General features: G+C 42.0%; 6 protein-coding genes across 13 annotated transcripts; 4 read left to right on the top strand and 2 right to left on the bottom strand.

Annotated features, from left to right (window-relative positions):
* The first annotated feature begins 4,461 nt into the window (after window positions 1–4,461).
* LOC146710371 (uncharacterized) lies at window positions 4,462–8,653 on the top strand. The gene is made up of 4 exons (XM_085457782.1): window positions 4,462–4,595; window positions 6,953–7,101; window positions 7,798–7,962; window positions 8,040–8,653. The coding sequence occupies exons 2-4, from the start codon at window positions 7,045–7,047 to the stop codon at window positions 8,205–8,207; spliced, it is 390 nt and encodes a 129-aa protein (XP_085313908.1). The 5' UTR covers window positions 4,462–4,595; window positions 6,953–7,044; the 3' UTR covers window positions 8,208–8,653.
* Window positions 8,654–15,269: 6,616 nt separating this feature from the next.
* Window positions 15,270–18,516, top strand: LOC146710372 (uncharacterized). 3 transcript variants are annotated; one of them, XM_085457778.1, is made up of 3 exons: window positions 15,270–15,457; window positions 16,241–16,519; window positions 18,271–18,516. In XM_085457778.1, exons 1-3 carry the CDS (start codon window positions 15,361–15,363, stop codon window positions 18,387–18,389), a joined length of 495 nt encoding a protein of 164 aa, XP_085313904.1. In that variant the 5' UTR covers window positions 15,270–15,360; the 3' UTR covers window positions 18,390–18,516. The 3 variants fall into 3 exon arrangements, with proteins under 3 accessions (XP_085313904.1, XP_085313906.1, XP_085313907.1); XM_085457780.1 differs by having other exon boundaries at window positions 15,390–15,457; window positions 16,222–16,519; XM_085457781.1 differs by lacking the exon at window positions 15,270–15,457 and adding an exon at window positions 15,691–16,154.
* A 4,669-nt stretch (window positions 18,517–23,185) lies between these two features.
* Window positions 23,186–27,648, top strand: LOC146710373 (butyrophilin-like protein 1). Its single transcript, XM_085457773.1, has 5 exons — window positions 23,186–23,415; window positions 24,741–25,079; window positions 25,168–25,446; window positions 26,399–26,530; window positions 27,590–27,648. The coding sequence occupies exons 1-4, from the start codon at window positions 23,340–23,342 to the stop codon at window positions 26,515–26,517; spliced, it is 813 nt and encodes a 270-aa protein (XP_085313899.1). The 5' UTR covers window positions 23,186–23,339; the 3' UTR covers window positions 26,518–26,530; window positions 27,590–27,648.
* A 2,781-nt stretch (window positions 27,649–30,429) lies between these two features.
* LOC146710374 (putative butyrophilin subfamily 2 member A3) lies at window positions 30,430–35,752 on the top strand. 5 transcript variants are annotated; one of them, XM_085457769.1, is made up of 6 exons: window positions 30,430–30,876; window positions 32,395–32,727; window positions 33,243–33,521; window positions 33,656–33,786; window positions 33,882–34,546; window positions 34,801–34,860. In XM_085457769.1, the coding sequence occupies exons 1-4, from the start codon at window positions 30,801–30,803 to the stop codon at window positions 33,772–33,774; spliced, it is 807 nt and encodes a 268-aa protein (XP_085313895.1). In that variant the 5' UTR covers window positions 30,430–30,800; the 3' UTR covers window positions 33,775–33,786; window positions 33,882–34,546; window positions 34,801–34,860. The 5 variants fall into 5 exon arrangements, with proteins under 5 accessions (XP_085313895.1, XP_085313897.1, XP_085313894.1 ...); XM_085457771.1 differs by having other exon boundaries at window positions 34,424–34,546; XM_085457768.1 differs by having other exon boundaries at window positions 33,656–34,546.
* Window positions 35,753–38,013: 2,261 nt separating this feature from the next.
* On the bottom strand, window positions 38,014–42,646 carry LOC146710375 (CD276 antigen homolog). 2 transcript variants are annotated; one of them, XM_085457762.1, is made up of 6 exons: window positions 42,278–42,646; window positions 40,739–41,077; window positions 40,529–40,564; window positions 39,448–39,732; window positions 39,216–39,338; window positions 38,014–38,794 (listed from the first exon to the last, which is right to left on the bottom strand). In XM_085457762.1, exons 1-6 carry the CDS (start codon window positions 42,342–42,344, stop codon window positions 38,706–38,708), a joined length of 939 nt encoding a protein of 312 aa, XP_085313888.1. In that variant the 5' UTR covers window positions 42,345–42,646; the 3' UTR covers window positions 38,014–38,705. The 2 variants fall into 2 exon arrangements, with proteins under 2 accessions (XP_085313888.1, XP_085313889.1); XM_085457763.1 differs by lacking the exon at window positions 40,529–40,564.
* Window positions 42,647–43,914: 1,268 nt separating this feature from the next.
* LOC146710376 (GTPase IMAP family member 5-like) lies at window positions 43,915–57,646 on the bottom strand. Its single transcript, XM_085458002.1, has 4 exons — window positions 57,579–57,646; window positions 47,866–47,919; window positions 45,637–46,269; window positions 43,915–43,955 (listed from the first exon to the last, which is right to left on the bottom strand). Exons 1-4 carry the CDS (start codon window positions 57,595–57,597, stop codon window positions 43,915–43,917), a joined length of 747 nt encoding a protein of 248 aa, XP_085314128.1. The 5' UTR covers window positions 57,598–57,646.
* Window positions 57,647–62,718: the final 5,072 nt, after the last annotated feature.

Consider the following 62,718-nt stretch of genomic DNA (forward strand, 5'->3'; position numbering starts at 1 on the left):
AGTACTGGTAGTGGAAATAAGTCAGGATGGGTGGAAGAAACAGATTTACTCATCTTTCTGAGGCACTTTGCAAACCACACCAAGGTAAGCCATGATAAAAAGTAATGGAATTGCGATGCTGGTGAACAACTACATTTTTTCAGCTTCATTGTTATGTTCAAAATTGGTGCAAGAGCTGTAGGTTATAATGCCCACTGAGCCAATGAGGCCAAACTCAAGGAAGACCAACCAAAATTAATGAAATATTCAGTTGCAGAAAATTCCATAATTTGTCTTTTTTGGGGGGTTGGAATATGTTCAAAAGCTGGATTTCTGCATTCTGACACACACACACACACACACACACACACACACACCTACATTAATGGCTCTAAGTGCATTCATGTGTTGAATAAACAAAGATTACATGTTAATGTTTTGTTAGTACTCTTATTTCATTGTGTTACATTTCACCCCAGGATATGTTACAACTAACCCAGACTATGGGGTTAATTGTAACATTTCACTCTTTGTGTTTGAGGCCATACCATGCAATGGGTAATAGGGCTTTGGAGCGTGATGTCACGGGGGGTGGGCGTGGAAAGGATTTTGGCCCGATCCGCCATTTTGGGGGTCTAGCGCAAGTGAAAAGGGAGCGAAGTCACACACAACACCGGCAAGAGAATAAGGTTGAAAATGGTTTATCTTTTCATTCTTTCCCAACCTGGAAGCAACATGAGGCAGCTCGTGTATTGATGTTACCAAACGAAGGCGTCTAGCCTGGATAGCAGCTGTGAGACGAGCTGACGTGCAGTTCTCTTCCATCTCCAGATATCTGTTGGTGCTCCAGACATTTTCATTCCGGTAAGTTCTAAATATGTTCATATCACTCTTTATAGCCTATTAGTTTTATTTTCGATGCGCTCTGAGCTCATAGCAAATTAGAACAAACATCCTACTGAGTGATTTTGCAGAACTACCTTCTATCTATAGAGATGCTAATTATTTGGCATTATTGCAGCAAACAAGCCTATGAAATGGATGAAACATCCTGACTGGGTTCCAGTGCTACACAAGGGACCTGCTGCAAACATACCACCATGCCAATCAGATTACTTCTTCCATGTGAGGGTGAAGAGGTGACCCTTCTGGATAAGATGGTGAAGGTTTACTGCCGTTTTGATGAACAGTGTGATAATAAAACCAGGGAAGAATGAAACCTGCTCCTGTTAAATATTCTTAAGTATTGTGCTGTTAAAATTGCTGTATTTTTTCAAAAGATACAGTAAATAATGTTAGTAGTGGGTGATGTCATGTAAACACTCATGATTTTGTGTAAACATTTTGTCATTTGTAAACTATAAATGACATGGATTCTACATTGTAACTGATGTGATGTTCTATAAGGTGGTTTCAATAAAATAAAAAAAAAAGAGGCAAAAATTAGTTTGTTTCTTTATTCAACTTTTGAACAGTGGGACTCAGTCAGTATATATTCAGTAAATGCAAATTATTTACATGACAGTGCACTACAGGCATAAATCTAGACCCCTAGATAAAACATTATGGGTCATTCCCACAACCCACAGCTTTACTGTGTTCCAGCAAAGTATCCAATAGCAGTGACAACTCCTCCAAAGTAGCAGGTGGGATTTTTCTGTTTTGAGGACGGCTCCTTTTCCCCGTCACTACAGATGGTCTGTTTATGTTTTGATCAAGAGCCTTTTTTTTGGGCAGCTGAAGAGGAGAAGTCTATCTTATGGCCAACCTCTGGCTGTATCTTGGTCATATTACCCAGCAAAACCCAGTATGCAGGTTCATCTGTAACAGTCCTTGTGCCACGGATCAACACTGTTGCTTCTACATTAAACAGAAGAGCAGCGACATGGCTGCAGGTCTCTGCGACTCCGGCCATGAAGCTGCAGTGGGCGGCTTCAACCTTCCCTGTGATGCTCACAGTGACCCATGGCTGCAATGCTGGTTCATTCAGTCTTTGAGAGTGCAGGACCTGAAACACACACAGACAAAGTTCATTTAAAGACAAGAACTATGAGCCAAGGCCGACGTAAATGTGTTTTATCTACTTTATCATAAATGTAACAAAGTGTTTAGAAAGTTAGCACATACATGTAATTTTTCATTTCTTTATGTGTCCATCTATAGAACGCTGCATGTTATATTCTAAATCTGCCTGTTCTCTGTCAGAAACCTGCCTGCAGAAAATGAACCTAAAGGATGTAATGCAAGGATGTCATCACTTTAGAGATGGAGAAAGCATAAAGTGACAATTATGAATCACTTAATATGATAAGGAGATTCTGCAGGTCATTGATCAATATATAAAATTAAAATAAAATGTATTTTTAGTGACACGATACAAACATGGAAGCAAGATGTATAATAAGGATTATTTATAATAAACATTAATAAATTAGTAGGGCTGAACGATATATCGCATTTGCGATAATATCGCGACATGATCAAGTGCAATTTTCTAACCGCAAAGGCTGCGATTATACTCTGGACATGTCCAAATTCATGGGCTGCATCCTCCTGAGGCCGCATTTGTAGACCGATTACGTCACAGCGACGCGCCGAAGGCTGTCCAAATTACTACCATATCCCAGAATTCATAGCGCGGCCCAGCCAAACTCCAGTTTCCAACAATGGCGGCCGCTACTAAGTTTTAAAATTACTCATACTAATCTTTCTGGGTCACAAAATAAACTTTTAACATATTTTCAGGCGAGAAAGTAGCTGTGTAAACATCAAATATCTGCTCGGTTTATCAAGATATCCCATATTTGCAAAAGTGCTTCGACGTTTTCAGAGGCGTCTGCTACCCACCAGCTCGACAGCTAGCCGGGAGCTCGAGGGTTACTGATGCGGCCGAGAACGGCACAACTCCCGGCACATCATTTTCAGATCACCGCGGAGTTTCGCTGCTCGGGTTAAACGTAATATATAAGTCACTTAGACAACCTAAAAATGTTATTGTTGGGCTTTTTTCAGTGTTTTGTTTGTTCGTGAGTAAATCGGTTTGGCTGAGGTTAAAGTTATTAGATTAGATAAAATAAAACTTTATTAATCCCCCGGGTGGGTTCCTCCTTGGTTTTCACACAGCTGACTAAACGTCAAACAGAAAACTTATTAAACAGAAGTATGAGACAGTCGAGAATTTACACCAGTGTCTGGTTATATTTTAGATAGCAAGAAGCAGACGGCCGAGTTTATTAAACTCCACCGAGACAGCGGTGACGCTAATCAGAACTAGACCGTCCAATTTCACGCCTTTAAACTTTAAAGGCGTGTTTGTGTGTGTGTTTATACAATTGCTATTATGTTTGCACTTTATGTGTAATGTTACTGACTGCAGAGATCAGTAAGATGTGTGTATTTTTTATTTATTAGTTTTATTTATTTAATATTATTTTTTAATTGAATGACTGTCTAGTAGTTCACAGATGTCGAAAAACTGAGTGTGGTAAAGCCACTGATTTTGTTTATGTATATTTCTGCAATCTGCACATTGTACTGACTTTCATTTTAATGTTTACACCAGGGTTCCTTGTCAGCACTTTATGCTCAGATGTTTGTAAGCTAAAAATAAACTATTGTGTATGTTCAAATATACTGTTGTGATTGAAGAAGTTAAATAAAAATGTCAGTCATCAATTCATGCATCACCTCATGTCATCATAACAGAGGTCTGTCTTCCAGGAAAGAACAGTTTAAAATTAATGTAATATAGTATTGGCCATACTATATGATGTATTGCTTGTCTTTGTTTAATAATACAGAAGACAAAGACCTTAAAAAATAATCGCATATCGCATCGCAATCGCAATATTGGGGCAAAAAATCGCAATTCGATTATTTTCCATAATCGTTCAGCCCTATAAATTAGTGCAATTTCTTTAACCATAAAGAATAACAATCCTTCAGGACAGTGTCACATCAGTGCACTGAACTCATTATGTTATCCACCTAACAGCCTCCACATGTTCTCACTGTAATTTCCCCTCATGAATGAATTTATGCTGCACTAATCTGAATGTTTGCAGGGAAATCAAACGCATTTCACTCGCAGTACTCGAGCTGACTTACCTTTGCTTGAATGACGACTTGTACGCGCTGACTCCACAGACAAGGTACGAGAATATGTCAGGCTACGTCAATAGCGGTTGGTCTTCAGGGTTTCTACTCCACGGCCTTATTTCATACGGGTCCACATTTCCAATGCACGCTATTTTCTGCAAGTACCGCTGCTTCGCCTCTGAATGAAATCGGTCTCTATACAGTTCATTCTCTTTTGAGCTGCTTTTAAGCATCTTTCTTGTAGTCGTCGTTCCAACACAGTGTGTTTGGTTTGATTCGTAGACCCCGAAAATGGCGCTGCGCTCCCATAATGCATTGCGGTGTGACGTCAACTCCAAACCTCCCGGGAGCGGACGGAGGGGGTCAGTCGTTGGGATGCGCATGCGCAGACAGAGTGTGCGAGCGGCGGGCCTTGACCTTTCGGGAAAAAAAACTTACGGACGGTGACAGCGAGGCGGATAACAGTCTTCAGTACCTGCTGGACTTTGAAGCTGTGGATTCTGGGACTGTTAGAAAAGGTAAAACATTTTCATTAAAACCTTATTACTGTTTTGTTTTTGTTACTCGTCATTGTAGCTTGCTGTTGATGTTGTGCTAACAGTAGCGATTAGCTAGATACGTTAGCCGTTGACGTCAGCGCAATTTAGTATCCAACTGTTTTCCTAACAAAACCACTGTTATAATTAAGTGAAGGTGCTCCCAGCTAATTTGAACCTTTGGCTTCTAAAATATGTGGTTCAATTGCGTGCTGCGTACATAACCTAATGTCAGCTAGACCGAAATTAAAATTTAATATATTGTTAAAGTTAGTAAAATGGCACCTGAAGCCTGTTGTGGCGTGAGCTCTGTGTCTGCTCTAGAAACTCTGATATTCTGTAGATCTGAGCCGTACATTAAATACTCACATGAACCTGTACTTTGAATTCTGTATGAGCTGTATAAAATAAGTGTTTTGAATGAATAATTAGATTAGATAACTCTTTATTGTCTAATCTAATTATATAGAAATGAATAGAAATGTGACATGAGAAGGTGTGTCTTTGACTGTTCCTGCATAACTTAGTTTCGGACTAGTTGACAAGTTATGCTCCAGTCATTTGATGTTTCCAAGATAGATGTTATTTTGTAATATAGTTAATTTTTTTGTATATTTCATTTATCCACCATCATACATCATACATACAAGCTAAGAAGAGGTCGTTATACTAACAAGAGGTATCAACGCTGGGCCAAAGTTCAGCACATGGGGCCCGTTCTTCGTACCTCGCTAAGTAAGTTAGCTGGATTAGATTGTTGACGATTTCGCGTGATCTTGGATCGTTCGGTTCCCCGAAGCTCATCCGGGACTTGCTGTCATAGCAACAGAGCCGTAAGCGTAAACCTGCTCGGGAGCAGGTTTACTTTATGTAAACAGGATTAGATCGCGGCCACGCAGGTATGTCCGCTTCATTTATACGAAAGCAACAGCGATATTTTTCCACTGTTTCACCATAAATAAATAACATCACTGTAACCAAAGATAATGCAGCACTTGATCCTTTTATTGATGTCACACAGATACATACAGGTCATTTCCTAAAAAAGGGAAATGTACTATTAACATTCTATTACATGTATGTGATTATTACAGATGTAATTCATATTTCAGAGTAGTAATTGTAAATTACTTCGTGTAATCAAGATGAGAGACCACGGCTATAAAAGCGAAGGTGGATTTGGGAAGTCTGTCGCAGCCATGTCCTGTCCATATACGGAGCCACCCATTGAGGAAGGTGCAAGATTGATAAGGAGAGTCCTCAGAATTCAGCGTATATTGCGGGATAGACAGGATCCTTTAGCTCAGCGCGACAGTGTGCTCATTGAGAGATATCGATATTCCCGTGAGGGTATTATTCACTTAACCAACTTGTTGACGAGGGGGTGCAGGACCACCACCTGTCTTTTTTTTGCTCTGCCATTTTCTTGGTTGCTGTTATGAACAAACAAACAGATTATTTCAGGGTCTCTTTCCAAGAGACGAAAAGCAATATAAGTGATAAATATTACCATTCTGTAGAATATTCTTATATTCCACTTTTACTTATTCCCATGTTCTAGTGGGCCCTGTTGTGGCTCTAATGTGAAAGGGGATATAATATAACAATATAATATAATGTAATATAATATTGGATAATATAGTGTAATATAATAAATCTATAAATAAATAATAAAGTGACTGAATAGTGGTATTGTCATGCGCTTTGGGTGCCTTGAAAAGCGCTATATAAATCCAATCTATTATTATTGTTATTATTAAATTACTTACGAGTTTGATTTGTCAGCAACTTTCTGCCAGCCCTCTCTCCTTGCTTTTGCAGCCTTTGCAGTGTTCCCTTGCGTTTTAATTAAACTCTGAAACTCCTGAAATCCCTCACTCAAGAGTTCTTGCTCTGCTGCCGAAAAATACCGAACGCGCTCCTTCGACATTTTCGCCGACCAATCAGAGGGTTGCCGATCAATGTTTCTACTATCGATGCGTAGCCCCTTTTACGACACCCAGTGATGTCACATTACTGCGTCCAGCTGTACTAATCGTCAACAGCAGGTGTGTTCGGGGAACCGGATTAGCGAGCTCACGGTTAGCGCGATGGTTTGGTCTTGGATGTGTCATTTGATCTTGGATGTAGTGAGCGACGTACGAAGAACGGGCCCATGGTTAAAGTTTGTAATCCAGCCAGGGTGTAAATATCACTCAGCAGCCAGAGCTGAAGCAGGTAGCATCAACACATAAATCTACTCTACCCAGCTTAAATCACAAGACCACCTCTGACCAAAAAGCTGTAGATTTTTCTTGTTTGCACAAATGAATCCAGATTCACATTAATTGTGTTCACAGCTCCAACAAAATGAGGAAGAGGACGGGGAGAAACACAATTAGGTTGAATTACAATTGGATGGAAGGCGAGGACAAGGAGAAGGAAGCTTAGGATGAGGAGGAAGAGAAGCAGCAGGAGCATCTTTAGGGATCCCTATGATGTCATTGAGGTTTGTTTCATTAATATGGTCCTCTCACAAAGAACGATGACTTGTTTTAGTTCACCTACTTCCTGTATTAAATAGTGATGTGCAAAATGTTGTGAAAAACCATGGGCACGTATAGTGCATCTGCAGGTAAATGAACATCAAATCTCTAAGACAGACTGAAATCTGTATATTTATCACCCTTATGATAAAACCCATGTCAGCCATTGGTTTATGGACTTTGTATTTTGAAGCCTCAACATTTGCATTATTGCTGTTGCTATGTTGGGACCATATTAGGATGAGGGATCAGAATCTGGAGTCATGCACACTATTGTTTCATTTAGTGTGTATCCATAAGATTCGTACAGCAGATCCAAGTTGTGCCTTGAAAACAGGAAAGTCGTCTGCATAGAGGAGAACTGTAATAGCAGGCTTGTACAAAGTGAGGCTTTGTGCACTCGTTTTACTTCTGTCACCCTGTTTTGATGCAGAATTCATTTGAAATCAGGCAAGAACTGGACTTATTTTTTATAATGTGTTCTTGTGAATTGATTGTGTATCGCATATGTTTGATTTGACTTTCTGCAAGACAACAGTCGTCCACTGGCCAAAAAAGTTTTCCAAATACCTCCACGTGATCAAGCCTGGATTTAGAAAAGAACAGCAAAAAAAATCTGCACCTCCTGCTTCAGATGCAATTTGTGTTTCTGTGTTCAGAGGCAGCGGCGAGAGGGGAGACCTCGGCTCATCCAGCTGGAGAGCCTGACCAGGAGGAGTCGAACATTAACTCAGCTCTTCCAGGGCACCCTGCAGACTCGGCTGTTGGCATCGACGAGGGATGACGTGAACGCCAAACTGGAGTCCATCACAGGTCAACTGCAGGTATGTGAGTCAGACCTTCTGAGGAGGGTTTCACTTTTCTCTCTTCTTTATAATTGACTCTTTTCTCTCTCTTTCAGCTCCTTGTCTCAGAGTGGGAGGGATTTGAAGCACAAAGGGAGGAGCTTGTCGTTTGGTTGGCTGATATGGATGTCTGCCTGCGTGAGGTTGACCAGCTGACAGGAAACACCAGTGAAAAACTGAAACAACTGCAGGTGTGGGCTTGTTTTGATATGACATATATTTGATATGAAACATACGTCAGAGACATTATCCTAAACTGAACTAACAAAGGACCATGAGTACAACATGAAACGGACATTACATAACGTAAGGCTGAAGTTCATTGATCATTTTAATCATAAACTTGTTGAAATATTTTTATTGAACATGCAAACATCTGCTGATGAAAATGTGTTGATTTATTGGTCTGTTATGAAGCTATTGCTATTTCTAATGTGTTTTATCACTTTCTGATGTTTTATTAATTAAACAATACATGTATTATTTGTTGTGTTATCTGTAGCTATAGTATTTATATATATTTATTTATAGTATAGCAAATATATTTAATTATTACTGTTTAAAACACTAATATATGACATGTATTAGTAGTGATGTTGTGCTGAGGGTTAAAATGCCTTTTTGTCTTTTGGTAACTACAAAATGACAATAAACCATTAATATATGTCTATGCTGTGCTCGTATTTATTTTACCCTACTCAAATTCAATTTATGATACATTTTATTTTGAAAGATTTAAAATGGTTTTTTAAAGAACCACTCAAAAAAGGTTCTTTAAAATGGTTCTTTTAAAGAACCATTTGAAGAACCATTTTTAAAAAGGTTCTTTGAAAAACAACAACAACAATCTTTATTTATAGAGCACATTTAAAAGCCTTGGGCATACCAAAGTGCTTTACATAAAACAATAAAAGGTTCAAACATTGATAACGGATAAATAAAAATAACGAGTTATGTTCATAGATAAAAGCTACCAATAAGAATGACTACAGCACATGGGTAATAGCAAGATAAAAGCTGTACCACCATAATAAAAGACACCAATAGAAAGATAGGAGGGAATTAATACAAGAGGTCAATAGGTCACAGGAACCAAACAAACAAACAAACAAACCAGCAATTAAAAGGTGGAGAAGGCAAGTTTAAAAAGATATGTTTTAAGCTGTGATTTAAAAGAATGAATAGAATCAGATGCCCGGATGCCAATCGGGAGATTGTTCCACAGCACAGGTGCGACAAGAGCAAACGATCGATCACCTCTAGTCTTAAGTCGAGATCTGGGCTGAGCCAGCAGTAACTGTGACGATGACCTTAAAGCCCTAGCAGGAGCATAAGGGTTTAAAAGGTCCTTAAGGTAGCTGGGTGCAGTGTTGTTAGTAGTTTTAAAAGTAAACAACAAAATTTTAAATTGAATACGATATTTGACAGGCAACCAGTGCAGATCGGCAAGGACAGGAGTAATGTGGGCAAACTTGCTGGTTTTAGTTAGAATGCGAGCTGCAGCATTCTGAACTGTCTGTAATCTCTGTAAAAGGGAAGAGTGGAGACCACAATAAAGTGAATTACAGTAGTCTAGCCTCGACGTTACAAAGGCGTGGATGAGCTTTTCGAGATCTTTATGCGGGATGTAGCGCCTAGCCTTAGAGATAAGACGAAGCTGGTAAAAACTAGATCTGACAACAGCAGACACTTGTTTGTCAAGTGAAAAGGAGCTGTCAAATAAGACACCCAGATTCCTGACAGTATCAGAGAGAGAACAACTAAGAAACCATTAAAGGTGCCCCAAAGAACCATTTCTTGATGGTTCTTTGGGGCACCTTTAATGGTTCTGCAATGAACCACTGAAAGAAATGGTTCTTCAAAGAACCATTGTTTGAAAGGTTCTTTGTGGCACCAAAAAAGGTTCTTCTATGGCATCAGTCTAAAGAACCACTTTTGGTTCCAGTTGGCACCTTTATTTTTCTGAGTGTGCCCCAGGGCAGCTGTGGCTACAACTGTGGTTTGCCTTCACCAGTGTGTGAATGTGAGAGTGAATGAATAGTGGAATTATAAAGCACTTTGAGGGCATAATGCAATCCATTATTATTATAAGTCTTTGTCATTGTCAGCATTTATGCATATATATTTACCGTGTGTTCATGTCCCGGTGTTTGTATGTGGTGCTTTGTGCATTCCCTCGCATCCGTTCCAAGCATTCAGCTGGAAGCACTTGTTTGTTGTTTTGCTTGTTGTTTTAGTTTATTGTGTTTGGTGGTTATCCTGGATGGGGGTACGCTTGAGGGTTCGGTGGGACCCTTGAATTTGCGTTTAAAGTTGCCTCGAGCCCGGTACACCACTGAAGACTAGACCGGTAAAGTTTTATTGTTTTTGTAGCATTTCAGGCTGGGAGTTGCACATAGTAAACAAGTGGCACCAAACTCGGCAAGAGGTTTGAGACAATTTGTTAATGATGGTCTGTAGCTGAGGCGGATGGGTCGTTTTTAAGTTGGCATAATGTGTGTTGATGGATGCTAATGAGATCCTCGTGTGGTGAGTGTTTTGTGCTGTGACCTTTAGTGTTGTGGGGAATATGGCTACTGTGGTTGGATCACTTGTGAGTGGTGTTGGCCGGATGCTGAGCCACCCTTGATGTGATCATTGTGTGGCCATAGCTCTCCATTTTGTGGTTGGTCACTAGTATGCTTGCTTTACTGAATTGGATTAAAGTAACTTGTGAGGCCACTTGTATGTGACCATTTGTGTGGTAGAGACAACAGATCACTTGGTTGTGGTTATTTGTTGCCACTTTTGGTTTTGTGTTAATGTGAACACTGTGCTTCTGTTAGCTTTTACTTTTATTCCAGGTTTGTGGGTCAAGGACCTGAAGGCTTCAGAGGGGTTTTAATAAATTTAGGGGTCCTAGAGGAACCCTTTTAAGGGAGGTGTTACGTCCCTCTGCAGCCTCTGATCTGCTCAGTGTGGTCAGCTGGTGCTAGTTGGCCACACCTAGTCAGGTGTGGATAAAAGCATACCTGAGGCAAGCTTCCCGAAGAGCTCACTAGTCTTTGCCTTGGTGGTACCAGCTATTTTAGCCAACCTGCTATGCCATTTTAAGATAAAACCTCTTCTGACTAACACTCTGGTATTCATCTCCTTTTTTATGTTGCGACTTTTGAGCCGGGTCGTAACACAGCCTCCTAGAGTTTGAAGATATTTGTGAGGCTTTATATTAAGTCTATGATTTTTATTCCTTACTTTGACAGGATACTGATTGTTGTTCTCTGGCTGAACATTACAAAAGTTGCAGTGAAAAAGTAGCTGTTGGAATTCAAAGTGCTGAACAGGCCAAACACAATCACAGCAAAAGGGATGTGATTGGCCTGTTAATGAGTTGAGTGAAGTTTGATGTATCTGACTGTTTTTGTTTCGCTTAATACGTCTTATAATCCAGTTCTCCTTATGGTCCCAAAAATACGGTAATTACATGGTATTTTTATAGAGTCGTACTGTTTAAATGTAAGAATGTTTGTGGGTTTTGTTTACATTGCACTTGTATTGACCTATTCACTTTTTCTTGTGCTTCTGCTCATAACATTGTGTGTGTCTGTCATGTAAATTACGCCATGTAAATAATTGTTGTACAGTAAATATTTTTAAAGGCGCTGTTCAGCCAGTCGGCTTCTATGACTTTTCAGAATGAAAGTGTTTTCTGCTTGGAAATATGTCAGTTTGTTTTTCAAGTGTATAAGGCTGCGTCCACACGTACACGGGTATTTTTGAAAACGGAGATTTTCCGTTTTCGTTTTAAAAAATAATCCCGTCCACACATAAAGGCAGAAATGAAGGAAAATGCTGCTAAGAACATGTCAAAGCAGCAGGTGGCGCTAGATTCCTAACCATGTAGAAATGTTGGCCAACAGAAGTTTAGAAGCCTCGGTGGGAAATAGTAAACAAAGCTGGGGCACAGAAGCAGAACAGAGTCGTATGTGTGGAGGGACAGTAACTGTGTGTGTATGTAAGCATTTAAACACTGCAGAGAGGACAATTAACAGTATTGTAGAAATTCATTTCACCGAAACAATAACGTGGCGCACAGTGTGACGTCAAAAAATGCGCGCACCTTTGACGCTGCGTTTTCTCCGTTTTCCTCGGCCACACGTAAACGCAAAAACGGAGTTTTCGAAAATATCCACCCTGACAGGCGTTTTTAGAAATCTTCGTTTTCAGTGACCGAAAACGCCGTTTACGTGTGGACGAAAGGTGCAAACGCATAGAAAAATCTGCGTTTTCAAAAATACCCGGGTACGTGTGGACGTAGCCTAAACCTTGATTTCATTCTCAAATTTTATTCTATTTTTTATCTTTTTGATCAGTGTTTGAAAACTATCATAACAGCATCATATTAACATGTAAAAGAATTCATAATGACAGTTTTTGTCATTTTACTGAAAAATGAATTTGTGCATAAACAGTTGCTCATATATGATTGTGACAAGTTTATTTTTTAAAATGTTTTTTTTCTAAACCACATTTCTTGTATATTTTCAAAAATAGAATGTGGATCTTTGCACCTTTTTCAATAAAGATACTTTTCTAAATAATTGCTCTGTGTTGTACATTTGTTTTGTGCAGAAGTAATGTTTATTAGTGAAACCATATTATCTTCAAACTGTCCATCATTACATCTGTTTGCTCTCCACCTTCAGCTTCTTGTGGATGCACCTGTAGATGGAGCACTGAGCTGTGATGCTGTGTGAAGCAGCAAAAGTAAAAACAAACAAACAGCGCGTTGTACAGCAAAGTGAGGAAATCCTTAGAGGAACATTTTAACTGTTGTTAATCTGCCATCATCACAGAGAGAAACAGAAAAAGTGATGGATGTTAAATTTAATCTCCCGTCACACTGAACGACCTTTATTACAAACTGCTGGGTAACAACAAAAATAACGTCAACATCAAATGTGGAACATCGCAGAAACAAAAGGACAGACAGGAAAAGGATGACACGAATTTAATAGAAAGATTTAAAAAAGTAACAGTATTATTTTTACATTTTAAAAATGACAAAATCAGGCTGATGTGGAGCTGGTTAAGAAATAAAATGAACCATCTTTGGCACAATACTCCCAGCAGTTTGATCAGCTGTAAAGACATCTTCACTGAATTTGGAGTTTAAACTCAAGGAAAAGAAAGACATCTTTAAGTGGTGTAAGGCCTCCAGACAGGCCAATAATTTCTTTTATTTTGTTTGTGAGAGAAAATAAATGTTTTTTCTGAAACTGATGTAACTTTGAGGCTAGTTTTGGTTTAGAGTAGCTGCCCATCTTTAATAAGTTCAGTTTAATTAGTAGTTTGTTTGTTGTTTTACCACAAATTAGTGTGAGTCCGTTTCGTGACCGACAGTTGAGATAACAGTAAACGCTGGAGGAACTTTCACTGCTGGGGCGGCTGTGGCTCAGGACGTAGAGCAGGTTGGTGGTTCCCCCCAGTCTGCACGCCAGATATATGAGCAAGATATGAACCCAAGTTGCTCTCCGATGCATCAGCTGGCATCCATCAGGGTGTAAATGGTAGTTAGTAGGCACTTAGCAGCATAGAAGACAGTGCTTGTGTTGTGTTTGAGAGTAGAAAAGTCCCATAGAAGAATCAGTCCATTTGCCATCTCGTTTTTTGTCTGAATCACTACGATCCATGACCTTACCATACACAGTTAAAGTGCGCCATCCTGTGGTACTTACTCCACACTCCTGCTATAGATGAATCATTCACTTTCAACTCACTGCACAGACAGCTGTTTATTTTTTTAAAGTATTATAGCGTCAAACCTGGAGGCAGGCAAAATTACAGTTTTTACATTTTTACTGAACAGTTTTGAATTTTAAAAAAATCTTGTTGAACCTCACACAAAGTGTGCACTTGCTGGCCACTTTATTAGGTACACCTCCTCAACTATGTGTTAATGCAAATTTCAACCAATCACACTACATACAACTCAATGCAGTCAAGCATGTGCATGGTCAAGACAACCTGCTGAATTTCACAGCTAGCATCGGAATAAGGAAGAAAAAATATTTATGCAACTTTCTCTGCTAGGAAGGCAACAAGAAGTAAAATAACCTATTGTTACAACCAAAGTGTGCAGAAGAGCATCTAAGAACTTGAAGAAGCTGGGCCACAGCAGCAGAAGACCAGACTAAGTGCCACTCTGTCAGCTAAGAACAGGAAACTGAGACTGCACACACACACTCACCAAAACTGGACAATAGAAAGCTGCAACAATGTTGCCTGGACTGATGAGTCTCTGTTTCTGCTGTCACATTTGAATACTTATCAAAGAGAAGTGTGTTAAGAAGTGTCACTGACAATCTCTGACCAATCACAGACATGGACAGGTCTACTGATAGCAGAGCGACTGATTTTACACAGCAAGTAAAACTATGACTTCAGAAAAATATGAAGAGATAAAAAAATAAACAAATTTCCTAAATATGGGATAAATGAAGGTTTTCCTGTTATTTATATTACAAGTTAAAAGCAGCAGAGTGTGAGCTGTGAGTGCTTTGGTCAGTAAAACTGGAAAAGAGCTGCTGTGTTGGTGATACAGTTTAGCCTGAAGACAGAATTTCAGCTAACAGGAGAAAAGCAGGTCTGAAAATATTCTTTTTTTTTTAAATTGATGCTCTTCAGGAAAGTCTTTGGACCCTCCTTCTAGGATTTCACAGTAAGCTGTTGTGATCTCTATAATCTCTGGATCTCGTCCAGCCTGCCCCAGGTTAGGGCTTCAGTGTATGTTGGTGATGTGCACCAGTGAAAAGGGAACCTCCTTCATAACACTGAAAGCCACAGATCGTTCCTCCTAATACAGGTTCATGGTGTCGTTCACGCTGTAGCTTCCAGGTCAGGAAGACTGAAACAGCTCAGAGTCAACAGGAGAGAAACGAGTTCAGACCTCGAAGGCTTTAATCTGTAATCTGTGGTTCTTACAGCGAGAGCTGGAGCCAGGACGTGTGTTCACATGTTTCATGACACTCTGAGGAAGGACCGGCGCTGAAACATGTCTGTTTTCTTCTTACTGACGTTTAATATTAAACACTTTATGCCTGTAAGTGTGAGCGCTGAAGTTCTCATTCATCAGTTTGCATTTATGTCGTTATGCACTCATTAATTTATTTACCTGGATTGTTGAACATGTTGATGTTTTTTTATCCAAATCTTAACAGAACTAACACACACACACACACACACACACACACACACACACACACACACACACACACACACACGCTCCTCCCACTCGTGACTGAGGCTTGTTTCCTAAACTTACTCGACCAGAGTATCCGCTGCAGAGCGTCAGTAGCGTGATCGACGCAGCACAGAGGAAAGTTTTTGCTCCGCGTCATGTTTTCTTCTGTTTTTAAGACAAAAACTCTGCAGCTTTTATTTTTGTGTCTCTTTCCTCTGACTGTGACTGCAGTAACAACAGGACATGAAAACGGTAAGAACACTAATGCTGAGACAGTAAAGCTCTTCTACTGATTTAACACAGCAGCGAGATGTATCCAAAAATGGTGAATTATCCCTTTAATGTTGGTGTGGATTCGTTTTCCCCACTCATCTTTAGATGGTTCAGAACTGTCAGTGATGAGGTAAACAACAACTAGATTTAAAGATACAAGTGTTGAGTGTTTCCTCACTGCGGTCCGAGCTGTCCTGTCACAGGGATGAAGAGAAACTGAAATATCAACTAAACAACAATGAAGGAGACGTAATTACTGCTTCAAACAAATTCAGTTCTCAAATCACCACGATGTTGGTGTGAAAACTCAACAAAGACATTTCTTTCTACTAGATATCACTAAGAATTGGTCTTCTGGTATTAAACACAGAAGAAATCATTGGACAAATCGCAGGTCAATGAAGATGTTGCAGGTCATGCTCAGCACACTTCAGTTTAACAGCCTTCTACTCTGCAGAGGGAGGAGAGTGACAGCTTATCTTCCAGTGCTGCTGTTTGTTATCGTGATGACAGCAGAAGGAGTTCAGGCACGTCGGCTCGTCACAGCAAGCTCAAACACAGCAGCTGGTCTCTGAGTGGACTCTTCATCCTTTTCAGTCTGTGACATTCTCATTACCATCACTCAACACTGTGCCAAACCACCTCAGTGTGAGCTGAAGGCTAATGCCACTGGGAGGTCACTAAACCAGAAACCACCTTAAAATTCACCTGAATGCTGAAACATCACCCTCCTTGTGCTGTAGCTTCATGCTGTGTTCACAGGTGCAGCTCTGAAGCCGTTTGTTGGGATCCTGAACATCACGGAGTACAGGGTGCAGCTGAGGTGTGAGGTCAGAGGTGCGTCTCCGAAGCCTAGAGTGGAGTGGAGGGACAGCCATGGGAACATCCTTCCTGCTGAGCAGCCACAGGTGTCACACAGAGACGGCCGCTATGACATCACCCTCCTCACCACGGTGACCAGGACAAACACCAACATCTTCCACTGCCTGGCCACACAGGAGGAGATCGGCCATGTGACTGAAGAAGAGATCCACGTTCCAGGTGAGGCCACAGACTCTGATTTGTAGGGGTGCAACGATATTCGTATCGATATTGAACCGTTCGATACAGTGCTTTCGGTTCGGTACGCATATGTATGAACAATACAACATTTGTAATTTATTTTATCAACTTTCCTTCTGACGATGCTGTCTGTGTTGAGCGCTCAGTGAATCTGCGCTCGACTACTCCGCCTAGGCTCGACAGTGCAGCCTAGGCGGAGTAGTCGAACGCAGATTCACTGAGCGCTCAACACAGACAGCATCATCAGAAGGAAGAGCGCAGGGCAAGCTAGCGAGACAGAAGTTAAGCTCTTCTTGCAACAGGCAAATTGAACGTCATTCAGATCTGGCGTTTGGAATTATTTTGGTTTTCATGTGGCGTATGACCCTGAAGGTAAGCGAGTCATGGACTAAAGTAAAACAGTATGTTGGATGTGCCATGCAATGCTCAATTACATGGGTGGGAGCTAGCGTGTTAGCGCAGTTAGCTCGTTAACGTGTTGGCCGTCTAGCCCCATGCACGGGGCGATCGGCGGTAGCTCGTTAACGGAGATTTGCCGTGTTGTGGCGTTAAGGTCATTTCAACGAGATTAACCTGAAAGCACTAGTGGGAACACAACGAATATGACTGCACATTTACACCGACATCATCCTAGTGCAAAGACAAAAACAACAAGCATGCTACTAACTTTAGCCGAGTCATTTAGACAGCTGTTAGCACATGATTCTCCTTATGCTGCTGAGAATATAGCCCAGAAGAAGCGGATAGTATAGCTTTTATTTTGGAAAGAGACATTTCTCTGTAATAAACTCTCTTTTCCAAAGATGAGTGATTCCTCAATCAGATACAGGGCTCGCAATATTGCTAGCCCGACATCCCGGGGCTAGCGATCTTTTCAGTCGGGCTACCAAAATCTATCTCTGCCCTGCCCGTCGAGCTATTGTAGGAAGGAAAAATATATGTCAATGCTTTTGCATTCTTTCAGAAATGTAGCTGGGTAATTATGTCATTGGCATCGGTGAGCCACTGTCAATATGTGACATATTGAAATCGTGTTTGAATTTGCGCTTTTTTTTTTGCTTTCACTTTGCAATGACAGCACTGATCTGTGAGTGATGATAATTTGTGCACCAATTCCTCTGACATCGTCTTATTAATCGTTAGCTTACTACGCAAACATGACAAGTGAAATCTCCCGCAGCTTAAACATGTGAGAGGTTGATCGCGCAGAGAATCGCTGAGCTTATGTGAGTCCGTGTGTAAAAGTAGCAGGATATATATTTTAGTTCTGCTGAGCCAAATAAGACAGGTCAGGGTGAAGAAGTGACAGCCAAAGAAAAGCTTACCACAAAACGGAGAAGTTATGACAAATCAGACTATAAGGCAAAAAGAAAGTGCAGCTTTATGGTTTCATGGACAAAAGAATTTCTGTGGCTGCAATATGACGAGCTAAATAACCAGGGCTGCACATAAGTGGTCCGCAGGTGCGCATTCGCTGTCAAAATAAAAAACACGCACAAGGGTTAGGGTTAAATTTAAAAACTGTACTTTTGAGTTAAAATATATATTTATAATTTTAATAAATGACAAATTAAAAAGGCATGAACATTTTTTTGTATCGAAAAAATATCGAACCGAACCGTGAATTTTGTGTATCGTTGCACCCCTACTGATTTGATAGCTAAAGGTTGTAATTAGTGTGTTTACAAACGTATATCTTTGTAACAGCAGGCTTCTGTAATGTGTTTCAGATCAGCTGTTCGAGTCCTGCGATGGAGTCGGTGTGATCGTTTCTGTATTTGCTTCTGGATTCTCTGTCACTGTGTTTGCGTCTCTGTTGCTGTTCTCAGCTTGTATTAAATGTTGTTGATAACAGACAGCAGATACTTTCATCTGTATTTTTTATTCTCTGCTCTTCTGTTTCCTCTGGTTTTAAGGCTGATATGTTATTTATACCAACATTGTATTAATGAAAAATAAAGTTGGGTAAATGATGACTCAGTGGATAATGTGGATATGGATGTGGATAAGGTTTTAAAACATGCTAAACTGCTTTAAAAGTGTTTAAACATCACAGTTCACATTGAAACACATTCATGTTTTTATCCCCACTGGATACAAATTGAGGCTCTGCCCTTTATCTGCTCATTATTATGATGAATCCTGATATCAGAGCTGTATTTATAATGGCCAGATGCAGGGTGGTGGACTGATCCCCGGTGGCTAAAACTGGTTTTTGGTATACGAATATCACCTCTCTGATTGGGAGGGAGCCTGGGCTCGCCTCAAGGCTTGGGTTCAGGAACTCTCTGGAGTGAAAGGGTGGGGGAGGGCGTGCTTGTATCACCCTGGTTAGGTGCATGTGAGCTGGGGTTTTCCTACAGGTTATACTGGAGGTCCTGAGTGTCACATATAATTGTACACATGAAAATCAGCTCCGAGTACTTGACCTGCTTGGAGCTCCTGGTGGATGCTTGAAGGTGGTGCAGCTGGAGAGTCTAATTTTTACTACTTCTTGTAGGTACTGGCAGTGAGAGCTGGGTGTTTTATTGCTGAGCTAACCGCAGCTATTCCATAAAGAACGCCGTGTTTGAGCATAAGGCGGTCGACACAGTCAGTCACGGTTGATGATCAGAGTTTGTAATCAGAACAGTTTCTTCTTACTAAACGCAGAATCCAGCACATGTGATACATGAAACTTTTAATAACTTGTTGCTTGTCAGTAATGGAAGCTGTGATGATGAAGAGGGAACTGCTGCCAGGTCCAGTTTCATTGAACAGCCAAGTTCAATAAAAGTACTAAAACACTGCCTTCATGTTACATTCGGTTGTAATCTCTCTGTAGATGCTGACAGTTACCCGCATCACTGCTCAGGCCTTTAAAGTCAGCTGTGATATTTAAATGAGTCAAATGTTTAACATAGTCGTAAATGAGAGTGTCGGCCTGATCCTCTGAGCTCATTAACAGCTGTTTACTCAGAGAGACGTGGTTCCTCACAGGACAGCCACCACAAACATGATTATAAAAAATATTATGCATCACTGAAGATTAAATATTACATATTATTGTCTGCTAATAGTGAGGATCTAGATGATAAATATAGGAAAGAATTCTGAGAAATAAGCTTCCTACAAAAGGTATCAGGGTGAGGGGTTCAGTCATTCTGGAGTTATCAGTCCTACAGATTGAAAGAAGTCAGTTGAGGTGACATCTGACGAACACCCCCCCCCCCTGCATGTTTTGTGGGTGAGGCTGGAGCCCCCGGGGCAGACGCAGTGTTGATTATGTCGCTTAGCTGGCGTGGGAAAGTCTCTGTGTCCTTCCAGAAGAGTCTGTGGGATATTTTGTGATGACATCCAGCAGAGATGGAGGCTGTTTATAATGAAGCGTGATGATATACAATAAATAAAAACACAGTATTTACCCACAGGAGCTGTGTGAATCCTGAGCGTGTTTTCAACATGCTAACTATGCTAAATCTTTGATCACTGTTGTGCATGTTTCTCATCTTTAATAATCAAACCTAGAAGTGAAAGGCCAGCCTCTGAAATATGAGAACTGTGTTTAAAACTGTCTGTAATTCTAAAACGGTTCAGACTTAAGCTGCTTAAGTAATGAGGCGGCTCAGCTGCTGCGTCAGCCTCTTATAACCGTCCACATTACAAAAACTTGCAGGGACGACTCTTTGGACCTCTTTGGAGTCGCTGCTCGTTTGAACACTTTTGTCAGACAAACAGCAGCAAAGTGAGAAACAGCAGCAGGCCACACAGCTCCACAGCTGTGGATGATTCAGGATGCAAAGCACCTGTGGATCTTTTCTCGCCTGCTGAGGTCCTAATTAAACACAGCGTTCAGTGTTACATGTTTTCTGTGGGGTGAGCGGTGTGCACTGCAACAAAAAGAAAATGAGCTTTCTGAACACTAAAACACGACCACACGACCCTGCTGTGACAGTCTAATCCTGCTGACTCCACTTCAGGCTGCAGCTGGTCTGACTCAGTGTTCCTGGTCCTGGTTTAAGTGACCGTTCAGGTCTCAACATCTGCAGAGCAGGTAAAGGCTGATGTTAGAGTCCAGCAGCAGGATGAGATCCTTCCTTGGAAGCAGCTGAGTGTTGAGAGGAGATTTATGTAAACCAGCTGAAGGTAAAACTGGAGCAAGGACGGGTCTGAACTTAAGTATAAGTATAAGTATATTATCTGAAACTGAAGGAGTGTTCAGTTTGAGGGTGACTTTGGGGTCCTTAGGGACTAGTAGAGCGCTATACAGGCCATTTACCATAAACTGCACATGCTTACAGCCACCACTGCCACTGCCACTGTGCAGTCCTAGTAAATGTGATGCTGTTCTATGAAAGCGTTTGTACGCTTTGACTTCTCGTCCGACCGGCTCAACAGACGAAAGCATAAAAAGAGTCATTGTTTATGTTTCTGCTTCCAGCTGCCTGCCAGCTGTGGTTTTCATAACAGGAAATATCAAAGTTATAAAAGGTTGAATGCACTGAGTGCTGTCACACTTTTAATGTGACACGCAGAAACTTGACATGTTAACCACGTACTGGATTTGACAATCTGACACTCACTGTTAACTCTTTCATTTTCAGATGAATTTACAGGGACAACAACCCGTGAACCTTTTTGCTGCCTCGATGGCTGTTATGGTTGAAGAGATGATCCTCTCACTAACTGCAAGGTTCGATTTTCCAGCAGTGGAAGTCAATACTGACACTAATGAACTCACTGAAAATCCTCATAAGATGCAAGAGAACAGGACGGGAATCTTTAAGGGTCTCATCGTCGCTTGACTAAAGATTTTCACACATTTTATAAAAAGCCAGAGATTTTTAACACCACATAACGACTACAACCCTGACGTCACAATGATGACCCTGAAATAATGAAGATGATGGTAATAATAATGAAATGGCTAACCCAGAGTCTGGACCTGAAATCAATCGTGAGTCTCGGGGAGATCATCGAGGACAAACCCCGGATACGAACAGGTCTGTAACATCAGGCGCTGGTGTACTGAAGACCTAAAATGCTGCCTGTGTGAGCGAACAGAGGTCACTAAATCTGACCGTGACCTCGAGCACTGTTTGGACCCCTCAGGTGATCAGTGTTTGACTAAACACACTGATCATAAGAGGAGTGATGCTTGTGAGCTGTGGACAGACAGATGATGAGCTTCTCCATGACATAAGCTCGGTGATCGCTCAGTCAGGTGAGCAGTTGTTCACAGATTTACAGATTTAATTATTCAGATCTACAGTTGGTGTGTAATCAGTCAGATTAAGTCCTCACGTGTAGCACTAACAGCAGGTGTGTTTCAGTCCTGCCACGGACGCGTGAATCAGTGCCGTCATATGTGGAAGGTGTGCTGGTCGAGCAGGAAAGGAAGAAGATGTTCGTGGAAGTTCATCCAGTCAGTGCCAAGAACTCTGCTCATCTGAAACACGTGTAACAGTGCAACACAACGTTTGGATCTGATCATGCCCAGAACTAACAGGTCAGCAGTTACACAAACCGCACCTGTAATGCTTCAACATTTACCGTGCTCACAGCATATCCATTCACTGTGGACCCCTCGCTGATTAGAGTGGGCTGTAACAGTGACCCCGGGTGCAAAAGGGTGCGTTCACTGGCCTTTTTTCTGGGTTTTCCTAATCAGCGAACACTGACGTCCATCCTTTATCCTGAGCTTATCTGGGTTATAACAGCTCTGACTGTCTGTGTATGCTCAGGTCAGGTCACGAGTTTGAAATGAAGGGCACTGGACTCCTTTGGGTTCATCAAGCTGTTTCATTTTATCCCAAGTCCCAGGTTTTTAAGCCCTAGAGGAGATCTCCCCATGGAGGGGTTCCTGAGCGTATGAGACCCACCCTGGAGGCTAATGAATCTAACTGTGGGTAAAATAAAAATCAAGGTGGAATAAAGCCATTAGTCATTAAAGAGCTTCATGAGGAGCAAGAGAAAAGAAGTTGAGCTTCACAAACACAGTGTTTGCTTCACGTTTACTTTGTTGGTATCTGGTCCCCTGTTATGTTGCAAGATAAATATGATGACGCACACTCTTTACAGCAGCCAGGACTGGTTGGCAGCTCCATCACTGCTGTCTCTCCTGCTTCAACCACCAAACATCAGCAGATGTAGTTTGGACAGACAGTCGTTCAGGCTGTAGGCTGTTGTGTAGATAAACTGATCCTGCCTCTCTGTGTGTGTCTGTGTTTGCGCTCATTGTGATTTCTCTGCTTATGGCCGTGAGCCCACAGCTCCTGAAGCAGGACCGCGCACGCTTAAAGCCGCCACTCCCACTACGAACTTCTGGGAAATGTGGCGCAGCTGCTTCGTTTTATCAGTGAATGCAGGTCTTTGAAAGTTGAACCTGTTCATCAGAAAAAGGATACAATCGTGTTCCTGAGAGCTGCGATTTCACAGAAAAATTTAAAGTGATGAAAGTTTTAATGTGCATGTGAATACTTGCTGAGTGAGTCTGCTGTTTCTACTTCCAGAGTTAGGTGTCTCACACACACACACAAACACACACACACACACACACACACACACACACACTCACAAACACACACGCATGCGCGCGCACACACACACTGACACACACACTGACAGTGAAGACTTGTTGGTTCCTGCTGCAGCCTGTGTCCGACCATCTCGGTGTGCGAGCCTTCCCAGGTCTCAGGTTTTGGTCTCCGGTTTGCAGGAACTGCTCCGACTTTATTTGGTGCTTTAACTGCAGAGATTTCACCTCCTAACCAGCTGCTGTCGTTCGGATCACGGGGACGAACTGACTTTATTCAGCATCATGTTTTTAGCGGAGCTTTTATCTTTGTGCGTCTTTCCTCTGATGATGTTTGCAGTAACAGCAGGACATGAAAACGGTAGGAAATCATCAATAACTCTGATCATTTCTCACAGAGTCTCCCTGATTCTGTGCTCTGACCTCCTTTATAATTTATACCAGCTGTACATGTCTCCAATACCTTGAATCCAGACTATTGTCTCCCATTCATGTAATTAAAATGTGATGGCGTGCTGTGAACTGCCTGCTCTCACAGCAGTTTGTGGATCCAGCTGCTCCAGATGTGAACTGACCAAGTGAAAAAACTCCCCTACAGTTAAAGACACCGGACATAATCTATGAGCTCTCTTTTTGTTTTTGAGATTTAGTTTGTGTATAACGTCAGACGTTTGTTCTAACATTTGTTTTATGATGAAAGTTTTCTTTAAGGACTTGATTCTGTGATCGTTCCCAAAGATGTGACGGGATTATTTACATTCATTTCATGTTCTTCTGTTAAGATCGGTGGGTTTAAACAAGTATAAGAAAAGAATTCAAACTTTAATCTCAAGTATATAATGTACCTAATAAAGTGACTCACTGGACACTTTATTAAGTACATTGTTCAGCTCTCACTCAATTCTCAGATCACGTTAGCCTTTCTCATTGTTTCCACACACGTCACTGCACCTTGAGGCGGCTGTTGTTGTGATTTTATATAAATAAAATTGAATTGAATGAACTAGTTTGATGATCAGGAGCTTTGATGAAGGACTTTAAAGGTTTTAATGTTGATCACAGAACAGATTTGTATCTTTAAATCAGCCTGAGCTCTTCGTCTCGGTCTTCACTGTGTGTAAATTCCACGTTAAATTATCGCAGCCTCATCATCACTGCTACTGCTTATCAGTGTTTCTGTTTATAAGTGGAGGCTGTTTGGGTTTGATGTTGTCAGACCTTTTTCTGACAAGCTGCCCAAAAATATGTTTGCAGGTCTGTTTTTTAGTCACAAATACGGGTTAAACACTAGCTACAGATCCGAGCAATAAACAAAGCATCGAAAGAATTCATGTTGACAATTTTTTATTGAATTTACAGTTTTTCTTGATTGACTTGCCTGCTGCATGACAGCAAAGTCCAAATTTTCCAAACAGTTAAGACACAGGCACAAACTCATCATCAAGGTGACACATTTGGTTTGCAAAAGATGTTTTTGACTGAAAAAACAAACGTTTGTGATGAGCTGTGAGACTCAGACGAGTGGATCAACACACTAGCAGATGTCTTCAGCAGTGAAGCCTGTGCAGGAACAATATGAGTGTGTGTGATGTGCTGGAGGAATGTGATGTTTTAAAACTTATCTCTGAATGATCTGCATTTGTTCTGTGTTTAAACATAATGATTTAAATATGTTTCATTCTTCAGGGCGAGGAACCGTCGTGGTGGCTGTATCTGAAGGAAACTACATCATCTTGCCGTGCTCGCTCAGCTCCCAGGAGAGCCTCATACGAACGCGCTTTCACTGGAAGAAAGACGATGAGCGGGAGGTGTTTGTGTACGACGCCGGCCTCCATCATAATAACAGACGTTCAGGTCAAGATGAGCACTTCAGAGGACGCGTGTCACACTTTTCAGACCAGCTGAAGTTTGGTAACGCCTCCATCATCATCAGAAACACCAAGGTGGCCGACAGTGGAGACTACACCTGTGATTTTCCATTTCATCAGCCGGACAGAGAAACATTTAACGTCACCCTGGTTGTTGGTGAGTCTTTCATTTCTGCAATCATCCTAAGAAGTTATTCCAACCTGAAACAGTATGGAGTGTCCACTTTCTCCTGCTGTGTTCACAGGTGCAGCTCCAAAGCCGTTTGTTGGGATCCTGAACATCAGCGAGGTCGGGGTGCAGCTGAAGTGTGAGGTCAGAGGTGCTTCTCCAAAGCTGAGAGTAGAGTGGAGGGACAGCGATGGGAACATCCTTCCTGCTGAAGAGCCACAGGTGTCACACAGAGACGGCCGCTATGACATCACCCTCCTCACCACGGTGACCAGGACAAACACAAACCACTTCCTCTGTGCAGCCACGCAGGAGGAGCTCAGCCACCGAGCTGCTGACGAGATCTTTGTTCCAGGTTTGATTCCCGCTCGTCATGTTTCAGTCTGTGATGCTGATGTTTGTATGTTTTAAACAATGCTGTGAAAAAGTATTTATCTTCCTTCCTGATTTCATTGTTTTTGCATATTTGTCACATTTAGATGTTTCAGATCATCAAACAAATATAAATAACAAAGTAATACAAAAGGCAGTTTTTAGATTATTTATCCAAACACAGACACACACTGTGATTAGGCAAATCTTTTGGAAAGCTGAGTTTAATTTTCCTATTTTAAGCATTAATGCTGCCAGAGCTGAAAACCAGAAATGAATAAAAAAAGACAAAAAACTTTTCTGAAAAAGTGAATTAGACCAAAATCTGACAAAGCAGCGCATCATGAAAGAGAAGCTGAGACAAGTCAGTGACATCTATCGGTGATGTTTGGGTACAAACTCGTGTTTAAGGCTTTATGGCTCACACAGAGAGTCATTATCTACAAACAGACAGGAGTTGGAAAAGTGGTGAAGCAGGAGTCGCCGACCTTACAAAGTTACACTGAGAGCACATCGGTGGCTCATCCAGGAGGTCAGTAAAGAACCCAGAACAACAGGCAGCACTTGTGTCAGTTTAGGAGAACAGACCAGAAAATCCTCCACACTGATGTGACGCACTGTTCATCAGTTATGACAGACGCCTGAGCGCTGCAGAGGGAAATACAAGCACCTGTTAGGTTTGGGGGAAACTCCTTTTTCACACAGGTTAAAGGTCAGGGTGGGACGTTTTTGTTCCTTTAATAAATAAAAACATCACTTAAAAAATCTTATTTTCTGTTTACTCGGCTTATAAAATAAAACATCAGGAAGGAAAAAAAACGTTTTCACAGACGTGTTTGTATTTTTTCATTGATCACAGACGCTGATCTTATTTCTGTGGGTTGAAACTAAACCTGACCTTTAGTGTAACAGCTGGATTGTGTCGTGTGTTTCAGCCCAGCTGTTTGAGTCCTGCCGTGGAGACACTGTGCTTATAGTTTCATTTGTTTCTGGGATTCTTTCTGCGCTCGTCGTTTTGTCTCTCTGTGTGTGTTTCATCTACACTACAGCGTAACTCGCCTTTAAAGGTAAGTTTGAACATATTCACACCTGTGGACCTCGTCAAGAATGATGCAGTAACAAATAATAGAGACATGAATGAATAAATGACCAGAGAAAGAAAAGCTGACCTCAAGCTGTCAAACAAAAGTCACATTGAGTTTGTTTATTTTGTTTTTTAATGTCCAAAAAGTATCAGATGAGGGAACGGTGAGGGAACGGTTAGGGAACGGTTAGCGAACAGTGAGGGAACGGTGAGGGAACAGTGAGGGAACGGTTAGGGAATGGTTAGGGAACGGTGAGGGAACAGTGAGGGAACAGTGAGGGAACGGCGAGGGAACGGTTAGGGAACAGTGAGGGAACGGTGAGGGAACGGTGAGGGAACGGTTAGGGAACAGTGAGGGAACAGTGAGGGAACGGTTAGGGAACAGTGAGGGAACGGTGAGGGAACAGTGAGGGAACGGTGAGGGAACGGTTAGGGAACAGTGAGGGAACGGTGAGGGAACGGTTAGGGAACAGTGAGGGAACGGTGAGGGAACGGTTAGGGAACAGTGAGGGAACAGTGAGAGAACGGTTAGCAAACAGTGAGGGAACGGTGAGGGAACAGTGAGGGAACGGTGAGGGAACGGTTAGGGAACAGTGAGGGAACGGTTAGCGAACAGTGAGGGAACGGTGAGGGAACAGTGAGGGAACGGTGAGGGAACGGTTAGGGAACAGTGAGGGAACGGTGAGGGAACGGTTAGGGAACAGTGAGGGAACAGTGAGGGAACGGTTAGCAAACAGTGAGGGAACGGTGAGGGAACAGTGAGGGAACAGTTAGGGAATGGTTAGGGAATGGTTAGGGAACGGTGAGGGAACGGTTAGGGAACAGTGAGGGAACGGTGAGGGAATGGTGTGCAGAGTTCCTGTTTGAAGTACAAATGTATTCATGATAACATGTTTTTATTCTGACCAACAGAATTTATTGTGTTTTGTTGTTTTAACATAATAAAAATTCTCATTTTCACAGGACCAACATTCTTCATGTGTATGTGTGTGATTTTAAAAGCAGACTTTATGTAATAAGTACTTTTATTTCCTTTTTGCAGCTTCTCAGTGAAACCAGAGACACGATGTTTCTGTGAGGCTGATTTACAGCAGACTCCAGAACAAAGTTACTGAGGAAAACAGATTCATACCTCAGTGAACTGAAATCCTACGTTTCCTTTGTCTTTATGTTGATCCAGCTTATTACAGGGAAGGAAATACTCTTGCTTTAATTTATGCCATCTTTTTTAATTGCATTGAGAAGCAGTGTTTCTATGATGATCATGAAATGTGAAAACAGACACTGCATTTGACATGTTGTTATCAGGAACTGTGAAGCACGCGAAAGTGCAGCTGGTTTTAATTCTGTTCGGTCCTGTTACAGGACGTCTGTGAATGTTTTTAGTGTTTGTGCTCCCAGAACTACTGCTCTCATTATTATTATTATTGTATGTTTCATGTCTGCAGACAGACGGTCTCGGTCATTAGTCACACAGAAGATCGTTTCACAGGTCGTCCCATCTCAAATCAAAGAAACAAACAAACAATTTGAAAACATGAACGTTGTGCTGTTTATAGACGTGTCTGGGTCTATGTTGAATTGCCTTTTTAAAATTCTGTCACTATAAAAACTGTTCAAGATCCTTTAAATTTAATATCTGATGCAACGACTGGAGCCCCACTCCTAAAGATCCATATTCACAGAGCCATGTTTACAAATGTGCACATATACAGTAACTAACTGTGGCTGTGTGCAAAATGTACCTCTGCTGTGTAATGTACAACCTTCTTTTCAAAACACGTTTTAGAGGCTTCCTCCTCATCATCATCATTGCCCCTCCCACCTCCCATCCTCTGCCCAGTGTTTTTCTGATGAAGGCAACGAGCAGAAACATGTCGATTGAGTAATTCAGTCGTTCTTGTTCCCACGATGCTGCTCGAGCTTCACCTTCTTTAGGCTATCGCTCTCCTCCATGCACCTTGAGTACAAGTGAAGTTGTGCCAGAGATCTTTGTGTTGCCACGGATGTCGTCCTGATCACATCAGCTCCAGTTTTATGTTTTTACAGAGAAACAGACGCTCAGAGCTCCACATGCAAGCTTGATGTGGTCCAAGGATGAGCGAAGTCCCTGTTTTTTACTGTTATTTAGTCTGTGCTGATACTTTCGCTTCCACTCTGTGGAGGCTTGATGCTCAGGACTTTTAAACATTAGTTTTCTCCTTTTTGTTGGTGAAATGAATGAATGAACTTTCTTGTGGGACAACTAGTGCCTTCATGCTCATGAAAAAACATGAAACATTGTCTCAACTTAAAAATAAAACCTTTTCCAAACTCTGTCTTTTCGTTTTTACAGTTAGTTTTCATTCTTGATGTTTCTGTTAGAACAAAGAGCTGTGTCAGCTTTTTTAGCGTCTGTTCTTAAATGCTGAAGATTATTCCATCTTTCATCCTGCAGTCAGCTGTAAAACATCTCAACTCTACATCACAGGCTGACTAAATGTTGCTTTGTTCGCTTTATTTAGAGTTTGATTTTACTCAGACTTCTGCACATCACTCAATGAATTTATGAATATTAAATGCAGTGCTTTTCTGGCGCCCTCTAGTGTCCAAAACTCCAGCATGCAGCAAACAGCAATGAGCTAATGAATTAAATGCAGCCTTTACTGGTCCATTAGAAAGACTTGAAGTCTCCTTCTCTCTGTGAGTTGTGCTGGCCTGTGTCCTGCGGTCCTCCTTGCAGGCTGTCCTATCCCTTCACCTGGCTCTCTGGTTTGGGGTGGGTGCCTCTTTCTTCCAGGATTGTTGGGGGTCCGGGAGTCTGGGGCTCGGGTATCCTGCGCCTTTGGGGGTGGGCCTTGGCACCTGGGTTGTGCTGGCTGGTGCCCTACCTGGCCTTCGGGTCTGTTCACTGTCCCTTGGTGTCTGCGGTGTTCGAGGCCCTTCTCTCTGGTTGCCCTTACTACGTCTGTGGGGTGGGGATGTGCTTGTTGGCTTATACTTGATCTCTGTGGTGACTTTAGACACTGGTGCAGACTTTCATTGTTTCTCAGAAAAAACAGAGACATCTGGTCTTCTTGGCTTTGTGGTCTTTGCTATTGGTCACGACCAATCTGGGGCTTCTGGGCTTTATGGTGTTTGTGTTCCAGTGATTTGGGCGAGCTTGATCGGGGTGGAGTTGTTCATGCAGCACAAGTTACCACACTACCAGGTGTTACACCAGTGTACTGTATAAAGAGCTAAGAGAAAAAAAATGGAGAGGTGGCGAATGATGCTTTAAAATAACATTGATTGTCAGACGCCCCAACCTATTACTGTCATGTGAGCCGAGCGCTGCTCACTCTTAAATTCTTTTCTGCATCCCCCCCCCCCCACACACACACACACACACAAAAGAATAAAGTACTATAAATGAAATGTGTATTTTTATTCTTTCCACCTTCTTACATTTTTTTTGCCTTAGTGTGGGAGACACGTGGAGCTTGAGTTCTTCATTACCTCAAAATCATCCTTGATTTTATTCAGCTGAGTTTAAATAATGACTTTGATAATGACAGCGTCGGGCTGCTGTCTGAATGTAACAGTAACAGAATCACGTTTCAGCAGCTTTCATTCAGCTGTCCACATGTTGGTCAGATATTTAAGATATTTGTGGTTTTTGTTTGTGGTTTTGGAAGGATGAGGACTGGAGGTGGACTCTGATCAGAACCTGTACAGGTATAAATCTTCTCTGGACTCATGCCTTCTGTGTTTATTGGGCGGCGCCCTGCATTAATTCTTGCAACGGGCCTGCGCATGTTTAAACGTGACATGCCCACAGTGAACTAGGAAATGTGATGCTGTTTTGTTTCGGTGAACTGCACTTCTCTGGAAACAGGCGGTTTTTGCATGTTCCTCTGTCATCCAACCAGCTCGACCGACGGACAGGATGTAACAGCTCTAACGTGATGCATGCATGAAAAATGTGAAGTAATGAAAGGTTGACTCCACGGGTGACGATGGTCTGCACGTCATAGATTTTTCTCTCCAGTCTGTTAAGGCAGAGTTTCTCACACACACACACACACACACACACACACACACACACACACACCAGGGAAGACCTGCTCACATTCCTGCTCCAGCCTGAGTCACACCGGACTCAACGACTTGTGAGCTCCTGGGATTTTTTTGGATTTCATTTTTTGGGGATTTGCAGGAAGTGCTCACTCACTTTTAGAGATTTAAGCTGCTGCTGTTTGGATCGCAGGGAGGAACAGACTTTATTCAGCAACATGTTTTTATCGGAGCTTTTATCTCTGAGCCTCTTCCCTCTGACGGTGTCTGCGGTAACAGCAGGACATGAAAACGGTAAGAAATCATCAGTAGCTGTGATCACAGCGTCTCCCTGAGAGTTTGCTCCGACCTCCTTTTAAGTGAACAAACTCAGAGCTTCACAGCAACTGTTCAAACTCACCTGCAGTCAAAGACACAAGCCTTCCTGCCTTTTTGTTACGGTGTAAATATTAATTAAAAAATTATATTTATAGTCACATATAATAAATGCTCACTTCAGAGAGAAGGGAAGAATGAGTCTTAGTCTAAGTTTGTCTGTTTTATATTCCACTTTTAAAATTCAATTTTATTCAATTCAATAAAAGGTCAGATGAACAGGATCAAATTTTGGGATTTACTTACCTGAATAATTGCATTAAAACATCCAGTGAGCTGCAGTTGTCTGGGTGCCTTCATGATGTCAGAGAAGAATGGCGAGGAAGGCAACTCTAATAACCTCTCGTTACAACTAAAGTGGGCAGAAGAGCATCTCTGAACACACTTTGGACCTTGTAGATGGGCTGCAGCAGCAGAGGACCACACTGGGCCCGCTGTCAGCAAAGAACAGGAAACTGAGGCTAAACTGAGCAAACAGCAGAATAGAAAAACGTTGCCTGGTGTGATGAGACTTTATTTCTGCTGCCATGTTTAGATGGCAGGTCAGAATATGGCGTAAATAAAAGAAGGCATGGCTCCATCCTTCCTGGTATCGTTCCAGCTGCTGGTGGTGTGGGTCTCTGTACCAGCGAAGTCCACGCTGCCTACCTGAGTTTTGTTGCTGACCGTGTTTATCGATGAATGACTACAGTGCACCATCTCCTGATGGCTGCTTGAACAGGACAGCACTTAAGGCTTAAAGAAGCTTAAACCATCTCCAACTGGTTTCTCGAACATGACGATAAGATCAGTGTACTCAAATGACCTCCACAGTCACCAGATCTCAGTCCAGCAGAGCACCTTTGGGCTGTGGTATAATAGGAGATTCACATCATGTAAGAAAAGCTGACAAAGCTGCAGCAGCTGTGTGATGCTAACACATGGACCAGAACCTCTGAGAAGTTAGCTTGTTGACTCTGCGCCATTAACAGCTCTGAAGGTAAAGACGGTCCAACTGAATAAGAGCAAGGTTTCCCTGATAAAGCTGCTGTAGGAGGCATGCATGCTTTGTGGATTGCTAATGTTTGGTTTCTATGTTTGGTTGTGGGGTGTGTGCTCCACAGGTAAAGGTGATCGCACTCGCCTGTTCACTTCACCTGGGGTTGGACGAACATGAAGTGAGCACAGGAGGAGTCTGTGTGCTTGATGGTTTTCCTGTCCTGGTGTTTGGCATGTTTGAAATAAACAGGAGTGCATCCAGTTTATTTTTCATCTCATGCTAACTTCCTTAAATGATTTGGTCATGTGACTCAAATGCTGAATAAAACTGTTTTCTAACTCGGTTATAAACTGTTGTTGCAGTTGAGATGACGTGTTTACGAGCTATTTATTTTAGATTTAGCTCTGAATTATTCATGTTTTGTTCTCATGAGGTTTAAACTGTGATTCATTCTTTAGGAACCGTCGTGGTGGTGGCATCTGAAGGAAGTTACATCATCTTGCCGTGCTCGCTCAGCTCCCAGGAGAGCCTCGAACGAACGCGCTTTGATTGGAGGAAAAGCGACGACAGGGAGGTGTTTGTGTACGACGCTGGACTTCATTACAACAACGGCCTGCGAGGTCAAGACGAGCACTTCAGAGGACGCGTGTCACACTTTTCAGACCAGCTGAAGTTTGGTAACGCCTCCATCATCATCAGAAACACCAAGGTGGCCGACAGTGGAGGCTACACCTGTGATTTTCCATTTCATCAGCCGGACAGAGAAACATTTAACGTCACCCTGGTTGTTGGTGAGTCTTTCATTTCTGAAAACAAACCAAAGACCAAGTGTAACAAGCGAAGCACACGTGAACTTTTATAACAGACAAGAGGTGAAATATTCCTTTTTTACCACAATACTGATATAAAAACTTTATACTGATTTGATATCAGTAATATTTGGTGTTTTCTGCTGTTAATGACAAAAGTGTATCGATCATGCTCCACACTCTTAGTGCTGTTAGTGTTGGTTCAAACAACCCTTTGTGGGGAAAGTGACCGCAGATATTTATCTCCTGATGCCTCTGCTTGTTCTCGGGATAAGAACAGGGTGTGTTCAGACAGGCTGGCTGGTAGGAAAACAAATCAGCAGAAACAAATCTTATTCTACATTCCTCAGATTCAACAGTCCTGTGTCCTGTAACCCACTTCAGACGTGTCATGAAGCAGGAACAACAACAACGCAGAACTTTTCCCTGTTTCACTGAAGACAGTTTTAAGCTGATTTGCTTGTTGTGACTCGTGTTTCCTGCTGCTGTGTTCACAGGTGCAGCTCCGAAGCCGTTTGTTGGGATCCTGAACATCAGCGAGGTCGGGGTGCAGCTGAAGTGTGAGGTCAGAGGTGCTTCTCCAAAGCCTAAAGTAGAGTGGAGGGACAGCGATGGGAACATCCTTCCTGCTGAGGAGCCACAGGTGTCACGCACAGGAGAGCGCTATGACATCATCCTCCTCACCACGGTGACCAGGACAAACAGCAGCCTCTTCCTCTGTGTAGCCACACAGGAGGAGCTCAGCCACCGAGCTGCTGACGAGATCTTTGTTCCAGGTTTGATTCCCGCTCATCATGTTTCAGTCTGTGAATGATGCTGTTTTCATGAATGTGCTTTTCGTTGATCACAGACTAAATTGTGGATGTCATGGAGACTCGTGTTGACAGCAGGCTGGTGTCGTGTGTTTCAGACCAGCTGTTTGAGTCGTGCGGTGGAGACATCGTGCTCATAGTTTCATTTGTTTGTGGAATTCTCTCTGCGGTCGTGCTGATAGCTGTGTACGTGTGTTTCCTCTACTTTACCGTCTAATCGTCCATGAAGGTGCGTTTGAAAGATGGATTATATCAACATGTCTGTAATCTGCAGACACGACTGTACCGCGGATATTAATTTTTGTTTTATTATCTTATTCACAGCTCCTTTTTTATTGGGTCTTTTATTCTGTGTGTGTGTGTGTGTGTGTGTGTGTGTGTGTGTGTGTGTGTGTGTGTGTGTGTGTGAGTGATGTTGCCTTAAATATAATTTATTTGTCATGAGGAAGTTTCACTGAGCATATTCACATCAGTTTGTTCTGTTGTGTGTTTGATTGTTCTGGAAGGTAAAGCAGGAACTTGATGTGTTCAGGTTCAGGGTTGATTGTCTGCAGTTTCACACGTTGATGTTTTGTACATTTTTATCCGTGAACCCAGGAAAAATAGGAGTTGCTACAGAAACAAAGAAAAGTTATGTGAATGATTAAATGACCAAAGAAAGAAAAATATTTATGTTAAGCTCGAGCTCTTTTTGCAAAATCACATTTTTGGTTTATTTGTTGTTGTTTTAATGACCAAAATGAAAAGTATCAGATTCGGGAAGTTTGCATCGTGCCGTGATGTGTTTAAAACAGGGATGATGGGGACAGGAGGTTAACTGGTGTGAGTGTGAGTGGTTGTCTGTGTCTGTGTTGGCCCTGTGACAGACTGCTGATCTGTTCTGGGTTAACCCCGCCTCTCGGCCTATGGATGCTGGGATAGACTCCACCCCCTGCGTCTCTGAGGAGGATGAGCAGAGGAGGAGGGATAGTTGTTTCTCCTGCTAACAGGTGATGTGTTTCTTTATTGAAACTTGGAGTCATGAACATATTATAGATGCAGAATAATAAGCTTCACAGCTGCTTCTGCTCACTGAGTTCATTGTTAACATTAAAATCTTTAGAGTTAAAGAGTTTCACTCACAGTCCAGTGGCTTTAAATGAGATGCTGATAACTCATCTTTTTGGGAGCTCCATTCATCACATGTATGTGTTGATGTAAAAGTTGCTTTTGTGTAATATTTACTTTGATCTCTTGTTTGCAGATTCTTGGAGAAACCAGAGTGATGATCCTTCTAAGGATCCTTGTAACGGTGACACCGAGCTGCCACATCAGACACTCAGAAGAAACTTACTGATTCTAAGTTCAGGACAACAGATTCATGCGTCAGTGAAATGAAATCTTTACTTTTACTCTTGTCTCATATTGAGTCAGCGTGAAGTAAATGCTGCTGTTTTATATTTATTTTAAAATGATGGCTCATGATGAAATGAATGTTTTTTTATTGTCACATGAAGCAGTGACTTCCATGATGCTCATGACACATGAAACATGATCATGGCTGTTGTTACTGGGAAATGAACACTAAGCTGCAGTAACGTCCAGCTTTGCTCTGCACTTTAATGTTTGTGCTCTCACACTGTCATTACCTTATGAATGCTACGTCTTATATCTGCAGTCAGATAATGTTAACCATCATTACACAGCAGACTCTCGTGCTGTTTCATTTAATTAAGACAAATATGGCCATCATCTTTTATTCATTCTCTTATTTCTCTATGTGCAGATTTGAAATTTTGTATAAAATCTTTCCTTCTAATTTAAAGATTATTTGCTGCTGTTCAGAAACCTGAAGTAGAGTAGCAGGACAGTGATGAGGAAGTTGTACTTTTACTGAGCAAGTCTTGACTTATATGTGTATGTCTATCACTTGTATTCTTCTTTCTAAAGTCTTTAAAAGAAGACATTTTCTGTCCTTACACCTGACCGTTTACTTAAGCCACGTATGACTGACCCGTGAATCTTTCAAGCCTAAATTGTAACCGTGTGTGTGTACATGGGTACGTTTATCTCTGAGGTATAACACTTCTTCTTTTTTAACTCCCAAAAGTCAAAAAATGTAACTACAAACAGTTCAGACGAAGGCATTTCTGTGTTTTTCACTGACTGATCAAAGAAAAAATAATGATGATCAAAAATGTAAAAATAAATAAATAAATAAAATCTGAGGTTTAAATAAATTGTTCTCTTTGTGTGTCTGCAGCTCAGACGCAGTCTCATACACTCAGCCCAAACTCCAGACTCAGATGATTTCCCTCGTTTTGTTTTCACTGATTCGTTTACAGTGCAGGGACTAACGTGTTGTTAAGTAAAGTGTTACAGTAACTACATTATTATTGTGGTAACGAGCACGGTAACTAGTTATTATGCCAAAATCAGGAACCCGTCAATCGTTACTGGGATTTAGAGTCGTTATAGGGCTTTGGAGTTGACGTAACGCCGCAATGCATTGTGGGAGCGCAGCACCATATTGGCAGGCCACGACTCAAAGATTCCCTCAAGATTCAAGACTCAAAACTCTTTATTTGTTGCATGCATAGTTATACAAGTACAACACGCAGTGAAATGTATCCTGACCTGCTCCTCGACTGTGCAAAAGAGGGAGAGAAGAACATTATGTGCATTAAGAATATATACATGGGGGACATTATGTGCAGTAGTAGAATTGTATGCAGCAAGTACGTTAATTATGTGCAGTAAATGAATTAAATAAACATCAACACGTTTCAGAAACTGGAGCAACTCAAATTAATCCAGATATAATTAAGAATCAGACAAAAATCCTCTTGTTAAATGTCAGAGGTCCAAAACACATAATTAGTGTCTTCTCAGGTCCCTCAAGACTATCCAGAACAGAAGAGCAGGAAGTATATGTGTACTACAGCTGTTTTTATAATCATACATCCAGTCAGTCGTTTCTGGACTTCACATATTTCAGTTCATGGTGTGATTGAGTTGTTATTTCTTTGTCAGGTTAATTGTAATGATTCTGGTTATAATTGTTCGTGCATGTTAAGATTATATGTCTCAGTACTTTGATACTATGTTGCTAAGATATTTAATATAAGATATTTAGCACTAAGTTAATAGCAGCGGCCATAATCCCCACAATAATAACATCCAGCTGTATTAGTTAAAGGACTGTTCGACTGTTTAGTTTAACTGCTGCTAGTTTTACCGTATTTGTGCCTTAATATGAGCAACTTGTAAGACACGTGTTAAAAAGCTTATCTATGGTCTACAGGGACCCCTTGTGGACATTGTGAGATATTGTTGTGTGGAGAAGATGGAGTTACTGTATTGTGATCATAGTTATCTGTGACACGTAAACGACAAGTTCAGTTATGGCTGCACCGCCTGGCAAGCACTTTGATGCAAACAACTCTTCTGTGGGAATTTATTAAAGACCAATAACCCAACTCCTGCACTGCTGCAGTCTTTCCCCAACCAGACCCTGGATCAACAGTCAGGTACGACACATGCTGCGTACTCGGTCTCTTGCATTTACATTTTTCCTTCAATTTTGCGTTTACGTGTGGACGGGATTTTTTTTTAAAACAAAAATGGAAAATCTGTTTTCAAAAATACCCGTGTACGTGTGGACGTAGCCTAAGATGACTTTAGGAATTCTGTGTCGCCTCTTGTTGTTATCTGTAAATAATAATAAAAAAAGGCACCTTCACATACTGTGTATATTTAGAATCCAGACGCTTCAATTTGTTTGCTAGAACATGCATCACATCCAGCTAAAACAAACTGTGACATACTTTGGCTGTAAAGATTTTGTGTTCGCACATGATGACGACAAGCTCGTCTATTCGAGGCTGCAACACTGCAAGGCTGCCATCAGTTTATTAATAAGAATACAGTATGAGTATAATACAGAAAACTGATCACTCACATTTAGCATTCAGTCTTTAAAGCAGAATTTCCAGAGATAGACTTTCCCTTCAAGGGGGACAGGAATTTTCACAGAAATTGAAAAAGTGTATTAAACGGGGCAGGACCCAAAATAGAGCCTTGAGGTACACCGTGTTTAAGAGGGGCTATTTTGGAGTTATGGGGGCCCATATTGATGTGAAAAGACCTTCCTGACAAATAGGACTGAAACCACTGGAGGGCAGATCTTTTTAGGCCAGCATGAAATTCTAGCCGTGATAACAGGACGTCGTGGTCGACCTTGTCAAAAGCTGCTGACAGGTCCAACAATAGAGGCAAGGTTACCAAAAAAGTAGTCCCAGAACTCTTGGACCTAACTGTATGCTGTAGTTGTTTCACATGGTTTTTCCATATGAGACGACTACTTTCCACTTCTTTATTAAACAAGATTTAAAAAAAAAAAAAGACATTTAAAATCTTTATTTTTTTATTAGAAATTAATTTACGAATGTAAAATGATTTCTATATTTATGGACAGTGATAATAAAGCTTCCCGGTGCTGAGCCAGAAAAAGATGCCAGAGTTTAAAGTTAAAAGTGTTTATTTAGAATACTTTAAAAAGTGTGATGCAAATTTTATAAAATCTGTGTCAAAATGCTTAATAAAATCATAAAATACAAAAATATCCATCATTTTGAAAGCAGCTTGATTCTTAAATACATCAATACCAGTTTTAACAGCACAAACGTCATCACTGTGAAAGGCACAGCTGCTGATGACTCTGAATAAAAACAGATTTCAACCTGAGAAATGTTAAAAACAGATGTGAACACCTCCAATGCAGACAGACGTTCCTCCAATAAGTCGACTCGACAGGAAGACAAAAGAAAAAGTCAATCTCATCAAGTTTAAATACAGTCAAAGGTTTGCAGGAAACTTTGGTTTGTTCTGACAACAACGTGAAGCTGAGTGATATTTGAAGAAGTCAAAGCAGCTTTTTACCATCTGACATCTAAAAAGTAGAACCAGTTTGTGCAGGATCACCAGCACCTGCAGCAGGTTTTGGAATGAAACACTTACAGTTGACATAATCAATATGATCTCCTTGACTCATCACAGACTGCAGTGTGAAACATGGAGACACAACGAGACGGATTTAAAAAAATAATAATAAAAGGGATGAAAAAACAAAAAAAGTAATGGTGACCCCCCCCCCGCCACACAAACACACTACAGCTGTGATGTTAAACAGTTTGTGAGTGAAGCGTCACCGTTACAAGCTTCCTTAGAAGGATCGTCTCTCTGGTTTCTCTGAGAAGCTGCAAAAGCAGAAAAAGTGAGAACATGAAGGATGAGATTATAACATCATGTCTCTGCTTTACTCACAGATGGAGAGAAGCAGCAGTTTGTGGTAACTGTGGTACAAAAACATGTAGTCAGAATAAAATTATGATTTTAGGTTTGGTGGCATTATGTGAAGATGAACAGCTCCATGTTGACATGAATGTGCCTGAAACTATCAGAATAATCCTGCTGTGCACACTCTGACTTAGTGTGTACACCAGGATTATTAATTATTAATAATTATGAGTTTTTATTTTCCTGTTTAAAGCAAAGGATTCAAACATAAAATGTCAGGAATGTGAACTCGACACTGATCAAATCATCTGTTATATGGCTGTCTAACCTTACAGGTATATGAAATAAATCATAAATAATAAATCCATTATTCTGACTCACCTTTCTTGTGTTTTCTGATGCACTTTGCAGCTACAGATAGAGCCAGAGTTGCAGCGACTCCAGAAAACCACAAACCTATGAGCACACCGACTCCACAGTGGGACTTCACCTCAGACGTTTTCTCTGAAACACATGAAAGTTCATGCAGGACTGTAGCAGGACGCCACACACAGCACACTGGATACACACAAACATTAAACACACTCTAAACAACGACACAATAAGATCTTACCACAGTAACGCACGTCGATCTGATCACGGGTCACATGGCCCATCTCCTCCTGCGTGGCTACGCAGTGGAAGAGGCTGCTGTTTGTCCTGGTCACCGTGGTGAGGAGGGTGATGTCATAGCGCTCTCCTGTGCGTGACACCTGTGGCTCCTCAGCAGGAAGGATGTTCCCATCGCTGTCCCTCCACTCTACTTTAGGCTTTGGAGAAGCACCTCTGACCTCACACTTCAGCAGCGCCTCGTCCTCGCTGATGTTCAGGATCCCAACAAACGGCTTCGGAGCTGCACCTGTGAACACAGCATGAAGCTGCAGTTACAGCACAAATGTGCTGTCGTGCTCTCATGTCCTTCTCTTTCCTGATGGAGATGTCGACACATCGTGTGTGAGAGCAGAGAAATAACAACCTTTACTACATGTTACAGCAGAGTTTGGGAGGACTTTCATTTATCAGCACAAACAGGAAACGTCCTGAGTCCAGCTTCACAGAAGTAAAAATGATGTCATCATTATTGAGCTTTCAGACAGGTTGATTTGTTAGACTGTGACCCAGAGTGTGACCTTACAGACTGATCAGAGAAATCTGAAGGCTTGACTGAGAACATCACTGATTTCTACATCTGCGCTCTGTGTGCTACGACTCTGTGCCCCAGAGGGAACGTACCATTACTCACACATTTGGACACCAGCACAGGTTTGATCCCAGTCCACACAGCAGCCTCTACAAACTGCACATGTAGAGCTCAGTGACATCAGAGTCAGGCTCAGCACCGACTCCTCTGATGTACAGGGTGGGCCATTTATATGGATACTCCGTAATAAAATGGGAATGGTTGGTGATATTAAAGTCCTGTTTGTGGCACATTAGTATATGTGAGGGGCCAAACTCCTCAAGATGGGCGGTGACCACGGTGGCCATTTGGAAGTCGGCCATCTTGGATACAACTTTTGTTTTTTCAATAGGAAGAGGGCCATGTGACACATCACACTTATTGGTAATGTCACAAGAAAAACAATGGTGTGCTTGGTTTCAACGTAACTTTATAACAGGTTACAGATGCACACATCAGTGACATCATCACTCACCTGGGATTTCTCCTGATCGATCTTTCAAGGTGAGTTCTGAAAGGCAAAAATTAAACATGTGTTTTTTCACACAGCATCATGAACTCATGATGGAGCTGATGTTTCTGCATCACCTTTGTGAGCATCTCTTGGTTCAGGTAACAAACTGATGAGGTGACAGCTTCCAGCAGAGTTATTAAAGGGTTTATTTTCACGATGCTTTCTACTCACCAACAACAAGTTTAATGCAGAACCTTTGTTCTGGCTGCAGATGTGGAAAATCACAGGTGTAGTCTCCACTGTCAGCCACCGTGGTGTTTCTGATGATGATGGAGGCGTTACCAAACTGCAGCTCTTGTGGGAAATGTGAGACCCGTCCTCTGAAGTGCTCGTCTTGACCTCGACGTCCATTATTGTAATGAAGGCCTCCATCATACATGAACACCTCCTGTTTATTTGGTGCTTTTTTCCTCCAATCAAAGAGCTTCTGTTCAAGGTCCTGATTGGTGCTGAGGGAGCAGGGTAAGATGACATCACTTTCTTCTGAGACAACCACTGTGACTCCTGGACCTGAAGAATGAAGCATGTTTGATTCAGTATGTTGAAATATGCAGTTCATAGTTTGACTGTAGCTCAGACTCAGTGTGTTCAGATATTTTACTTCACTTGTCTGTAGCTCAGGTCACTGATAAGTCCAACATACAATCTACTGTGATAGGATCAGCTCTATCGTCTTGACGCCTGCTCAGTCATCCAGGTAAGCAGATGGCAAAAGGTGGATTCTGTTCATCTGTAAGCAGCGTTTTCAGTGGGAGAACTGAACTGAAACTGAAAGCGCGTGAACAGGTGATCAGAATCAACCTTTTGGGATAAACTTTTGCCATCTGGTTGCTTCTGATAGAATACAGGTTTAAGGCATGTCCTCATTGCTTTAATACTTCTAAATAGAAGCTGTGCTGTGGGCAGAACTTTGTGCCATTAGAAAGTGAATTAAATAAGTTCAATTCAAATTACAAAGTTCTGCCCATCTATCATACTATGTTTCATGTAAATGTATAAAACAACTTACTGTGAAATAACATTTTTCCTCACATTAACATTTATGTGTACCATCATTAATCCTCATAATCTTATCAATAATACTGATGTCTGTCAAAACACATTCCTGGAGACGTTACAGTCATTACAGCTTCTCTGCACTGCTTTAACACACTGTTAGAAACAGAAACCCCACTTTGTCAGTCACAGCACTATTTTAGTGTTAATTATAATCAATAAAAAAAATTAGATTTGAGGCGACACAGAGGGGTGTTCAGGTAGAGGAGGTAGAGAGTGCTTTGCTTTAAATTTTGGGGGGTTTCCATCAAAGAGGAGCTTCAATGATCAGAGAAGCTGCTGCTATTGTAAAAAGAAAAGACCCAGCAGAGACTTTATTTCCTCAGGATACTGAAGAAGGTTCACCTGCTGCTGGAGCAGCTTCTGTCCAACAACTATCACTGAACTCCATCCTTATTCTATTGTATTCTACTGATCCGTGTTTATCAGTCTAAACTAAACGCTGCTGACTGTACCAGAAAGCAACAGAATATTTCAAATGAGCTCCAAAAACTGCAGACAGAAGTTTTCTTTAAGTACTTTTACTCCAAGTACTGTAAGACCACCCAGATGTACTTAAAGTGAGCGATAAAAGGATCCAATTCCTCATTTCTGCAGAAATTTAGAATATTTTCGCTCAGAGCTTTAAATATTTACTGTCATTAGTTTTCTTACACTTTTCATTTCCTATAACTGCAGATACAGTCAGGAGACAGATGCACAAAATCCTCACAGACTTCATTTCAGCAAACTGAAAAAAGCAACGGCAGACGGATCGGCCAAGAGCGGGGAGCTGCTCCGAGCGAAGACGAGAGGAGAGTTACAGAGCGCGAGCTGACCGGGCTTTATATACGGCGAAAAAAGCTCCCGACCGACAGAAATGTTCCCGACCGACGACGGCCCGCCTCTTTCCCCGGCCGACGACGGCCCGCCCCTTTCCACGCCCGACGACGGCCCACGGCCCGCCCCTTCCACGACCAACGATCTCCCCGACCGACCAGCTCCATGTAGTGTTCCCAACTTAGCGACTTTGTCGCTATATTTAGCCAGTTTTCAGACCCCTTAGCGACTTTTTTTCTAAAAAGCGACTAGCGACAAATCTGGCGACTTTTTCTGGTGTTATTGGAGACTTGTTTATGACGACTTTTTGGGAAGAGTGAATCTACAATAGGCAAGCAGCTTGGTGTGAAAAAATCAGCTGTGGGAGCAATCATCAGAAAATGGAAGACATACAAGACCACTGATAATCTCCCTCGATCTGGGGCTCCACGCAAGATCTCATCCCGTGGGGTCAAAATGATCATGAGAACGGTGAGCAAAGATCCCAGAACCACACGGGGGGACCTGGTGAATGACCTGCAGAGAGCTGGGACCAAAGTAACAAAGGTCACCATCAGTAACACACTACAACGGCAGGGAATCAAATCCCGCAGTGCCAGACGTGTTCCGCTGCTGAAGCCAGTGCATGTCCAGGCCCGTCTGAAGTTTGCCAGAGAGCACATGGATGATACAGCAGAGGATTGGGAGAATGTCATGTGGTCAGATGAAACCAAAGTAGAACTTTTTGGTATAAACTCAACTCGTCATGTTTGGAGGAAGAAGAATACTGAGTTGCATCCCAAGAACACCATACCTACTGTGAAGCATGGGGGTGGAAACATCATGCTATGGGGCTGTTTTTCTGCCAAGGGGACAGGACGACTGATCCGTGTTAAGGACAGAATGAATGGGGCCATGTATCGTGAGATTTTGAGCCAAAACCTCCTTCCATCAGTGAGAACTTTGAAGATGAAACGAGGCTGGGTCTTCCAACATGACAATGATCCAAAACACACCGCCCGGGCAACAAAGGAGTGGCTCCGTAAGAAGCATTTGAAAGTCCTGGAGTGGCCTAGCCAGTCTCCAGACCTCAACCCCATAGAAAATCTGTGGCGGGAGTTGAAAGTCCGTGTTGCTCGGCGACAGCCCCAAAACATCACTGTTCTCGAGAAGATCTGCATGGAGGAATGGGCCAAAATACCAGCTACTGTGTGTGCAAACCTGGTAAAGACCTATAGTAAACATTTGACCTCTGTTATTGCCAACAAAGGTTATGTTACAAAGTATTGAGTTGTATTTTTGTTTTTGACCAAATACTTATTTTCCACCCTGATTTACGAATAAATTCTTTACAAATCCTACCATGTGGATTCATGGATTTTTTTTTTTCACATTCTGTCTCTCACAGTTGAAGTGTACCTCACTTATGGGGTCCTCAGCTTTTATATGATATATCTGAATTTTATGAATTATATATATATATAAAATGTGATTTACTTACACTGTTGGGAATATTCACTGGGAGCTTTGAGTTCTGTAAAAGACAACACAGCCTTATTTCAACAGTACAGGAAGTATGATTCCAAAGTGATTTATAGTCATTTTACAATTTCCTGTTTCTCTGCACTGACGAAGGTTGCATGGACCAAAACTGTGTAATACAAAAAATGATAAGCAGGGCATTTTGGTGAGGTTATAATATACGTCTTTCACTAAGATTTTTTTTTCTCCTATGCACCTGTCATCAAATGTGCAGAGTTTCCTAAAATTGTTGTTTGAAAAAATACAAGTGAAGAAAATACCAGGAAGCCGGGAAACATAGAAGAGAATAAATCAGCAAAAGGAGTTAACAAAAGCACAGAGGACAAAACACCACCAAAGTAAGACAGAATGTAAGTAAACAGATGGCAGAATCACTTATATATGAATTTAACACCGAAACAAAAATGCAGTCTTGATTAGGGATGGGTATCGAAAACCGGTTCTTGTTGAGAACCGGTTCCCACTGTTTCAATTCCTTGGAATTGTTTGCCATTTTTGCAAACGATTCACTTATCGATTCCAGTCGCCCCGAATGACGTCACCACGTTGCGGAGCGTCATTTACCTGACAGGAAACACGGCGCCTAAGCGGCTCAAACGCTCAAAAGTTTGATTATACTTTATGAGAACCGATGACAACAGGGCAACTTGCAAAGTAGATATTTCATTTAAGGGAGGAAACACTACGAATATGCAAAAGCATTTGCTCACAAAACACGCGATGACACGTGTTTTTAATTCCGCTCCGGACTCGTGACTCTCAACCCAGCAGCAGCGCTAACGTTTGCACGTCCTCTCCCGTTAATGCGGCAGGTAAATAATCAACTAACAGTGCATATTATGTTAGCGCGATCTGCCTTATTACAAAACCTGCCATTACTGTACATGTAGGTGACCATGATGAGAGAGACAGAGTCTGGCTGGCGCTCGCTGGCAGTTCTCGCTGCAGTCTACCGGTAGCGTCTCCTTTCAGGCCAGGATAGACAAACGTCACCGAGCAGTGTCTAAGTTTGTGGTCAAAGGCTTGAACCCATTTGCCACAGCAGATGCCCCCGATTTTTGGTAAGTGAATGTGTTTAATTGTAGGCAGGGACATTACTGGATATTCTTGTGTAATTGCCACAGAACAATTTATGTTATACTTTGTTATTGCTACAGAAGAATATTTATTTTATTATTTTACATTTACAATTTTTTTTCCTGGGGACCCTGTGACACCCCATTGAAGAGCCGTAGGCTGTGGATCTCTTAAGATCTCACTGTTGGGTTTGTAAGGCCATGTTACTCCTAAATTTCTATCTTGTTCAAAGAGAAGATATAAAACAAAGTTCTAAGCTAATCGACCTTAGTGTTCTCCTTTTTAAAAAAAAAAAAAGAATCGATAAAGAATCGAATCGTTAAACAGAATCGAAAATGGAATCGGAATCGTTAAAATCTTATCAATACCCATCCCTAGTCTTGATATATAAAAATAAACAAACATAGAGACAAGACTAGGGTAGACATGGGAAGATAAGGGAGCCAAAAATACAAGGAAATATAATATAAACTGAAACCAAGAAAACCAAACCTGGGAAACATAAATAAACAGAAACCCCAGGAAATACTGACAAGAGACAAAACTTAAAATACTGGGTCCTAGACCCACGGATTATGACATAAACAATAACTTACCAATTTCCTTTTTTGGACCAAATGGAAAGGTTGATGTTTTTTCTTGTTTGAGGTTTTCCTGATCCAAAGTCAGACCTGTTGTTGCATCCTCAAATACATCCCAGACCAGGTGTCCATTGTTCTCTTTTGCAATTTGAACCAAGCGTGTTAGCAGCTCTGCACGTTCAAGGTTCTTCAGCTTCAAATGTCTGTATTTGCATTTTCTGATAAAGTCCTTTAAGGGTTGATCTTCTTTGATGAAAGCTGAGCTCTTCTCTCTGGGAGTTGATTTCAGAACCAATGAATGATCAAATGATTGATCACTGAATTCTTCAAGGACTTTGCAGAGCCTCTGTTTTTGCTCCTCAGTGAAGTCTTCAGGCTGTAGAACCAACAGGAACACGTGAGGTCCAGGAGCAGAGAGCCTCACACAGATTTCTACATGCTCCTTCAGTTTGGCATCAGAAATATTGGGAAGCAACAGGTCTGGGGTGTTAATGACAACTATTTGATTTTCCTTGAAGGGTGTACTGAATTCCACACAGCAGTCTGGTGCTTTTTCAGTACAGAACTTCTCCTGTCTCAGTATAATGTTCCCCACTGCTCTCATCTCTGACCATTTGTTCCCCAGCAGAACCACCCTCAGCTCGGACACTGGGAAGAAAAGTAAATCACTTATTTCCAGACAATTAACTGAAGAGAAGCAGAACAGGAAATTAATTAATTTATCTATAAAGCACTTTAACATAAAGCCAGGGTTCACAAAGTTTTGTACATATACAAATAGCATAAATAAACAAAGAGAAGAGAAGAGTTTTAAACTCAGAAAGACAAGAAGCCTGCCTAACATGCAAGGGCAGATCATTCCACAACAGGGATATTTTTCTTCCACACACATCTATAAAAATACACATCAAATAACAGATACATTATCACACACAGTCATTTAGGTAGAAGCACATATACGGACACAGAAGAACAGATACATAGACCTGCACCCGACTCGCATGCACATGTAACGCACACCAAGCTACATGCCTACATGCACCCCCAAAAATAAACACTCTAAATGGTAAATGGCCTGTATTTATATAGCGCTTTACTTGTCCCTAAGGACCCCAAAGCGCTTTACATATCCAGTCATCCACCCATTCACACACACATTCACACACTGGTGATGGCAGCTACATTGTAGCCACAGCCACCCTGGGGCGCACTGACAGAGGTGAGGCTGCCGGACACTGGCGCCACCGGCCCCTCTGACCACCACCAGTAGGCAATGGGTGAAGTGTCTTGCCCAAGGACACAACGACCGAGACTGTCGAACCGGCAACCTTCCAATTACAAGATGAACTCCCAACTCTTGAGCCACGATCGCTCTACAGACACACGAGTTACACATATGCCTACATTCACGTATAAATTTCAATTTAGAAACAGTGTCCACATGTGGATTTGGTATCAGTGTTTAGGGAGAGGTTAATGCACAATGTGAGTACAGTTTCAGAGAGTATGTGAGATACGTGTGACCTGTGACCACTGGGGGGGTTATGTGTTCATGCTGGCGACAAATTGTTTACATCAGTGCAAAGAAGGCCTCTGTGTTCAAGTATTACCAGATATGCAACTGGGCCATATATAAGTTGATGCTTCTTCACAGCCTGCAGAAGGAAACCGGTGCGCATAACAGGCATATCAAACTGACTGGGAAGTTATAACTATAGTGTAAATGCAATGGATACATTAAACATGCATCATCACAAAAACTTACATGTTAGATATTAATTGAAAGGTTATTCCTCCCCTTAAGAGTGGCTCAAGAGTTGGGAGTTCGCCTTGTAATCGGAAGGTTGCCGGTTCGAGCCCCGGCTCTGACAGTCTCGGTCGTTGTGTCCTTGGGCAAGACGCTTCACCCGTTGCCTACTGGTGGTGGTCAGAGGGCCCGGTGGCGCCAGTGTCCGGCAGCCTCGCCTCTGTCAGTGCGCCCCAGGGTGGCTGTGGCTACAATGTAGCTGCCATCACCAGTGTGTGAATGGGTGGATGAATGGATATGTAAAGCGCTTTGGTCCTTAGGGACTAGTAAAGCGCTATATAAGTACAGGCCATTTACCATTTAAGTCAGGGAATTAAAATCAATAATTCTCGCAATAAATGCATTCATTTCACTACACAGTTGTTTTAATATCAATGATAAAAACATTACATGGTACACCTCCATCACACATAGATATACATTTTACACAGACTTACTGTCAGGTGGCAGGAATTCATTGCTGGAACTCCGTGTCAGTGGTTTCAAATCATCTGTGAGCACAAGGACAAAGACACATTTTTAGCACTGATTTTTAAATTATGATTTAAATACCAACTATGGGGGATTAATACTGCTTGTGTGGTGGAGCAGCACCAAAGCAGAAGCTGGAATATTTTCTCATTGCTCCTGATTTGATCACTAAAACCCTTTTCCTTTCAGGGATCTGGGTCTGAGTGACCTAGAATCCCTGAACAGTTGTGGACTTATTATATTATATGTGTGTTCTGCACTGCTGATGTTCCTGTGGTCCATGTTTGTGTATTGGCATCGTGACAGGCACCTTCAGGCCTGATGGGTGTGGCCCTGCCAGCTGACCGGTCACACCAAAGGATCCTCACACACACCTGGCGCTGATCAAGCCTCGTCGGAGGAGCTACAAAGCAGTGTGGCTGAGAGCTCCTCGACGCTGGATCGTTGAGTAACTACCCGTCAGTGTTCCCAGCAAAATCAGTGAGTGCTAGTGCTAAGATTGAGATATTTAAGGATAATATGGAGGACTTATTTACAAATATAAATCAGAAAAGAATGTTTATTTGTGGGGACTTTAATATTGACTTATTGAATCCAAATCATAATAAGAGTACAGAAGAATTTATTGATTCCATGTACAGCATAGGTTTATTTCCACTGATAACAAGACCGACCAGAATAACATCTCATTGTGCAACTCTATTAGATAATATATTTACAAATATAATAGAAGGAAAGATAAAAAGTGGGCTGTTAATCAATGATATAAGTGACCATTTACCAGTCTTTGCATCGTATAATTGCCATTATAAAGTGAACAACGATGGACATAAGATTATTTACAAAAGAATAAGAACAGAAAAGACCTTAAATTGTCTTAGAAATGAACTTTTAAAGCAAGATTGGAATATTGTATATGAACAAACAGAAGTTAATAAAGCTTACGAAGGATTTTTAAAAACATTTAACACATTACTTGATAAAAACTGCCCAGTAATTGAAATCAATAGGAAACACAACTATGCAGGAAGACCATGGATGACAAAAGGACTACAAAATGCCAGCAAAAAAAAGAATACCCTATATCGAGAATTCATAAAAAAGAGAACAATAGAAACTGAAATGAAGTATAAAACTTACAAAAATAAATTAACTAATATAATGAGATCCTGTAAAAGAGAGTATTACATTAAAAGGTTAGAACACAATAAAGATAACACAAGAGATATATGGAATGTATTAAACAGAATAATCAAAAATGAATCAAGGAATAATGATTACCCTGGGTACTTTATAGAAGGGACAAGAAGTATTAATAACATGGAGGAGATAGTAAATGGCTTTAATGAATTCTTCGTAAACATAGGGCCAAAACTGGCAGAAGAAATAAAGGTTGATGGAATAGAAAGGGACACTGGTGAAAATATCGAAAGGAATAGTAGCTCAATGTTTTTAAGAGCAGTGGAAGAGAAAGAGATTTATGACATAGTTAGAGGACTTAAGAACAAAACCAGTACAGACTGGAATGATATTGATATGGTAACGGTAAAGACAGTTATTGATGGTATCGTAAAACCATTAAAATATATATTCAACTTGTCGTTTCAAAAAGGAGTTTTTCCACAAAAAATGAAAGTTGCTAAAGTTATTCCCATTTACAAAACCGGTGAAAGACATAATTTTACAAACTATAGACCAGTGTCAATACTCTCCCAGTTCTCTAAGATACTGGAAAAACTCTTCATAAAAAGATTTGACAGTTTTGTGGAAAAATATGAATTAATGACAGATAGTCAGTATGGGTTCAGAAGCAACAGATCAACAGCTTTGGCACTGATAGATTTAATGGAAAAGATAACGGAATGTATGGATAATAAGAGGTATGCGCTCGGAGTTTTCTTAGATCTAAAGAAGGCGTTTGATACTGTTAATCATGAAATTCTATTAAAAAAACTGGAAAAGTACGGGTTTAGGGGAGTGGTTTTGGAATGGTTAAAAAGCTATGTAGGGAATAGGCAACAATATGTACAAATAAATGAATATAAATCTAATTTGATGGATATAGCTTGTGGAGTACCTCAAGGTTCAGTACTGGGTCCAAAAATGTTTATTATGTACTTAAATGATATCTGCAGAGTATCGGAGATTTTAAAGTTTGTAATATTTGCAGATGACACAAATATACTGTGTTCAGGTGGGGAATTGCCACAGGTTTTGGAAATGATCACACAGGAATTAACAATATTAAAGAAGTGGTTTGATATAAATAAATTATCATTGAATCTCGATAAAACCAAATTTATGTTGTTTGGAAACCAAAAGAAAAACATCGAAGTAGAAATATGTGTTGACAATGTATATTTAGAAAGAGTAAATGAAATAAAATTTCTTGGGGTGATCATTGACCACAAGCTCTGTTGGAAGCCACACATTACTTATGTTCGGGGGAAATTGGCACGGGGCATTGCCGTCCTGGGAAAAGCAAAGCATATGTTGGATCAGAAAGCACTGCACATTTTATACTGTGCTTTACTACTGCCATATATGAGCAACTGTGTAGAGGTCTGGGGAAACACATACAAAAGTAACACACAAACAATAACTATAATACAGAAAAGGGCCATTAGATTAATAAATAATGTAGGGTACAGGGACCATACAAATGCACTCTTTGTCAAAATGCAAGCTATTAAATTCCAAGACTTGGTGAAGCTTAAAACAGCGCAAATAATGTATAAAGTCAGAAATAAATTGCTTCCCAAAGAAATCTGTAAATTGTTCATAGAAAGAGAAGGTGGGTATAACTTAAGAGGGAAATGGAATTTAAAAATACAAAGTGCTAGAACAACTTTAAGAACTATGTCAATCTCAATTGCAGGAGTTAAATTATGGAACAGTCTAACAGAAGAAATAAAAGACAGTCAAAACATAAAACAGTTTAAAGTAAAATATAAAAACCTAATTTTAAATAAGTATAAGAATGAAGAAAACGGGGTTAACCCAGGACGGTAATGTTGCTGGTAATGGTGTTGCGGTTCTTTTTTGGTTGTTTTTTTTTTTTTTTTGTTTTGGTTTGTTGTTTTTCCATAACTTGTGTATCTGCAAATATACACATTCTGTATTTTTCATATGAAAGAAACTATACTGTGGTGGGGCTTGCTAATTTCTTGTTTTTGATTTATGTATGTTATGTTTTGTTTTACTTCATATGTTTCATATGTTTCATATGTTGTTTGTTTAATTTAAGACAAAAAAAAAAAAATTAAATGAATGAGAGGTAAAACTTGAGGGGGTAGGGACAAATAAGTAAATACTTCAGCCTACTCCTTTTCAAACAAATAATGGAATGATATTTTGTAATGATTGTGAAGGCACATGTTTGAAATGTTTGAAATAAAAATGAACTGAACTGAACTAGTCTGTCGTCTTGTAGTTGTGTGTTAACGGCTGCCTCTGTGGATTTTCCAGCAGGAGTGTGGGAACGGGAAAGCAGCGAGCACAAGTTTCACGGGAGCGGAGACACAGAGCACGGGCACTGAGAAGGAGATGCACGAGGAATTTATTGTGTACTATTTACTCCACTGTAAATAAACGGACTGTTTGCATTGCAGAGTCCTGCATCTTGGGTCCTCCTTCCCCACCCACAGACCATGACAGAACGATCCAGCCATAATGGACCCAGCGGACTCAAGTGTCACCTCAGAGGAGGAGACGCTCGCACAGCTCTGGGGTTACTGCCGGAGCATAATCTGGACGGTAGATCCTCACAAGAGAATCATACAGGTTGTGTTTTTTGACAATTTCCTTTCATCCACTACCTTCACCGCAAACTTTTTTGACATTAACAAACTAACTCAAATAGTCACTAGTTTTAAGGGCAGGTTCTAGTTTGGAATTATTTGGCTTGAGCAGCCTGGGCAAGGAAAATTCGGTTGCCCTTGTAGAAGCTCTAGCCGCCTGGTTTTTCATACATCGGCAGCCGGCTTTTCCGTCGATGCTTGCTGCACAACTGTTTGATCCTCCATTACGGAAGAGATGTCGTCCTCACCATCATCACCCCATCACACCTCAAGCCACTCCAGAGGCTTCAGCCGGGCCAGCCGGCAATGGTCCAACAGTGTTCATCGCCGCTGTGAGTAAACCTGACTCAATTGTTTCACTAGATCCTGTCATTAAGAATCTAAACGCAGATGAACAGGACAGGACAGTTTCCTTTAACACAGCTCCGCCTCCACGAAAGAGACGGCGCCCGCACCGTTGTCATTACTCCACTAGCTTTTGAAGAACTACAGTAGTTGACTCTGGGCTAGCCGCACAAGGAGCCGCAGTGAGTAAAACAGAATCTGTTGGTGGTGAAAAAGACAGTTTCATCTGAACCCAAGGACCGCGCCCAGTCGGTGAATGGTAAAACAAGGCCCACAATGGGGAATAAGCTTAAAAATTCTGATTGGCCAAAAGATGAACATGAACTGACAACTAATTCTGGGTCATTAATTAGTGTAGAGAGTATTGAAAACAGTTTTCCTTGCTCCCCATCTGAGGATGAAGCCTTAATTTTAGAGGCTGTTAACCCTGAGTCATTGGACTATGAAAGTGTAAATCTAAAAACTTTTTTTGTGGCTGCTGATCAAATTCAAATTTTATTTGTCACACACACACAACCATACACAGTATGACATGGGGGTGAAATGCTTGTAGCTGTACAATGCCCGACCATTAAATGACAGAAGAAAAGTTTTACAATATTTACAATTTACTACAAAAATTTACAAAGTAACTTAGGAATTTACATTAAAGAATGTGCAAATAGCAGAAGAGATTATAAAGATAAGGATTATAAATTATAGGAATTATAGGATTATAGGAAATGTGTGGTGACGTGTGTGAGAGTCCAGTCTTATAGTGACGTGTTTGGGAGAGTCCAGTCCTGCACCTGGTTCAGGCCCCGAATAGCCTGGGGGAAGAAGCTCCTCTTCATTCTCTCTGTTTTGGCCTTAAGGGAGCGGAAGCGCTTCCCAGACCTCAACAGTGAGAAGAGTCCATTGTTGGGATGGGAGAGGTCCATCATAATCTTCCTAGCTTTGGACTTGCACCGCTTGGTGTAGATGGACAGCAGGTCAGGGAGCTCTGATTGAATGATGCGTTCTGCCGAGCGCACCACCCTTTGCAGATCTCGTCTGTCCTGCTTGGTGCTGTTCCAAAACCAGGTGCAGATGTTTGACGTCAGGACGCTCTCGATGGTGCAGGAGTAGAAGTTCTTGAGCACCTTCAGTGGCAGATGGAAGTCTCTAAGTCTTCTGAGGAAGAAGAGACGCTGACGGGCTTTCTTAACCAGGGTGTTGATGTGACAGGACCATGACAGGTCCTGAGTGATGTGGACACCCAGGTATCGGAAACTGTCCACTCTCTCCACTGATGTGCCACTGATGATGAGGGGTTTGTAATTCCTCGCCTGCTTTGTAGTGAAGTCCACGATCAGCTCCTTAGTCTTGCTGATGTTTAGGAGGAGGTTATTCTCCTGGCACCAGGTCTCCAGGTTCCTAATCTCCTCCAGGTAGGCCGTCTCGATGTTGTCTGAGATCAGGCCCACAACAGCAGTGTCGTCAGCAAACTTGACAATGGAGGTGGTGTCTGATGTGGCTACACAGTCATAAGTATACAGTGAGTACAGCAGGGGGCTTAAAACACAGCCCTGAGGCACTCCAGTGCTGAGTGAGATGGAGGGGGAGACTTGTTTTCCCACCCTCACTGATTGGGGTCTGTCTGTGAGGAAGTTGAGGATCCACTGACACAGTGATGAGCTGAGTCCTAGATCCGTCAACTTGGTGAAAAGCTTAGAGGGAATTATTGTGTTGAATGCTGAACTGTAGTCCACGAACAGCATCCTAACATAATTCCCTCTGCCAGTGTCCAGGTGACTCAGGGATGTGTGGAGCAGGTGAGATATGGCATCGTCTGTGGGACGATTAGTCCGGTAAGCAAACTGAAGTGAGTCGATGGTGGGAGGAAGTGAAGAAGTGATGTGATCTCTCATCAGTCTTTCAAAACACTTCATCACAATTGAAGTCAGTGCTACTGGACGGTAGTCATTGTGGCAAGCGGGCTGTTGTTTCTTTGGAACAGGGACAATAATGGACCGTTTGAAGCACGTGGGAACCACAGCTTGGGCCAGGGAGAGGTTGAAGATCTCCGTGAACACCGGTGCTAGTTGATCAGCGCAGGCTCTAAGGACCCGGCCAGGGATTGCATCTGGTCCTGCTGCCTTCCTGGTGTTCACCCTCCTGAAGGTGTTCCTCACGGCATGCTCTGTGATGACGAATGCATTTTCTTCACTGGTGCACTCCGAGCGCGCGCAGCCGTTTGTTGTTTTATTTGCTGCGGCGTCGAAGCGAGCATAAAACGTGTTCAGCTCATCAGCCAGTGAAGCATCGGCATTCATCATTGAAGAAGCTGGTCGTTTATAGTCCGTTATAGTCCACAGTCCTTTCCACAGGCTCCTAGAGTCGCACTGTCGTAGCTGTGACTCTAGTTTTCCCCATAGCTCCGCTTTGCCTTTCTGACCGCGCTGCGCACATTGTAGGATGCAGCCTTGTATAGGTCCATATTACCGGAGATGAGCCCTTCATTGTAGGCAGCGGTGCGTGATCTCAGAGCGTCGCGGATGTTTTTATCCACCCACGGCTTCTGGTTGGGAAACGTTCGGATGATAGTTCTTTCTGCTGTGTCGTCCGCTAGTTTCCCGATAAATCCCACAACCGCTTCCGTAAACATGTTGATGTCATCAGAGCTGCGCCGAAACATGTCCCAGTCTGCGTCATCCAGTGCGTCCTGCAACGCGGCCACCGATTGGTCCGTCCAGCGAGCGACCTCCCTCCTGATTGGTGGTTGCTGCTTTAGCCTTTGTTTGTAAGCAGGTATGAGGAAGATGGCGGAATGGTCCGATTTTCCAAATGCCGGCAGGGGTTGAGCCTTATAACAGTTCTTGAACGGGGTGTAGCAGTGGTCTAATGTCCTCGTGCCCTGGGTGGGGCAGTTGATGTGCTGGTGAAGGTTGTGAAATGTCAGTTTGAGATTCACTCTGTTAAAATCTCCCATAACAATGAGTGCGGCATCTCGGTGAAGTGTTTGTTGATGTGTGAGAGCCTCATGTAGCTCACATAAGGCAGTGTCCGAGTCCGCGTGAGGCGGAATGTAAACAGTGCAGGCAATGACCGCAGTGAATTCCCGAGGGAGATAGAAAGGGCGACACTTAACGATCAAAAGCTCCAGATTGGGCGAGCAGGAGCGTGTGAGTGGGGAGATGTTTGTGCTGTCGCACCATCTGTTGTTCACCATCAAACACACTCCACCACCTCTTTTCTTCCCCGACTCCATTGTCCTGTCCATGCGGTAAACCGAAAAGAACCCCATCGGCTGCACGGCGTGGTCTGGTATCGCTGGGTTCAGCCAAGTCTCGGTGAAGCAGAGGAGGTTGCAGTCCCGAATGTCTCTCTGGAACTTGATTCTGGCTCTGAGGTCATCAAGCTTGTTCTCGATGGATTGAACATTGGCTAGCAGGATACTGGGCATGGGTGCGCGGTGTGCGCGAGCCCGTAGCCTGTTCCTGATGCCGGCTCTTTTACCTCGAGGCCGTCGCTTAGGGTCGCGTCCTTTGTTCTCTCTCAGGATCTCCTTTGGCCAGGTTGGGTCCGGAGTTAAACATGGTGAAATGTTCGTGTATTGCAGACCAATAGAAACCAAAGTGTCTCTACTGTAGCGGATTTGTGTGTTTTGCATGATGCCCATGCAAGATTATCGCAGATATAGCAAAAAGTGACGAAAAAACTGCAAAAAGTGGAGAAGTTAGGGCAGAGCATCCAGCACGGCAGCCGACCTCACCGGCGCCATTTTGATCAGCTAGAGAGTGCATTGCTAGACAGCCCGGTGTTAGAGTTTTTTTTCAGCCCAGCATGTAACTCAGTCTGCTGCCCCACTACCTGTAGCTCAGTCCTTAGTCCAGTCAGCCACTCATTTACACCCTCAGCCAGAGGCCGATACACCTGCTTGTTCCACATCAGTCCCCGCTGGAAGGTCAGACGGGCTGCTTCAGTTGTCATCTGTTCCACCATCCACATCCGCTACTCTGAGACTACATCCACCGCCTGCAGCTGCCGTATCACCTTCATCACCTTCGGCTCGACCATCTGTAGCTGCAGCGCTGTCGGAGGGGCCCGCTCCACCAGTGGCGGAGCTCAGCGAGCGGGAGGAGCCCTCACTCCCGGCAGAGGAGCTCAGCGAGCGGGAGGGACCGGCTCCACCAAAGCTGGAGGTCGGTGTGCCAGAGGGACCTCCACGTCCAGCGTGCCCTCCATGTCGTCCACGTCCAGCGCACCCTCCACACCCACGTCCTGCACGACCAGCACATCGGCGATCATGTGCCATTCTACACTGTGGCTCACCGGAGCTGCAATGCCGCCGCTGCCAGACCTGTGGCAGGCCCCCTGAGCTGCAACAACGTTGCCACCGAACCCGTGGCTGCCGCCAGATCTGTGTTACTGTGGTCACTAGACCCGAGGTAGGCCGCCTGAACGTTGTTTGGGGTACTGTTGTGACACCGCTGCTGGAGGCACAGCTGGGGTTTTGCAATGTTTTGGACTGGGACTCTGCTTGCCGGACGGTTTTTGTTTCGGATCTTCTTTTACTGCTGGTTCAGTGAATTTTGGTCGGCGCAACGAAACCTGCAGCTTCAGAATCTGTGAGATGCCGGCTTTTAGCCCCGATGGCATGTCCGTGTACGTGCAGTCGGGTAAACAATCTGCACTTTGTGTTAACATCTTTGTGCGGAATCTGTTTTCCAGCTCTCATTTTCTGTTTTAGCTGTTTGGTGGTTTTTGAAATAGTTTTGTGAGCTTTAACCTGAGATTCTGACGTTTCTGGTGTAACCGAGCACTCGTGAGTGATTCCTGGAGGTTGATGGCAGTCCCTACGAAAATTATTGTTAAAGTCCCAGTCACATCCATCTGTTACTCCCTGACAACCCCTGTTTCTATGAAAACATGTGTTTTCCCAAATCAGCTGGGAAAAACCTCCTTCAGAGGTTCAGCTTTGGACACTAGCATATTGCTACCACTATGGTTGATCAGAAAGTTCTAGATCAACAATCAAGTACAAGCAGGAGGTTACTTAGAGGCGTGGTATGACAAGTTTCATGAATATTTTTGTTTTTGGCAGGCCTTTTACCTCCTTACCATCAGAGTGAGAACAAACAGAACCCTATAATTTTAGAAGACTCTGCTTAACCAATTATTTGATTACCGCTCAGTCGAAAGGGATATTTAGTCAAATGTACTAGATGTCGGTTAACTTTAAAGAAATGGAAATACCAAGATGGTGGGTGCGTTAGTGATGCAAGTTGATGTTATACTAATTTTATGCTTTGCACAGCTTTTAGTAGTGCTGTTTGGTTTGGTTTTTAATTGTAATTATTTGATGTACAGAAAAGAAATCATCCATTCACTGATCCACCCCATCCATCCACCAAACCAGCTGTTAGAAATAAATCTTTTAGAACAACCTTCTAAAACCTGTGTTTACATGTGCACACCATCAGATGTTCTGTGAGCTTATGTATCCACCTTCAGTCTGATTTATTTTTTAAATAATGCTTTGTTACAAGGATTTAAAGAATGACTGGACTTACCAGTTGCTGCAGTTGCCATTGTGTGACCTTCACCCCTAAAAACATTTTTAAAAAAGAATTATTAATAACATAATTAGCAAGTTTGTGAAACAACAAAAGGGAACTTTTACTTATGTCTGTGATCTGGACAACCTATGAAGCTGTGTCCTCCGACTTTTCACTATTTTCACAGAATTTAAAACACACATACAGACACACACACACTCACAGATATAGTATGCACATACAGTATACACGCACACATGCGTATAGTACACACATATAGTACTATATGTGCACACAGATGGATGTAGTTGGTCAAGTTCAGTGTCAGCTGACAAGCCAAATGAAAACCAGTGTTTCACAGACTGCTCATTAAAAATGTTCTGCAGCTACATTGGTTGAAATTCAGTTTTCACATAAGAGTGCTGCAATAAAGCTGTAAGCAAAGTGACTGTAGCAGCTGACCTGTGCAATGTGTAGAAGCACACTAAACATTATTTACTGTCAAATTATCAGCCATCCCTGTGTTAATAATTCTTATTGTATATATTGTATATCTTATCTGTTCCTCTGTTTCTCCTGCTACTTTGAGCATGTACATGACAAAAGAATTTCCCTCGGGATAAATAAAGTTGTTCTTATTCTTAAATTGTCCTGTTCTTTGGAAAATGTTGCCTGCTGACCCAAGATCAGTTCCATCTGTGTTGACATTCAAAACCAGACTTTGAACCTGGAGTTCAAAAAAGCCCCCCTCCAACAGTCAAACCCATCTGTTCTCTGATTGGATAGTTAAATTTGTGATTGACATGACATTAACCAATCAGATGAAAGGAAGAAAAGTAGGGTCAAAATTCGTAGTTGAAAGTTGAGTGCAGAGTTTCACACGTATTCTTTGGCTAAGTCCACACACAAATCTTTTTTTAAGCTCACACAAATTCTTTTTACACATACAAATCTGATTTACAAGTACAAAATATTTATGACCACAATTTGAGCCCATAGAAGAGATGGCAACAAAGCAACTATCCCAAAGGAAGAATGAAAATGAGACTTACAGGAGACTTGCACACTTGCCCATCCTTGTAAGCAGCATGTAAGTGTACAAGCTCCAGAGATGCCATAATGACAAATATGAAATCCCTGCATATACGGGTAAAGTTCAGGGGCAACGAAGATACAGTGTACTCAATTCGCCTCCCTGATTGAATCTCAGTAGTGGGCAGAAGTTCAGCCCAGCAACTGACGTGCATCTGCCCTGAAATCAACAGCTGCAGCTGCAGGGTTGTTCCACTTTACCGTCTTTCGGTGCAGGCCATGTTACAAAATAATACATCACAAATATTAATATTTTTTCCAAAATTAGAAGTTCTAGCAGTTCCTGAAAATAACCAATAAGAATATTAAATAAATTAAATGGAAATATTAGCACTAAAGTGGACACGCATTTTGGGTGTGCTAAATAGAAACTGATGAAGATGGACAGGCCGACGACTTCTTAAATTCAGTCTGACTTTTGATTAGTTTGCTATAGTTGAGTTATGTGCACTTTCCACTGTGGTGCAGTAGTAATCTTGGAAACAAATATATGTCAGTCAAATATGTACGCGGACGTGCCCGAGTGGATAAAACTACACCTCTACGCCATTTCCATGTCAAATCCGCATTTATCTGAACTCAAACTAAAGTCATAAAAAAAGAAGTCATAAAGACGTCTTAAAATCAGGAGTTCAGTGAGATAGAGAAGCCTATTTCAGTCTCTTAGTTTAACAAAGCTGTTTGCAGCACATGCACCGTTTTATCAGCAAAAATGACTTGAACGCAAACTCACCCGAGACTCTTCGGTCATGAGACCAATTTGTCCTCTTGTGCGGCCAGTAATCAATTATTATTAAACTCAATCAATATATCCAACGCACTGACTTCATCCAGCTTTTCGTCTATATTTCTTTTTCGTTTTGAAACGTTCAGCTTGATTTGATTTGAAAGCGGAACTTATTACTGCGCCACCAACACTAATGAAAGTGAAAGTATTGACCAGGGGCGCGTTCCAATTTGCTTCGGAAGGTTCCTACTGAGAGACGTGACGCGGAAGTACCTGCGTGGTGGCCACAGTAAGAGCTGTTCCAATTCTCCAAACACTGAGGAAAGGAGCTTCAATGCTTCCTTATTGCTTCCTGTAGCGTAGGATACAAGGAGCCATCCTTTATGAAAAGGGATGAGAAAATGCTGTCCCATAATTCATTGCCATGGATCATCTGACTATTTATGAAAACCAGCGACATAAGTTGCCCAGATCATGTAAATGTTCATTGTAACTGCATTTTCTGTTTCACCCATAAGCTGCTGATATATTTATGTTTTAACAACAGTCTGTTAAACTCTCAGCTGAACTCTGCGGAATAAAAACTTATTCTGCAGTGTGATATTTATTCTTACTGCTGAGTTGTTGTTGAAGCAGGCAAAACACTATATAAGCTCAAGATTGTAATCTATATTAACTATAAAAAAAAGTATATTTATTGTTCTGTATAATCAGTGTTCATTAGTAATGTCCTTTGCTTTAGGATTAAATTTTACTTTAGTCCAGGTCAGCTGGAATAAGTGACGGCTGGAGGAAATTTTTACTGCAGTCACAGAAATCCTAAACAGGGAGAGAAAGGAGCTACACAGCAGGTAAATATAAGAAAATAAGACGTGTTTAATTTTATATGCCTTGGGAAAGATTTTTTATGTTATTATTATTTTTATTATTCCTTTATTTATTCAGGTAAAAATCTCATATAGATTAAAAATCTTCTTTCTAAGAGAGACTTGGCATCATGGCAGCAAAAGGCAAAAACACATGCACCACATAACAACATAACAAATAAAACAAATGCAATATTCTGTAGATCTCGCAGATTTACTAGGTGAATCAGAATTAGAAAGGGTTTTATTGCCAAATTTTGAGCAGGTTTACAACATTAGGAAATTGCTGCGGTACTTAGTGTAAACATACTGACAGACAATGCTTAAATAAACCTAAAAATAAAAATTAAAAGTGCTAAGTAGATCGATATATACATGAGTGCAGGTGGTGATCAGTACCAAACATGGAACGATGCAGTGAACACAGCGTAGGGTCATGTGTTAGTGGTGGGAACAGTCATACGGTTATTGTTCATGTGTCCAACAGCAGAGGGGAAGAAACTGAACAGAGGTTCTGGTGCAACTGGACCGGAGCCTCCTGCCTGAGGGGAGCAGGTCAAACAGACTGTGTCCAGGGTGAGAAGGGTCAGCTGAGATCCGAGCTGCACTCCCCAGTGTCCTGGAGGTGTACAGGTCCTGCAGAGATGGGAGTCTGCAGCCAATCACCTTCTCAGCAGAACGCACAACACGCTGCAGTCTCTGTTTGTCCCTGATGGTGGCTCCAGCGTACCACACGGTGATGGAGGAGGTGAGGATGGACTCGATGATTGCAGTGTAGAACTGCATCATCGTCCGTGTTGGCAGGTTGAATTTCTTCAGCTGCCTCAGGAAGTACATCCTCTGCTGGGCTTTCTTAATGACGGAGGTGATGGTGGGCTCCCACTTCAGGTCCTGGGTGATGGTGCTACCCAGGAAGCGGAATGAGTCCACAGAGGTCCACAATAATCTCCACTGTCTTCTGGGCATTCAGCACCAGGTTGTTGTGGCTGCACCAGGACACCAGACGTTCAACCTCCCTCCTGTAGGCAGACTCATCCCCGTCCGAGATGAGTCCAATAACGGTGGTGTCATCTGCAAACTTGATTAGCTTGACAGACTGGTCGGTGGAGGTGCAGCAGTTGGTGTACAGGGAGAAGAGCAGAGGAGAAAGAACACAGCCCTGAGGGGAGTCCGAGTCCGAGACATTCTTTCCCAGCCTCACATGCTGCTTCCTGTCCGTCAGGAAGTCAGTGATCCACCGGCAGATGGGATCAGGCACATTCATCTGGGAAAGCTTGCCTCGGAGATGGTCTGGAAGGATGGTGTTGAAGACAGAGTTGAAGTCCACAAATAGGATCCTGGCGTAGGTTCCTGGGGAGTCCAGATGCTGCAGGATGAAGTGTAGGGCCATGTTGATGGCGTCATCTACAGACCTGTTGGCTCTGTATGCAAACTGGAGGGGGTCCAGGAGGGGGGCCGTGAGGGTCTTGAGATGGGAGAGAACCAGGCGCTCAAATGACTTCATGACGACAGATGTCAGAGCCACGGGTCTGTAGTCATTTAGTCCAGTCTGAACCTTCATCACACGATGTCAGCCTGCATGGATCCCAATAATCAGTTCAGATTAATACAGACGTATCGGCTGAGTTCATGTGATCACAGCCTTCTGGATTCTCACTACAGCCTAATCAAAGAGCTGCGCAGTGACTGAGGGTGTTGTCTCCGTCCCACAGAGAGAGCTTCTCGTACTCTGGATGCCATTACCTCGGCCTCCCATAACACTCTGGAAAAACACCCACACAGTGAACATTTAACAGCCTTTGTCTCTCATGACTGACAGCTGTGTTCATATTCTGTTCTGTTTGGATTTAATGGATCAAATCCTTGAATATAATTGTGTTTTCTTCCTGCAGGTCCTCCAACAGAAACAGTCTGCCTCACTAATACAGATCAGGACTTTAAATGAGTGAAGTGATGAGATTTTGATCAGGACAGTGACTCATCTCTGATTTCAGGCAGTTTCACAGTTCATATCTAGTGTTGAAGTTTGTGGTTTGTTGGTGAAAATGTTTAAAGTCAGGTTAGAGATGTAGCTTGTTGTGATTTCATGCTTCACGTCCATCACCATGACAAACTTTCAACAACCTTTACCGACCTTTTGTGTATGCTGTCTTCAACTATCTTTGATCGGTCTGCAATATAAAAGAGGCAGCAGGATGCCTCAGTGGTTAGCACTGTTGCATCGCAGGAGGAGCGTCCTGGGTTCAAACCTACTGCCTGGAGTTTGCTCGTTCTCCTCATGATGATTTTTCCTGCAGTTAAAAAAAACATTCCAGGTTAGTCCTGTTCATCTCGACTCAGGATCTCTACTTAGGGAGTTTCTTCACTGGTTAATAAAAAGGTAAAACCACAGCTATCCGGTCATTAAGTGATGACGTGACGAATCCTACTTCCGGGTCTAAAGTAGTCTGCGTTTAATATGGCTTTTGTG

The sequence above is a fragment of the Copadichromis virginalis genome, linkage group LG5 (assembly GCF_057382275.1).
Source record: "Copadichromis virginalis isolate Kocher_CV1m ecotype Utaka linkage group LG5, C_Virginalis_male_GT1.1, whole genome shotgun sequence".
In the NCBI taxonomy this organism is placed as follows: Eukaryota; Metazoa; Chordata; class Actinopteri; order Cichliformes; family Cichlidae; genus Copadichromis; species Copadichromis virginalis.

What these genes read in the sequence shown, in the direction of transcription:
- LOC146710371 (XM_085457782.1), top strand. Translation starts at nt 7,045, where the DNA reads ATGAGGAGGAAGAGAAGCAGCAGGAGCATCTTTAGGGATCCCTATGAT. An exon ending in ATCCCTATGATGTCATTGAG is followed by an intron (nt 7,102 to 7,797) that starts GTTTGTTTCATT and finishes TTCTGTGTTCAG; the next exon opens with AGGCAGCGGCGAGAGGGGAG. An exon ending in CCATCACAGGTCAACTGCAG is followed by an intron (nt 7,963 to 8,039) that starts GTATGTGAGTCA and finishes TCTCTCTTTCAG; the next exon opens with CTCCTTGTCTCAGAGTGGGA.
- LOC146710372 (XM_085457778.1), top strand. Translation starts at nt 15,361, where the DNA reads ATGTTTTCTTCTGTTTTTAAGACAAAAACTCTGCAGCTTTTATTTTTG. An exon ending in AACAACAGGACATGAAAACG is followed by an intron (nt 15,458 to 16,240) that starts GTAAGAACACTA and finishes CTGTGTTCACAG; the next exon opens with GTGCAGCTCTGAAGCCGTTT. An exon ending in AGAAGAGATCCACGTTCCAG is followed by an intron (nt 16,520 to 18,270) that starts GTGAGGCCACAG and finishes AATGTGTTTCAG; the next exon opens with ATCAGCTGTTCGAGTCCTGC.
- LOC146710373 (XM_085457773.1), top strand. Translation starts at nt 23,340, where the DNA reads ATGTTTTTAGCGGAGCTTTTATCTTTGTGCGTCTTTCCTCTGATGATG. An exon ending in TAACGTCACCCTGGTTGTTG is followed by an intron (nt 25,080 to 25,167) that starts GTGAGTCTTTCA and finishes CTGTGTTCACAG; the next exon opens with GTGCAGCTCCAAAGCCGTTT. An exon ending in TGACGAGATCTTTGTTCCAG is followed by an intron (nt 25,447 to 26,398) that starts GTTTGATTCCCG and finishes CGTGTGTTTCAG; the next exon opens with CCCAGCTGTTTGAGTCCTGC.
- LOC146710374 (XM_085457767.1), top strand. Translation starts at nt 30,801, where the DNA reads ATGTTTTTATCGGAGCTTTTATCTCTGAGCCTCTTCCCTCTGACGGTG. An exon ending in AACAGCAGGACATGAAAACG is followed by an intron (nt 30,877 to 32,394) that starts GTAAGAAATCAT and finishes TTCATTCTTTAG; the next exon opens with GAACCGTCGTGGTGGTGGCA. An exon ending in TGACGAGATCTTTGTTCCAG is followed by an intron (nt 33,522 to 34,800) that starts GTTTGATTCCCG and finishes TCTTGTTTGCAG; the next exon opens with ATTCTTGGAGAAACCAGAGT.
- LOC146710375 (XM_085457762.1), bottom strand. Translation starts at nt 42,344, where the DNA reads ATGAAGTCTGTGAGGATTTTGTGCATCTGTCTCCTGACTGTATCTGCA. An exon ending in AGTTATAGGAAATGAAAAGT is followed by an intron (nt 41,078 to 42,277) that starts GTAAGAAAACTA and finishes TTCATTCTTCAG; the next exon opens with GTCCAGGAGTCACAGTGGTT. An exon ending in CTGCATTAAACTTGTTGTTG is followed by an intron (nt 40,565 to 40,738) that starts GTGAGTAGAAAG and finishes TTTGCCTTTCAG; the next exon opens with AACTCACCTTGAAAGATCGA.
- LOC146710376 (XM_085458002.1), bottom strand. An exon ending in TGAATTCCTGCCACCTGACA is followed by an intron (nt 46,270 to 47,865) that starts GTAAGTCTGTGT and finishes TTTTCTTCCCAG; the next exon opens with TGTCCGAGCTGAGGGTGGTT. An exon ending in TGGTCCAAAAAAGGAAATTG is followed by an intron (nt 43,956 to 45,636) that starts GTAAGTTATTGT and finishes TGTCTTTTACAG; the next exon opens with AACTCAAAGCTCCCAGTGAA.